We start from the raw sequence: 60,948 nt of genomic DNA, 5'->3' as shown, positions 1-60,948 counted from the left end.
GTTCCCGGTCACTCTATGAAGAAAACGACACCAAAAAAACATAAAAATACTCATGTCGACCTTTTTCCATGTCGACCTTGTTCCTGTCAACCTTTTGTCCATGTCGACCTAAGGTGTGTCGACCAATTGGTGCCGACCTAAGGTGTGTCGACCTTTTTGTTGACCCGAAAGATACTTCTATCAGGCAGTACGGATGGTGTAATGGTTAGCATTACTGTCTCACAGCACTGAGTTCTGGGTTCGATTTCCACCATGGCCCTAACTGTGGAGTTTGTATATTCTTCCTGTGCTTGCGTGGGTTTCCTCCGGGTACTCCAGTTTCCTTTCCATTTATTATACCAAATTTTATCACAATCTGAAATGGTCAGTCTAAAAACTGTGTTGAGTTGGAGTGGAATAACCCTCTCCTCACTCCACTTACATCTCCTCAATTCATCCTAAATACTGTTACAAGATTGCTCTCCCTCTCTTTTTCCACCATCTCTGCTGCTCAACTTTGCTAATACCTACATTGGCTCACTTTACCCTCTAGAATCAATTCCTCATGCTCATCTACATAGGCCTCAGTAAGATCCACTTGCACAGCTCAACCCTAATTTCAAAATACATTCCATCTCCCTCTATGATGTTCCTTAGGGCTTTCCTCCTTCCTGAAAATCACCTCTCACTTACTGTATGTGCGACCATGGAAAAAGAACAAACGGCTGCGCTGAATGTATGTGCGACCATGCCTGCAAGTGCTCTGTCTGACCTGGTCGCACAGGATGCGACCAGTCAGATAGAGAGTGTTAGCAGCGGCAGGGAAGAGAAACTTCCCTCCGCTGCTGCTGTCAGAGGGACCGGAAGGTCCCTCTGCCTCCCTGCACTCTCCCCCTGTGTCTGCCGTGCTGCCGATCACTGCTGATTGGTCAGCATGGCAGGATCCCCCCCCCACCCCCTCCAGCGGCTGCAGACAATGGCAGCCGCCGGCGAGAGTAAATTAACCCTCCCAAGCCACTCCACAGACCCCCCCCTGTATACCTGCAGGCTGTCCTGGATTTCAAAATGAAAGCCGCGATGGTCACGATGTTCCTGATCAATGTTTCGATGTTTGGGGGGGAAAAAACATTTTTTTTTTCAAAAAAATGTAAATATATATATTTTTTTTCCTTTTTTTTTTTTTTTTTTTTTTTAACTTAAATCATTTGGGATAGGGTTAAAGTCATGTTCTTCACTTAATTCACTCATAAGAAACCCAGACAATTTCGGAGCGGTTTTCGGCGAAATAAATCGTCAACTAGTTAAGTGGTTAATTCAGTCGCTGCCCGGCGTTCCCCGTCGCCGGGTAGCAACACGCTTGCGCATTGTGCCCGCTGCGCATGCGCATTCCAGCCCATTTCGCACGACTGCGAAAAAAAAGCAGCGTGCGAACGGGTCAGAATGACCCCCTTAGTTTCTCCATCTCCAGTGCTGTGCATCACCTTTGTACTTTACAAATAAATGAATAATATTTGCTAATATGTTCCAAGAGAATTGTATTTGTGCCGCACCAGGCGTAGAAAGAGGACTGCAAATCTCTGGATCCCATATATGATGAATCTGATCCACAGGGTGCTTATTAGATACATGCGTCTTACTCTGCAAATTAAGCTCCTACAAAAAAAAAAAACCCACAAAGGTGTCTTTACCTTGCCAATCCAATATATTTATTGCCGTTTTCAAAGACACTGAACCATTTATGATTACACGGCACTGAGAAAGATATTGGAGTGGCCGCAAGTCTGGGACTAGAGGAACATGAGCATAATTAAACACTATTTTGAAGACTGAGATAGGTAAAACATGAAACATAAAAATAAACTAAAAGATTGTACCAACAATATGTGGGTGTGGAGAACACTCCTGGGTGGAATGTAATAGGGTGTGCGAATCAGAAAGCGAGAGATTTTGTGAGAGTTCAGTTTTGTTTTTTTAAAGTGCCAATCATTTACATGGCAAAATCAACCTAGTTTTGCCATGTAAATAATTGCCACTTTAAAAAAAACCAGTAGAACATCTGATTCTCACCCCTTATTACATTTTCCCCCATGTAGTTGAACCTTTTACATGAAATCGGTTCAAGTCTAATAATTTGAAGATTATTAGTCTCGTTTCAGTCATCTTGGGCTATTATGTTATGGCAAACAGAGAGATTAGGAGTTTGGTTTTACATTTAATGCATAGAAATGGAAACCCATAAATGTAGAATTGCAATGGTCACAAAATGATCTAATAGAGCACATGAAACTAGAAACATTATAGAGAAATTACAGGTCATTCAAATAATAGGAGATTTATCTGTTGTACTGTACCTGGTAGCAGATCATTTGATTGTAGAAGGTCAAAAGTAAAGTAGTAAATGGCAAATTGTATCCAAGTAGCGGATATATTGCTAATGAAAGATTTTTTTTAATAAGAATAGTTGAGACCACTAAGGCTTTTGAGACTGTAGAGGACACATTTATTTTGATCGCAGATGAAACTGCACAGTGAGTGGATAAAAAGGAAAGGCCTGAGGTTGCAGTACTGTCAGCAGAGAAGAAAATTATGGGAAAATAAAAAAATATATAAAAGGTAAGAGAATATGATTTATTTTATAAATTGCATACAATTTTTCTTTCTCACTTTAGCACAGCTCGTACAGTCACTCCTGTCAGCAGCATTTTTCAGAGTCACATCTTGAGCATTTCTTGGTCTCCAGCAATGATAATCTCATCTATCTCAATGTCATTTTCAGTTACAGGGATGGAGTCACAAAGTTGCTCTTGAAAAGCCAATGCAATGGTATATGGTTTGGCAGCAAACTGATGGTTGTAGTGCTCTAAAAAAGTATCATAATATCCTTTACCCCTTCCCAAACGATGACCTTCCTTGTCAAATCCAAGCCCCGGTACAAGCACGAGATCCAGGCCACCTGTAATAATGTATTGTAGGTAAGTAGTTGACATAAATATATTATTAAGAGCCCAAATGTACAGTGAAAACAAGCGTCACAAAGCAAACACTACAGTATACTATGCTATTCTGAATAAACAGTATAACTGTAATCTACTCGTGCTAATAGCGTCAAGGGCATTGCCTATAAATTGATATGTCAAGACTCTGCAGTGGCTTGCTCACCTATGGCCAGTGCCTCCTCCCTGCAGTCCTCCTCTCCAGGCTGGCGGATATTCCACGTTGTTACTGGCAGCTGGAGGATTTCCTCCACTGAACTGAGTCTGACCATATCCATGTGTGTACTGCGGGGCTGGTAGCGTGGAATAAAACAGGATTTGCCTTGATGAAAAATATCACTGATGATGTCCCCAGTTTGCACCTCATCAGGCATGCTCAAAAACACAGCGATGCGCTGAGCTGTCTGGTACCGATTGTGGGAGAGCAACTGCAAGGAATAATTTATCATGAGAAATAAGGAAAGTACAGGTAAATCCACGTCCTATATGGTTCATATACAGCTGGTAAGTAAATGGGAACTATTCTTTTTCAAACCATTACTATTCAAATACTGTCATTTCTTCAATATTTATCCTATATAAGAAATGGCTAACTCAAATCCCCCCATGGAGGTGAGGAGCAAAGTATTTTGCAGGCTGGCGGCCACTAGATGTCACACAATAAAAGGGTTAAGGAAAATTGCACAATAAACCTAAAAATGCAGCTTTAAGCTGTGTATAAAAGTACACATCCCAATGTAGCAAAGATAGAAACATAAAAACAGGTGAAATACACAGAAGTAAAGCGCTCTTAAAGTAACCATATTCACCAGAACACCACATTTTAGTGAGCAGGTGTATTTAAAACAATAATCACCATTTTATGTTTCAAAAAGCAGCAACTCCCAATCTTAATCAAATTTCATATCCAAAATGGAATCCCTAAGAAACTGTGCCCCCTTTTACTCATAAATGAGCCATATAGTTCATAAGTAAGCCTTATGAACTATATGGCTCACTTTTTGAAGCTTAAAACGGTGATTATTGTTTGAATTACGCTTACCCGCTAAAATTTGATGTTTAGGTGAATGTGGTTACTTTAAGAGCGCTTTACTTCGGCCGCTAGATGGCGCCTGATGGAGCAATTCAAGTGTTGCTCAGTACAGATACCTTAATCTGAAAATCACCTCCAGTGACTAACGGTTACCTCAGCACATGTGATTAATGAAATCCCGGTTACTGCCACCAGCAGAGGAACCCCAAAACATCAATGTATGGACACCACACAGTCCTCTGTAGCTATCTGCATCCAGAATTGTTAATTGCAAACTCACTTAAAAACAGCTTGGGCCACACAGGCTCCCAGATTCACCAGGAAATACTGAGAATACGCTAAAATTAATTATCTTTTAAGTCAAACAAAATCATCCAAGGTATGAGTATACACAATTATTACAATTGTGGAAAGAAATACAGTACATACAGTATAAATCTCAAATAGAAACCTAGCACTTACATTAAAATACTTAGATGATGCTCATCTGAGGGACTTCACAATGGAGTATGCAACTGAAATAAGAGACAAGGGGGGCCATTCCGAGTTGTTCGCTCGTTGCCGATTTTCGCTATGCTTCGATTTGTTGATAACTGCGCATGGTACGCAGAGCGCATGCGCTTAGTTATTTTACTAAAAACTTAGCAGTTTTGCTGTGGCTTCTGCGGCGCTTTTCAGTCGCACTGCTGATCGGTGAATGATTGACAGGAAAGGGGCGTTTCTGGGCGGCCACTCAGCGTTTTCCCAGCGCTTGCAAAAAAACACAGGCGTGTCAGGGAAAAACACGGGAGTGTCTGGCCGAACGCAGGGCATGTTTGTGACGTCAAACCAGGAACTAAACGGACTGAGCTGATCGCAATCTGTGAGTAGGTCTGGAGCTACTTAGAAACTGCTAAGAATTATTTAGTAGCAATTCTGCTAATCTTTCGTTCGCAATTCTGCTATGCTAAAATACACTCCCAGAGAGCGGCGGGCCTAGCGTGTGCAATGCTGCTAAAAGCAGCTAGCGAGCGAACAACTCGGAATGAGGGACAATGTGCCCTGAGCATTGGGGGAGAAGTGTCTTTAAACCTTCACAGCTGTACTCCTCCCTTTTTGCAACCAGCTCAATGCAGGACACTGGACATGTCAGGGATCATGTGCTTTCTACACACAGCTGTCTTGCAATAGACTAGGGAGGGTGTGTTAGCCCAGATAGGACACAGACATTGTACTTTATTCATTATTCCTGGCCCAGAGTGACCAGGTTTGAGGATGAAGGATGCAATTCCCCACCTCCAAACATTTATGACTGGTACAAGATAAGAAATCGCTTAGCTGTTCCCTGAACATAAATTTCTCCTCCCATTTCAGTGCTGATTTTGAAGGCATCAATTCTTCTCCCAGATATATTCATACAAAAGGTCATATATAGGACACATGCTATTGATCCATCTAGGTCCACATAACCTCACATATTTTGTCTTCCAACATTGCTGGGTGATCATATCATACAACCCATTAAGAACCTAGCAATCTAGTAGGCCATTATGTAACAGGTAGCATCTATCCTTGTGTATCAATGCCTATCTCCCTATAGATTGTAAGCGTGCGAGCAGGGCTTTCCTACCTCTATGTCTGTCTGTTTTTGCCCAGTTTTGTTCTATTGCTGTTGTTCTAATTGTAAAGCGCAACAGAATATGCTGCGCTATATAAAAACTGTTAATAATAATCAGTGAAAAAAAACAGGATTTTAATACCTACAGGTAAATCCTTTTCTCCTAGTCCGTTAAGGATGCTGGGGTCCACTTCAGTACCATGGGGTATAGACGGTTCCGCAGGAGCCATGGGCACTCTAAGACTTTTCAAAGGGTGTGAACTGGCTCCTCCTTCTATGCTCCTCCTCCAGACCTCAGTTATAGGAACTGTGCCCAGGGAGATGGACATTTCGAGGAAAGGATTTACTTTTATACGAATGGTGAGATTCATACCAGCTCACACCTCAACCATGCCGCACAACATGGCATTCAACATAACACACGCCAACAGGCATGAACCATTTGCAGCAACATGCTGAAAACAAATGTAACACAACTTGTGTAACTATAATGAACAAACTGCAGGTAAAGTACACACTGGGTCGGGTGCCCAGCATCCTCTACGGACTAGGAGAAAAGGATTTACCGGTAGGTATTAAAATCCTGTTTTCTCATACATCCTAGAGGATGCTGGAATCCACTTCAGTACCATGGGGTTATACCAAAGCTCCAGTACGGGCAGAAGAATGCGGATGACCCTGCAGCACCGATTGACCAAACTTGAGGTCCTCATCGGCCAAAGTGTCAAACCTATAAAATTTAGCAAATGTGTTTGACCCTGACCAAGTAGCTGCTCGGCAAAGTTGTAAAGCAGAGACACCCCGGGCAGCCGCCCAGGATGAGCCCACTCTCCTAGTAGAATGGGCCTTCGCGGTCTTCGGTTCCGGCAAGCCTGCCATAGAATGAGTGTGCTGACTCGTCCCTCTGATCCATCGTGCAACAGTCGGTTTAGAAGCAGGACACCCAATCTTGCTGGGAGCATACAGGACAAACAGAGCCTCTGTTTTCCGTATCAGAGCTGTTCTTGCGACATAAATCTTCAAAGCTCTAACAACATCTAGAGACTTTGACTCGGTGAAAGTGTCAGTAGCCACTGGCACCACAATAGGTTGGTTTATGTGGAAGGACGAAACCACCTTTGGAAGAAATTGTTGACGAGTTCTTAACTCTGCCCTATCTTCATGGAAGATCAGGAAAGGGCTCTTGTGAGACAAGGCCCACCAACTCAGACACCCGCCTTGCGGATGCCAAGGCCAAAAGCATCACCACTTTCCAAGTGAGAAACTTCAATTCTACCTCCTGCAGAGGTTCAAACCAATCTGATTGAAGGAACTGCAACACCACATTAAGGTCCCATGGTGCCACTGGAGGCACAAATGGAGGCTGGATGTGCAGAACCCCTTTCACGAACGTCTGAAATTCTGGAAAGGAGGCCAATTGTTTTTGAAAGAAAACTGATAAGGCCGAAATCTGGACCTTGATTGACCCCAATCTAAGGCCCGCATCCACACCAGCCTGCAGAAAATAGAGAAAACGTCCCAACTCACATTCTTCCGTAGAAGCCTTCTTGGATTCACACCAAGACACACATTTTCTCCAAATACGGTGGTAATGTTTAGACGTTACTCCCTTCCTGGCCTGAATAAGAGTGGGAATGACTTCTTTGGGAATACCCTTTTGGGCTAGGATCCGGCGCTCAACAGCCATGCCGTCAAACGTAGCCGCAGTAAGTCTTGATACACACAAGGCCCCTGCTGTAGTAGGTCCTCTCGAGGAGGAAGAGGCCGATGATCTTCTATGAGTAACTCCTGAAGATCTGGATACCAAGCCCTCCTTGGCCAGTCTGGGGCAATGAAGATTGCTCGAACTCTTGTTCTTCTTATTATCTTGAGAACTTTTGGAATCAGTGGAAGTGGAGGGAAAACATATACCGACCGAAACACCCACTGGGTCACCAGTGCATCCACTGCTATTGCTTGAGGGTCTCTCGACCTGGAACAATATCTCTGAAGCTTCTTGTTTAGATGAGATGCCATCATGTCTACTTGAGAAACTCCCCAAATACTTGCCACCTCTGCGAAGACTTCTTGGTGGAGGCCCCACTCTCCTGGATGGAGATTGTGTCTGCTGAGGAAGTCTGCTTCCCAGTTGTCCACTCCCGGAATGAAAGTTGCTGACAGAGCTCTTACATGTCTTTCTGCCCAGAGGAGAATCCTTGTCACCTGTGCCATTGCCGCTCTGCTTTTCGTTCCGCCTTGCCTGTTTATGTACGCGACTGCTGTTACATTGTCCGACTGGATCTGCACGGGATGATCTTGAAGTAGATGTACCGCTTGTAGAAGGCCGTTGTAAATGGCTCTCAATTCCAGAACATTTATGTGAAGGCAGGCTTCCTGACTTGACCATATTCCTTGGAAGCTTTCCCCCTGTGTGACAGCTTCCCAGCCTCGGAGACTTGCATCCGTGGTTACCAGGACCCAGTTCTGAATCCCAAACCTGCATCCCTCTAATAGGTGAGAACTGTGTAGCCACCACAGGAGCGAAATTCTGGCTTTGGGGAACAAGAAAAGAAAATGTGTAGGTGGGATCCGGACCATTTGTCCAACAGGTCCCACTGGAATACTCTGGCATGAAATCGGCCAAACTGTATGGCCTCGTAGGCCGCTACCATTTTCCCCAACAACCGAATTCATTGATGGATCGACACACTTGTTGGTTTCAATATTTGTTTGACCATTTTCTGGTTTTCCAGAGCCTTTTCCACTGGAAGAAATGCTCTCTGTACTTCTGTGTCCAGAATCATCCCTAAAAAGGACAATATTGTCATTGGTTCCAACTGCGACTTTGGAAAATTCATGATCCAACCGTGTTGTTGGAGTATTGACAGGGAGAGTGCGATGTTCTGCACCAACTGTTCCCTGGATCTCGCTTTTATCAGGAGATCGTCCAGATAAGGAATTATATTAACTCCTTTTTGACGAAGGAGGACCATCATCTCTGCCATCACCTTGGTGAATACCCTCGGTGCCGTGGAGAGTCCGAACGGCAACGTCTGGAACTGGTAATGGCAACCCTGTACTGCAAATCTCAGATAAGCTTGGTGAGGAGGATAAATGGGAACATGCAAGTAAGCATCCTTTATGTCTACTGACACCCTGAAGTCCCCCTCCTCCAGACTGGAAATCACTGCCCTCAGGGATTCCATCTTGTTCTTGAGCCTTTTCAGGTAGAGATTCAGTTTACTCAGGTTTAAAATCGGTCTGACCGAGGCGTCTGGCTTCGGAACTACGAAGGGGCTTGAATAAAAACCTTCTCCTTGCTGTGACTAGGGTACCAGGACAATGACCTGATCCTGACAATTTTTGAATTGCCGTTGTTACTGCCTCTCTTTCTGGAAGAGAAGCTGGCAAGGTCGATTTGAAAAATCGGCATGGGGGTCGTCTTGAAACTCCAGTTTGTACCCATGGGACACTATTTGTAAGACCCATGGGTCCAGGCCAGATTGAATCCAGATTTGACTGAAAAGTTTCAGACATGCTCCCACCCGAGCGGACTCCCGCAAGGGAGCCCCAGCGTCATGCTGCAGATTTGGCAGAAGCAGGGGTTGACTTCTGCTCCTGGGATCCGGGAGACGCTGCGGATTTCTTTCCTTTTCCCCTTCCCCTACCTGTAAAGAAGGGGGAACCTTTGGCCTTTATTTATTTATTGGGCCGAAAGGACTGCATGTGAGAGTGATGTGTCTTTTTTGCCGGTGCAGGAGCATAAGGCAAAAATGTCGACTTGCCTGCGGTAGCCGCCGAGAATAACGCATCCAGTCCATCACCAAATAAGAGCTCACCTTTATACGGGAGAGCCTCCATATTTCTTTTGGAATCTGCATCAGCATTCCACTGGCGAATCCACAATGCCCTCTGAGCCGATACTGCCATGGTAGCGGCTGTTGAACCCAAGAGTCCAATAGCCTTCATAGCTTCCAGCATGTATGTGGAAGCGTCTTTGATATTACCTAACGTTAGGAGTATCTCGTCTCTATCAATCATGTCAATTTCCGATGACAAGTTATCTGACCATTTTTTGATAGCACAACTCACCCACGTGCAAGCAATGGTGGGTCTGAGCAGCGTACCATTGGCCACATAAATAGATTTTAACGTAGTATCCATTTTGCGGTCTGCCGCCTCCTTTAGTGAAGCCGTCCCAGGTGCAGGGAGAATCACCTTTTTTGTTAACCTTGACAGTGCACTGTCTAACACCGGGGGTGACTCCCATCTTTTCCTGTCCTCTAATGGAAAAGGATAAGCAATCTGAATCCTTTTGGGAATATGAAATTTCTTTTCAGGATTCACCAAAACTCCCTCAAAAAGAGTATTTAGCTCGTGGGAAGGAGGGAAAGTTACCTTACATTTATTTTCCTTATAGAAATAAGCCTTCTCCTGAGGTACAGTAGGGGCTTCCGTAACTTCTAAGACCTCCTTTATAGCAACAATCATATATTGTATGCTTTTTGACAATTTAGGATCTATCCCCCTGGAATCACTATCTTCGACACAGGAATCAGAGGCCGTGTCGGTATCAGTATGTACAATGTTTGCAAATGGTCTCTTATGTGACCCAGAGGGGTCGCCTGCGGATGAGAAAGCAGAACCCTGAAAAATCACATCTTCCACTGATTTTCTCCAGCTTTCTGCATGAGACTCAGACTTATCTAATCTCCTACTGATATGATTCACACTATCACGTATTTCTTTCACCCATTCAGGCTTGTGGTGTGCCGGCAGCGCTACCACATTACAACTCTGTGTCCCTAAAATGGCTACCTCAGGGGAAGAACTCCCTGCCTCAGACATGTCACACACGTGCACAAACACACCACAGACACTCCGGGACTTATAAGGGACAGACCCACAGTAAAATCTGTCAGAAGGACACAGATAGGAGCAGCCAGTTCACAAACCCAGCGCCAGTAACACAATGCCTGTGAAACATAAAATGCCCACTGACATGCAGAGCTTTTTTATAATGTAAACACACAATATAAAGCACCAATTCCACTGTGCCCCGCCCCCTTTTTTTTTGCACCCCGATACTTGTATTCAGTAGTGGAGGACCAGCATTGTCTCTGCAGCCTGAGGAGAGAGAGAAAATGGCGCTGAGCAGTGTGCTGGCTGACTGAGGAGGAAGCTCCACCCCCGCAATGATGGCGCGTTTCTCCTCAGAGATTCTGATAACTATATTTATACTGGTGGGGGTAGGGCTGTACCTCGCATCTTATGCCCCTTTTCTACCAGTTTTATAAGGTTTCATGCTGCCCAGGGCGCCTCCCCCGCGCCCTGCAGTGCCTGTGTTGTGTGGGCAGTATGGCGCGGTGCGCTCTCGCCAGCCACACGGTACCTTTAGCCGTCACCTTGATTGAAGATCTCTCTTCTAACACTCACCTATCTTCTGACTTCTTGCTCTGCAAGGGAGGTGACGGCGTGCTGTGGGAGTGAGCATCTAGGCACAGCTAGCATTCAGTACCCTTCAGGAGCTAATGGTGTCCTGTCAGCCAGAAGCAGAGCCATGAAACTATTTAGGAACTTGGTTCCTACTTCTGCTCTCTCAGTCCCACGAAGCAGGGAGACTGTTGCCAGCAGTCCTCCCTGAAAATAAAAAACCTAACATAAGTCTTTTCAGAGAAACTCAGTAGAGCTCCCCTGGAGTGCATCCAGTCTGCCTGGGCACATTTCTAAAACTGAGGTCTGGAGGAGGGGCATAGAGGGAGGAGCCAGTTCACACCCTTTGAAAAGTCTTAGAGTGCCCATGGCTCCTGTGGAACCGTCTATACCCCATGGTACTGAAGTGGACCCCAGCATCCTCTACGGACTAGGAGAAAAGGATTTACCGGTAGGTATCAAAATCCTGTTATTTCTCAGTGTGCACTTCATGCTTTATATGGCTGTGTCTCCTTTTAGTGAATATTTCTCAATGTGCACTGCGTGCTTTATATGGATGTCTTCTTTTAGTGAATATTTCTCTTCATTTGTTGTATTCTGTTTTATTTTTTAAGATGCACTTTTCAGCGCATCCACTGCTATTGCTTGAGGGTCTCTCGACCTAGAACAATATTTCTGAAGCTTCTTGTTGAGACGAGATGCCATCATGTCTACTTGAGGAACTCCCCAAAGACTTGTCACTTCTGTGAAGACTTCTTGATGTAGGCCCCACTCTCCTGGATGGTGACGTTAATATTCTAATGTGTATGAACAGGTACTGAATGCCAATTTTTGAGGATCTGATCAGGAAACATTATGGTCGACCTAAGAAAGATTATTCGAGTTGATCTCAGGGAGTAGTAACTGGGCAAAATAAATTTTTTGCGACCCTGAAGGGTCTGAGAGAAATCTATTCTATGAATATGACTCCCTCCATAAATATTATCACGTCTGTGATCGTGCCACAGACCTATATAATCTTACTATAACTACATATTACATATAGGCATAGCTCTATCTGATATGCATCACATTATCATGTCCATATCCACCCAGTCAGATATTGTTGGTGCCGACAGGGACACCCCCCACATCTGTGTCTCCCATATAGTTTTCTCTTGGGAAAAATATACCTCTACTGACATGTTGACATATTTACATGTACCAAGTACCATTAGGAGTCGACAGCACCGACATAGTCATTCCCTTTGTGGCAGAGCCCTCAGCCTCAAATATGCCGACACACGTGTGCCAAACACCCACCGACATTACACTGGCTATAAGGGATAGACCCCAGTACATTCTGTCATGGAAACACAGAAGGGGTTTACCAGCTCATTTCCCCAGGCGCCCATGATATAGTGTTTTTATTTCAACTTATATTACACCAAACAACTGTGACCCCCCTCGTTTTTCACTCTGATCTATACAGCAGTGTTTAGGAAGGACCAGCGTGTCTGTGAGGAGAAAATGGCGCTGGATAGAGCTGTGAGGGCTAAGCCACGCCCCCTAACCGTCACGCTTCATTCCCACTCAAATCGACATAATTATACTGGCGGGGGTCTATATTTAGTGCCTAGGCACTTATAATATACTTATTTGCCAGTTTAAAACTTCAGTGTTCATGCTGCCCAGGGCGCCCCCCCTGCGCCCTGCACCCTGCCAGTGCCGCTGTGTGTGTGGGAGCATGGCGCGCAGTGCGACCGCTGCGCGGTACCTCAACACTGAAGTCTTCTGCCGTCACTGAAGTCTTCTTCTCTTCTTTTACTCACTCGGCTTCTTTCTTCTGGCTCTGCAAGGGGGGTGACGGCGCGGCTCCGGGAACGAGCAGCTAGGCGTACCAAGTGATCGGACCCTCTGGAGCTAATGGTGTCCAGTAGCCTAAGAAGCAGAGCCTTTGAACTCACAGAAGTAGGTCTGCTTCTCTCCCCTCAGTCCCACGAAGCAGGGAGCCTGTTGCCAGCAGGTCTCCCTGAAAATAATAAAACCTAACAAAGTCTTTTCAGAGAAACTCAGTAGAGCTCCCCTGTGTGTGGCCAGTCTCACTGTGCACAGAATCTAAACTGGAGTCTGGAGGAGGGGCATAGAGGGAGGAGCCAGTTCACACCCAATCAAAGTCTTAAAGTGTGCCTATGTCTCCTGCGGATCCCATCTATACCCCATGGTTCTTGAAGCATCCCCAGCGTCCTCTAGGACATATGAGAAAAAGGGTTTCCATCTTCTGATAACTTTCTAATGGCTTGTCAATACCCTCCTGGTACATTTACTTTGATTTATCATTCACGTTTCTTCTATGCCAGAAAAGGGCGGATTGGGAACTTGAAGTGGGCCTGGAAAAATATGAAAAGTGGCCTCATGTAGTGGCCTCAGCAGAAAGATGGTGTCACAGTACGTGATCACACCAGTAGGTGAGGCATTGTACTGGTATGCAGAGTTAGCACACAAGGGTGACAAGTAGACACATTAAATAATTATTACTACTTAATCCAACAGCAGGGAATTCCAAAGATTAGCATAGATTTGGTAAAAGATCACTATAAAATAGATAATTCTGACTGGGGTCTCAACCATTGCTAAACACCCACTGGTCTCACATTTTTCCTTGCGGTGTAAAAGAAAAAATAAATCACAATGCCTCTGTCTACCAATCCAGTGAGAGATATTCAATACAAGGAGCATCCCAGTGACCACCATTCAATGCACATAGCAACAAACATGTTCTAACTATCATTTTATAGAATAGATTTGATAAATGATAGCTAGAAGCTCATTGGTTGCTATGGACAACAAACTCTTTAGAAGGTTTGCTACATCTCTCCCTTGCCCAGCTGAGCACATATCGGGCACTTATGGTAGTGCCCAAATCTCAGGTTCTCTCGCACCTCCATGTCGTAATGCCGATAGGACACGATGTGCCATTGGAGCTCCTGAGCTGGCATGGCTCAGATTAGGCAAAAGATAAAAAAAAGTAATGTTACAGAACAGTGTTATTAGCTAATAGGGGGAGATATTTGGTTACACATATAGAGCCTGATTCTGAGACTTACATAAATCTCTGATGTTTAATGATCTGCACATGAGCAGGCACCGCACTGCACACGCACAGATCTGGTCCCGCGTAACCGCAGGTTTACTAGATGTCCTATGTGCATCCAGATGATCCCGTGCTGCCTCTTCAGATGCATCACAGAATCCTGGGTTACTTTTTTTTACTTAATACACCTTAAGTAGCTTTTGCATAATTCTGCTGAGATGCCATTAGTGTCCACCTCTGAATCAGCCCCATATTTATATAGAGGCAGGGGCGTGATTAGAACTTTTTGGGTCCCATAGCAACATTTTTAAGGGGCCCCCAACTCAGATCTCCAGAGAGAGAATGGCAGCAGGGGCATAGAAACAGAGAGGGGCAGAAGGGACGTAGGGACAGGAAGAGGCAGCAGGGGCATAGAAACAGAGAGGGGCAGAAGGGACGTAGGGACAGGAAAAGGCAGCAGGGACATAGAAACAGAGAAGCAGCAAGAATGTAGGGACAGATAAAGGGTCAGCAGGGATTTGGTGAGATACAGTTGGGACAAAGTGAGAGGCAGCAGGAACACAGAGAGAGAGAGTGCCGGCAAAGACATAGGAACAGAGATAGGCAGCAGGGACTTAGGGACAGAAAGAGGCAGCAGGGATATAGGGCCAGATAGAGAGGTAATTGCAACCAGGGCCGACAACAGCAATCTTGGGGCCCGGTACAATGATATCTCTGGAGCCCACTTAGATTTTATATACTGTAAACACAGTATAAATAAACAAGTTGCAACAGCAGCACTCAGGAATAAAACATACGACAGCCACTTTCAGCCAACATATACACACACACACACACACACACACACACACACACACTGAATTCTAAATTTGCTGCACTAAATAAGAAACTTAATAGATATTTATATATGTGTATAAATAAATATATTTATGTATATCTCTGCTTCCTCCCCCACAGATACCACAGTCTGTCTCCCTCTCTCCTTCCTCCCACCCCCCCCAAAGTCTGTCTCTCTCAATTACTCCATGCTGCATTCACAACTTCCCCACCCCATCCCAAAGCCATACCTGCGCTGCACTCCCCAGTATCCAGATCCTTACACCACATAGCAGGTGCCATATGGCGCTCACACTCCACAAGAGGCCAGCGCAGGGCACATGAGTGCTGGCAGCGGAGCTTCTGCCATGTCCCGTAAATGCCTGCAACAGAGCCGGACTCGGAAGAGTGGATGCACACTTGTACCACACAGTCACTGTGTTTGAGAGGCTCCTGTCACTCTGAGATCGCACCCACACAGCTCGCTGCCTTACTTAGACAAAATGGCTTACACCCCTTTCGGGCTCTAAGCTGCGTATCCTTGGGGGCCGGTACAGGTGTACCCTTTGATCCCCCCTATCGCCGGCCCTGGATACATATGAAATTATTATCAGAATTTCGTTAACATTTTTTTTTTTTTTTATTGGAGCAGCCCGATAAACAAACAAAAAGAACAGCATAGACAGTGGACATGAGACAATACAGAGTTGAAAAACAAAAAGAATGAGCATAACCAAAAAGCCTTAATATGAAGACTTCAAGGGGTGTGGTCAGCACCCTGGTAGTCGGGATGCTGGTGGTCAAGTGACCGACACCGGAGTCCCGGCAACACTCGGAATCCTGACGTCGGAACACTATCCGCCCACATTCCGAATGTAAGTATGAGGGTGACGGTTAGGGCCCCGCCGGGGGTTTACAGTTAGGCACTAGAGGGGGGTTTAGCTGTAGCCACCACCAGAGGCGGATTGGGCATAGGGTCTACAGGGAAGATTCCCGGTGGGCCGGCGCACCCGCAGGGCCTGTTTTGTTTGAGGACATGTGGTCCTATTTATAGACATAATGAATAAGATGCCAAAATATTTGCATATATGAAAATTACTTTGCCACTTAGCCTGTGATTGCAGATGATCTAGTGTATGCTCTGTCTGCCTGCTTGGCTGACATATAAGATTGAGTGAATAGTGATTGGGATACGGTTGGTGTAGTAAGCGAGAAAAATAAGATTTTACTTACCGATAAATCTATTTCTCATAGTCCGTAGTGGATGCTGGGGACTCCGTCAGGACCATGGGGAATAGCGGCTCCGCAGGAGACAGGGCACAAAAGCAAGCTTTTAGGATCACATGGTGTGTACTGGCTCCTCCCCCTATGACCCTCCTCCAAGCCTCAGTTAGGTACTGTGCCCGGACGAGCGTACACAATAAGGAAGGATCTTGAATCCCGGGTAAGACTCATACCAGCCACACCAATCACACCGTACAACTTGTGATTTGAACCCAGTTAACAGTATGATAACAATGAAGTAGCCTCTAAAAAAGATGGCTCACAACAATAATAACCCGGTTTTTTTTGTAACAATAACTATGTACAAGTAATGCAGACAATCCGCACTTGGGATGGGCGCCCAGCATCCACTACGGACTATGAGAAATAGATTTATCGGTAAGTAAAATCTTATTTTCTCTAACGTCCTAGTGGATGCTGGGGACTCTGTCAGGACCATGGGGATTATACCAAAGCTCCCAAACGGGCGGGAGAGTGCGGATGACTCTGCAGCACCGAATGAGAGAACTCCAGGTCCTCCTCAGCCAGGGTATCAAATTTGTAGAATTTAGCAAACGTGTTTGCCCCTGACCAAGTAGCTGCTCGGCAAAGTTGTAAAGCCGAGACCCCTCGGGCAGCCGCCCAAGATGAGCCCACCTTCCTTGTGGAATGGGCATTTACATATTTTGGCTGTGGCAGGCCTGCCACAGAATGTGCAAGCTGAATTGTACTACAAATCCAACGAGCAATAGTCTGCTTAGAAGCAGGAGCACCCAGCTTTTTGGGTGCCTACAATATAAACAGCAAGTCAGACTTTCTGACTCCAGCCGTCCTGGAATTATATATATATATATATTTTCAGGGCCCTGACAACGTCTAGCAACTTGGAGTCCTCCAAGTCCCTAGTAGCCGCAGGCACCCCAATAGGTTGTTTCAGGTGAAACGCTGACACCACCTTAGGAAGAAACTGGGGACGAGTCCGCAGTTCTGCCCTGTCCGAATGGAAAATCAAATATGGGCTTTTGTAAGACAAAGCCGCCAATTTTGACAATCGCCTGGCCGAGGCCAGGGCCAACAGCATGGTCACTTTCCATGTGAGATATTTCAAATCCACAGATTTGAGTGGTTCAAACCAATATGATTTGAGGAATCCCAACACTACGTTGAGATCCCACGGTGCCACTGGAGGCACACAAGGGCTGTATATGCAATACTCCCTTGACAAACGTCTGGACTTCAGGAACTGAAGCCAATTCTTTTTTTGGAAGAAAATCTATAGGGCCGAAACTTGAACCTTAATGGACCCCAATTTGAGGCTCATAGACACTCCTGTTTGCAGGAAGTGCAGAAATCGACCTAGTTGAAATTTTTTCGTGGGGCCTTCCTGGCCTCACCCACGCAACATATTTTTACCACATGTGGTGATAACGTTGTGCGGTCACCTCCTTCCTGGCTTTGACCAGGGTAGGTATGACCTCTTCCGGAATGCCTTTTCCCTTAGGATCCGGCGTTCAAACCGCCATGCCGTCAAACGCAGTCGCGGTAAGTCTTGGAACAGACAAGGTCCCTGCTGGAGCAGGTCCTTTCTTAAAGGCCGATGCCACGGTTCCTTTTGGAACAGACATGGTACTTGCTGAAAGCAAATCCCTTCTTAGCTCCCGAGGCCATTAGTCCTCTGTGAGCATCTCTTGAAGTTCCGGTTACCAAGTCCCTCTTGGCCAATCCGGAGCCACGAGTATAGTTCTTACTCCTCTATGTCTTTTAATTCTCAATACCTTGGTTATGAGAAGCAGAGGAGGGAACACATACACCGACTGTTACACCCACGGTGTTACCAGGACGTCCACAGCTATCGCCTGAAGGTCTCGTGACCTGGCGCAATACCTGTCCCATTTTTTGTTCGGGCGGGACGCCATCATGTCCACCTTTGGCTTTCCCAACGGTTCCCAATCATGCGGAAAACTTCCCGATGAAGTTCCCACTCTCCCGGGTGGAGGTCGTGCCTGCTGAGGAAGTCTGCTTCCCAGTCGTCCACTCCCGGAATGAACACTGCTGACAGTGCTATCACATGATTTTCCGCCTAGCGAAAAATCCTTGCAGTTTTGCCACTGCCCTCCTGCTTCTTGTGCCGCCCTTTCTGTTTACGTGGGCGACTGCCGTGATGTTATTCCACTGGATCAATACCGGCTGACCTTGAAGCAGAGGTCTTGCTAAGCTTAGAGCATTATAAATTTGCTCTTAGCTCCAGTATATTTATGTGGAGAGAATTCTCCAGACTTGATCACACTCCTTGTGTGACTGCACCCCAGCCTCTCAGGCTGGCCTCCGTGGTCACGAGCATCCAATCCTGAATGCCGAATCTGCGGCCCTCTAGAAGATGAGCACTCTGTAATCACCACAGGAGAGACACCCTTGTCCTTGGATATAGGGTTATCCGCTGATGCATCTGAAGATGCGATCCGGACCATTTGTCCAGCAGATCCCACTGAAGAGTTCTTGCGTGAAATCTGCCGAATGGAAGCGCTTCGTAATAAGCCACCATTTTTTACCAGGACTCTTGTGCAATGATGCACTGACACTTTTCCTGGTTTTAGGAGGATCCCGATTAGCTCGGATAACTCCCTGGCTTTCTCCTCTGGGAGAAACACCTTTTCCTGGACTGTGTCCAAAATCATCCCTAGGACCAGCAGACGTGTCGTCGGAACAACTGCGGTTTTGGAATATTTAGAATCCACCCGTGCTGTCCTAGAACTACTTGAGATAGTGCTACTCCGACCTCCAACTGTTCTCTGGACCTTGTTCTTATCAGGAGGTCGTCCATTTTCTTTGAAGACGAATCCTCCTTTCGGTCATTACCTTGGTAAGGACCCCGGGGTGCCTTGGACAATCCAACGGCATCGTATTGAAACTGATAGTGACAGTTCTGTACCACGAACTTGAGGTACCCTTGGTGAGAAAAGGCAAATTTTGGGACATGGAGGTAAGCATCCCTGATGTCCCGGGACACCATATAGTCCCCTTGTTCTTTGCTATCACTGCTCTGAGTGACTCTATCTGGATTTGAACCCTTGTAAGTGTTCAAATTTTTCAGATTTAGAATAGGTCTCACCTAGCCTTCAGTACCACCATATAGTGTGGAGTAATACCCCTTTCCTTGTTGTCGGAGGGGTAATTTTATTATCACCTGCTGGGAATACAGCTTGTGAATTGTTTTCAATACTGCCTCCCTGTCGGAGGGAGACATTGGTACAGCAGACTACAGGAACCTGCGAGGGAGGAAACCTCTCGACATTCCAATCTGTACCCCTTGGATACTACTTGTAGGATCCAGGGGTCCTGTACGGTCCCAGCGTCATGCTGAGAACTTGGTAGAAGCGGTGGAGGGCTTCTGTTCCTGGGAATGGGCTGCCTGCTGCAGTCTTCTTCCCTTTCCTCTATCCCTGGGCAGATATGACTCTTATAGGGACGAAAGGACTGAGGCTGAAAAGACGGTGTCTTTTTCTGCAGAGATGTGACTTAGGGTAAAAAACGGTGGATTTTCCAGCAGTTGCCCTGGCCACCAGGTCCCATGGACCGACCCCAAATAACTCCTCCCCTTTATACGGCAATACATCTTTGTGCCGTTTGGAATCTGCATCACCTGACCACTGTCGTGTCCATAAACATCTTCTTGCAGATATGGACATCGCATTTACTCTTGATGCCAGAGTGCAAATATCCCTCTGCGCATCTCGCATATATAGAAATGCATCCTTTAAATGCTCTATAGTCAATAAAATACTGTCCCTGTCAAAGGTATCAATATTTTTAGTCAGGGAATCCGACCAAGCCACCTCAGCTCTGCACATCCAGGCTGAGGCGATCGCTGGTCGCAGTATAACACCAGCATGTGTGTGTATACTTTTTAGGATATTTTTCAGCCTCCTATCAGCTGGCTCCTTAAGTACGGCCCTATCCGTAGATGGTACCGCCACTTGTTCTGATAAGCGTGTGAGCGCCTTATCCACCCTGAGGGGTGTTTCCCACCGCGCCTTAACTTCTGGCGGGAAAGGGTATACCGCCAATAATTTTCTATCGGGGGAAACCCACGCATCATCACACACTTCATTTAATTTATCTGATTCAGGAAAAACTACAGGTAGTTTTTTCACCTCACACATAATACCCTTTTTTGTGGTACTTGGAGTATCAGAAATATGTAACACCTCCTTCATTGCCCTTAACGTGTGGCCCTAAAAGAAAATACGTTTGTTTCTTCACCGTCGACACTGAAATCAGTGTCCGTGTCTGGGTCTGTGTCGACCGACTGAGGTAAATGGGCATTTTACAGCCCCTGACGGTGTTTGAGACGCCTGGACAGATACTAATTTGTTCGCCGGCCCTCTCATGTCGTCAACCGGCTTGCAGCGTGTTGACATTGTCACGTAATTTCCATAAATAAGCCATCCATTCCGGTGTCGACTCCCTAGAGAGTGACATCACCATTACAGGCAATTTGCTCCGCCTCCTCACCAATATTTTCCTCATACATGTCGACACACACGTACCGACATACAGCACACACATAGGGAATGCTCTGATAGAGGACAGGACCCACTAGCCCTTTGGGGAGACAGAGGGAGAGTTTGCCAGCACACACCAAAAGCGCTATAAATGTATATAAACAACCCTAGAAGGTGTTGTTTACTATATATGCGCTCTTAATATATAAATATCGCCAATTTATGCCCCCCTTCTCTTTGTTACCCTGTTTCTGTAGTGCAGTGCAGGGGAGAGTCCTGGGAGCCTTCCTCACCAGCGGAGCTGAGCAGGAAAATAGCGCTGAGTGCTGAGGAGAATAAGCTCCGCCCCTTTTCCGGCGGGCTTCTTCTCCCGGTTTTTAATAAACTGGCCTGGGTTAAAATACATACATATAGCCTTAATGGCTATATGTGATGTATTTATTTTGCCACTAAAGGTAATTATATTGCTGCCCAGGGCGCCCCCAGCAGCGCCCTGCACCCTCCGTGACTGAGTCAGTGAGCCGTGTGACAACAATGGCGCACAGCTGCAGTGCTGTGCGCTACCTTCATGAAGACTGTGGAGTCTTCTGCCGCCTGTTTTCCGGACCTCCGTTCTGCCGTCTCTTCAGCGTCTGTAAGGGGGATCGGCGGCGCGGCTCCGGGACGAACCCCAGGCTGACCTGTGTTCCGACTCCCTCTGGAGCTAAGTGTCCAGTAGCCTAAGACTCCAATCCATCCTGCACGCAGGTGAGTTGGAAATCTCTCCCCTAAGTCCCTCGATGCAGTGATCCTGTTGCCAGCAGGAATCACTGAGATTGAAACCTAAAAAAAAACTTTTCTAAACAGCTCTTTAGGAGAGCCACCTAGATTGCACCCTCTCGGACGGGCACAAAAACCTAACTGAGGCTTGGAGGAGGGTCATAGGGGGAGGAGCCAGTACACACCATGTGATCCTAAAAGCTTGCTTTTGTGCCCTGTCTCCTGCGGAGCCGCTATTCCCCATGGTCCTGACGGAGTCCCCAGCATCCACTAGGACGTTAGAGAAATATATATTTCTAAAGAATTATATAGTTTTCTAAATTCTAAAGGTGTATCATATAATGTGCTCATAACATTTAATTTTATTTCCTTTTAACTTCCCCTTGATGCTGGACATCCCCACTATCTGGAAAGTCTTGGGGGTAGGGTGCTGCTGCCATGGCCCATGGCTAGACCCTACACCTCTGGTGCTGCCCATGTGGGACCACTAGTACAAATTTTTCCAGGGCCGCTTTTTGTTCCCAATCCGCCCCTGGCCACCACCCCCCAATGAATGACACACTAAAGAAAAACTTTGACCTACAAGGTATGTTACTGCCAATGTTTTGCATGTTGACCTTAATGGTCCTTTCAGCGTCTATTTCCTGCTCACTGGAGACTCATCTGCAAAGTAAGAGCCACTAGGTTATTGGAAAGGTGTAAAAATCTTAAGCAGCGCACTGCAAATGTAAACATCACTTCAGATATCCACTTGCCTTCTACTTGACAACCAATTTAAATAATTAAATGAATCACAATTGTGAGGGGACTTGGTGACTTTCCTTATTACACTAAGTACTTTGTCACAAGACTTGCTTTATGTTGGTCAAAATGTACTTAGAAATGTGCTTCTCCATTATATTGCAATAACAAGTCACAAAAACGAATAGGGAGAGAACTAATGTCTGCCAGATGCAGAGTGGATACACCAGTGCACCTCTCCGAACAGCAAATACCCTAACAAAATCATCCTCTACACTTCTTTTTCTCATTCCCGGTGCAAAACAAACCCCCAAAAAACCACACATGACAAACCTGTGCAGCTACTTAATGCTATGCAAGAAAAACCTCCAATTGGCGAGCCAGCCCCTCAGTAAATGCCATCCCGATGCACAAACATGTTCGTTTAAAAGGGAATCACGTCAGTGTAGGTAGAGAGAATGACAGAGCACATCTCTCCTGCTTTGTGCGTTATAAAAAATACCTAAAGTCTTTAATGCTGACTGCAGGCAATTTAAGTCTTTCAGGTAAGTTCTGGTAACAAACAATGATTTTATGCTAATATTTTAAGAAATTTTAAGAACAGTTACCCTTGGTGGGTATCCTATTATTATTATTATCCGTTATTTATATGGCGCCACAAGGGTTCCGCAGCGCCCAATTACAGAGTACATATGCACATAATCAAAACTGGAAGACAGTGACTTACAGTTAAAGACAATATAGGACAAGTACAGGGTAACTAAGCATAACTACACTAGTAAACGACAGAGATAAGTTCCAAGGTGGCCACAAAACTGCAGGATTTGGGCAGTTGAGGATTATTAAAGTAAGAAAAAGGATAAGCACATGAGGGAAGAGGGCCCTACTAGTGAGAGCTTACATTCTAAGGGGAGGGGAGGACAGACAGGGGTGACACAGATGGGGTACATAGAGAGCGTGGAACAGAGGGTTAGGATGAGATTTGGCTGGGTTTGGTAAAGAAGTGGGTCTTAAGAGCCCGTTTGAAGTTTTGTAGAGAGGTGGAGAGTCTGAGGGGGAGAGGTAAAGAATTCCAGAGAAAGGGAGCAGCACGTGAAAAATCTTGGAGATAGGAGTGGGAGGAAGTAATCAGAAGACAGGAGAGTCGGCGTGCATTAGCAGAGCGAAGAGGACGGGTGGGAGAGTAAAGGGAGATAAAAAATGTGAGAGGAGTGGGTGAGGGCTTTGTGAGTGAGTGTGAGAAGTTTGAATTGGATTCTGGAAGGGAAGCCAGTGAAGGGCTTGTAGGAAACGTAGTGCGTTTGGTGAGGAAGATGAGCTGGGCTGCAGCATTAAGGATAATTTGGAGTGGAGCGGGGTAATTGTCAGGGAGGCCAGTTAGGAGGAGATTACAGTAGTCCAGTCTGGAAATAATCAGTGAGTGAATAATGATCTTAGTGGCATCCTGGGTGAGAAAAGGTCTGATTCTGGAAATGTTTTTGAGATGAAAATGACAGGTTTGTGAGAGGTGCTGAATGTGTGGTTTGAATGAGAGGGAAGAGTCAAGGATTACGCCAAGACAGCGTACCTGGGGGCTAGAGGAGATAGTCATGCCATCAATGGATAATGAGATTGTGGGAAGTGAGGTTGTGCGGGAGGGTGGGAAGATGATCAGCTCAGTCTTAGACATGTTGAGTTTAAGAAAGCGCTGGGACATCCAGGAAGAGATAGCAGAAAGACAGTTGGAGGTACGAGTGAGGAGAGCAGGGGAGAGGTCAGGGGAGGTAGATTTGAGTGTCATCAGCATAGAGGTGGTATTGGAAGTTAAAAGAACTAATGAGTTCACCAAAAGAGGACGTATAGAGAGAGAAAAGGAGAGGACCAAGAACAGAGCCTTGGGGGACACCAACAGTTAGTGGAAGTGTGGGGGGGGGGGAGGTAGCATCATGAGAGGAGACAGAGAAGGAACGATCAGAGAGGTAGGAGGACAGCCAGGAGAGAGCAGTATCATGCAGACCAAGAGAGTGAAGTATTTGCAGAAGGAGAGGGTGATCCACAGTGTCAAAAGCAGCAGAGAGGTCAAGAAGAATAAGCAGAGAGTAGTGGCCCTTAGCTTTGGCTGCATGAAGGTCATTGCATACTTTTTGCATACTATTAGCCGCGATAACGCAATCCACGATCCCGGCTAATGTTATCGCACCTATCTCCCGAAAAATCGGGCTATCACACCCTGCACACTCCCGTTTATCGCACCTATCCTATTACAAAATGGCGATAACAGGATTCGTGCGATAATTCTAGCTGGTAAAAGCGGTGATAAGTATAGGAGTGGAAAAATCTGCCTCTACCCCCGAAAAAGCAAACCTAATATAAGAAAACATTATAGAAGTCCATTATTGGTTATAATAAAATGATTTAGTGTAATTAAATTAGGTCAAATGGCTGTTATATGCATTTTTTTTTTTAAATGTTCAAAAATGATAGAAAGCTATTTTTTTCAGCAAAATAAGTGTTCTTACTAAATTTGGGGTACATAAAATGAGTACAAGTATATATTTGGGTAATTTTAGGGGACTTTAAAAAAAACAAAAACGTGGAAACATACCGATTACCCCCACTTTGAAGTCTAAAAACATTTGTCCCACTCATAACGCACCCCACTACATCTTCCCATACCTTGTACCCAGATTTCCATCACTTTGCATTTTTTGATCCCAAAACGGACATGCCATTATTAGTTAATTACAAACAATGAAAAACTTCTAAGTGCCTGATTAGTCACTCAGGGGGGTGTCCAATAGGTTCTGATCCGATCCCTGAAATTTTTACCTTAAAATAGGGATTTTGCACTACTTTTCACCAGCTCTGAGCTGGTAAAGAGAAATCTGCGATAGGTCCTATGGAGACTTATCACCGGTAATAGGATACTGAATTATCGCATTTGCAATAATTTATCACGAAACCACGATATTGCAGCTAATAGGATACCCCTCTTTGAGTCTTCTATTTTTTTTTTTTTTTTTTTCATTTAACAGTTTGTTTTTTTACAAAGCATTTTGTTAAGGCTTTTTCACATATTTTAAAGAGAGGTCACCAGTCTTCATAATAAGGAGTCAAACATATAATTTCATTAGAAATACATATGTTAATGTTTAAGGTCTAAGTACAGTCCTTTGGTTGTTTGTTTTTTTGTAAGACATCCTTACCATAATGCTATCACTCCTCGTCCTCCTTACAGCACAGGGGCATGACCACACATCATACCCCTGTTGCTGGACACTCAGGTATGTCCAGCTCTCCCTGAGCTGTGGTATCTATTCACCTTCTGCTCTGCAATACAAAGTAGCAGTGAGAGTGCCTCCCAAAAGCAGGACCTTCCCGACAAAATCTGAAAGGTTCAGTGTGCGTCTGTGGGTGTACAGTGTACACCCATATTCTAACCAACTCAGGAACACAACAGCACTTTTGAATGTGATACTTGCTAGAAATTTGTTATTGTCTAACTTTACTGGTTTTTTTTTTTTTTTAATTCAACAATTTTTATTAGATTTTTATATAGAAATACAAAAAACAGGGAAGACCTTCATGGTACAGACAAACCAAAGACCGGAGAGAAACCGGTATAGTGACAGTGTTCCAACGTAAAGTGCTTTTAAATCACATCAGTGAAATCAACAAATACATATATGGTCGGTAGCTGTGGGCTTGGGTAAAAGGCAAAGGATGGACAATCTTAATCTACATGAGGTCTAAGAAATTATGAAAACAGTACCCGTTTGCGTCTCAGCATACGAAATCATCATATACCCAAGGTCAAGCACCTAGTTTTACCTGAGAGCTCACAGAACATCAATATACCGGAGAGGTCAATGAAGAAGACAGACAGGAGGAGGCGGGGGGGGGGAACAAATGGGGAAGACAATACAAGTATGATCAGTTCCTGAATGAGTAACGGCCAAAGACATCTTAATTAAGAATAATAAAAAGGCATTTCCGGCATGGTTAGCCATTCTAACCAAAGAGAAGGTTCAGTATCTAATTGGCCTCGGACTAAACATACAGCGTGGGGTATTAAGATTAGTATGATTACATTTCCTAGGAAAAGAACAGGAAGTCTCAAAGGAACAGTACATAGGCCTAAGTTATCAATAGGCCCTATCGATTTGTCTATATAGGTACCACTTTGTGGTCTCAAATAATTTATAGATGAAAGATTGTATGTCCGGATCTAGAGTATCAATGTACCTCTCCCACTTATTGGCAAACCGCCTGACCCCCATTTCTATGTCAGGGAGAGTAGCACGCCTCTCAAAATAAATAATTCGGAGGGTCATGTGTTTTACAGCTATCAGAGAAGGGGTAGACGGTTTGATCCAATTATTAAGAATTTGTTTCTTGGCAATTGTCAAGATGACAGAGATTACCGGAGCAATATCTCTATCTTCAGGCCCAAGAGACCATTCCCTAAAATCAAGTAACAAGCAAGCCTTAGGACATTTTATTAACTGTAAGTTAAATACTGTGTTGAGATAAGCGACCACCTTATACCAAAACTTAGATATTTTCCGGCAAGACCACATATTGTGGTACAAGGTGGCATTCTGCGCAGTACATTTGATGCAGCAGCCTGTGTCGTCTGGGACCATGTGTGCCCTCTGATTAGGTGCTATATATGCCCTTTGGAGCGTTTTCAAGTGTACCTCTTGCAAAGAGGTAGAATATAAGGACCTAAAAATGGGTAAAATGTTATCTAATAATTCAGTGCTCGATCCCATATTGGGGATATCTCTGGACCATGAGGACAGCGCGGGTTCCCAGAGCCGGTCTCTATATGAGACCCTAAAGGTGTTTCTGAAATAATTGAGATGGTAAGGACAATCTTTAGTGAGCACCATTAGGGTGCGCAGCGGGTCTGTGGTAGCCTCAGAAATCATAGGATGAGACTGGGATTGAGCAAAATGCCTAGCCTGTAGGTACATAAAAAATTCCCGGTGGGATATACCAAACTTTATCTGGATGTCAGAGAAAGAAAGCACTGCGTTGCCTCCTGGGTCATATATGTCTCTAATAGCTGCGATCCCCTTTTCTCTCCAACTCAAAAAATAAGAATTTACTTACCGATAATTCTATTTCTCGGAGTCCGTAGTGGATGCTGGGGTTCCTGAAAGGACCATGGGGAATAGCGGCTCCGCAGGAGACAGGGCATAAAAGTAAAGCTTTCCGATCAGGTGGTGTGCACTGGCTCCTCCCCCTATGACCCTCCTCCAAGCCAGTTAGGTACTGTGCCCGGACGAGCGTACACAATAAGGGAGGAATTTTGAATCCCGGGTAAGACTCATACCAGCCACACCAATCACACCGTACAACTTGTGATCTAAACCCAGTTAACAGTATGATAACAGCGGAGCCTCTGAAAAGATGGCTCACAACAATAATAACCCGATTTTTGTAACTATGTACAAGTATTGCAGATAATCCGCACTTGGGATGGGCGCCCAGCATCCACTACGGACTCCGAGAAATAGAATTATCGGTAAGTAAATTCTTATTTTCTCTATCGTCCTAGTGGATGCTGGGGTTCCTGAAAGGACCATGGGGATTATACCAAAGCTCCCAAACGGGCGGGAGAGTGCGGATGACTCTGCAGCACCGAATGAGAGAACTCCAGGTCCTCCCTAGCCAGGGTATCAAATTTGTAGAATTTAGCAAACGTGTTTGCCCCTGACCAAGTAGCTGCTCGGCAAAGTTGTAAAGCCGAGACCCCTCGGGCAGCCGCCCAAGATGAGCCCACCTTCCTTGTGGAATGGGCATTTACATATTTTGGCTGTGGCAGGCCTGCCACAGAATGTGCAAGCTGAATTGTATTACACATCCAACTAGCAATAGTCTGCTTAGAAGCAAGAGCACCCAGTTTGTTGGGTGCATACAGGATAACAGCAAGTCAGTTTTCCTGACTCCAGCCGTCCTGGAACATATTTTCAGGGCCCTGACAACATCTAGCAACTTGGAGTCCTCCAAGTCCCTAGTAGGTGCAAGGCACCACAATAAGCTGGTTCAGGTGAAACACTGACACCACCTTAGGGAGAGAACTGGGGACGAGTCCGCAGCTCTGCCCTGTCCGAATGGACAAACAGATATGGGCTTTTTTGAGAAAAAACCACCAATTTGACACTCGCCTGGTCCAGGCCAGGGCCAAGAGCATGGTCACTTTTCATGTGAGATGCTTCAAATCCACAGATTTGACTGGTTTTAAACCAATGTGATTTGAGGAATCCCAGAACTACGTTGAGATCCCACAGTGCCACTGGAGGCACAAAAGGGGGTTGTATATGCAATACTCCCTTGACAAACTTCTGGACTTCAGGAACTGAAGCCAATTCTTTCTGGAAGAAAATCGACAGGGCCGAAATTTGAACCCTAATGGACCCCAATTTGAGGCCCATAGACACTCCTGTTTTCAGGAAATGCAGGAATCGACCGAGTTGAAATTTCTTCGTGGGGCCTTCCTGGCCTCACACCACGCAACATATTTTCGCCACATGTGGTGATAATGTTGTGCGGTCACCTCCTTTCTGGCTTTGACCAGGGTAGGAATGACCTCTTCCGGAATGCCTTTTTCCTTTAGGATCCGGCTTTCCACCGCCATGCCGACAAACGCAGCTGCGGTAAGTCTTGGAACAGACATGGTACTTGCTGAAGCAAGTCCCTTCTTAGCGGCAGAGGCCATAAGACCTCTGTAAGCATCTCTTGAAGTTCCGGGTACCAAGTCCTTCTTGGCCAATCCGGAGCCATGAGTATAGTTCTTACTCCTCTACGTCTTATAATTCTCAGCACCTTAGGTATGAGAAGCAGAGGAGGGAACACATACACCGACTGGTACACCCACGGTGTTACCAGAACGTCCACAGCTATTGCCTGAGGGTCTCTTGACCTGGCGCAATACCTGTCCCGTTTTTTGTTCAGACGGGACGCCATCATGTCCACCTTTGGTATTTCCCAACGGTTTACAATCATGTGGAAAAAACTTCCCGATGAAGTTTCCACTCTCCCGGGTGGAGGTCGTGCCTGCTGAGGAAGTCTGCTTCCCAGTTTCCATTCCCGGGATGAAACACTGCTGACAGTGCTATCACATGATTTTCCGCCCAGCGAAAAGTCCTTGCAGTTTTTGCCATTGCCCTCCTGCTTCTTGTGTCGCCCTGTCTGTTTACGTGGGCGACTGCCGTGATGTTTTTCCCACTGGATCAATACCGGCTGACCTTGAAGCAGAGGTCTTGCTAAGCTTAGAGCATAATAAATTTACCCTTAGCTCCAGTATATTTATGTGGAGAAAAGTCTCCAGACTTGATCACACTCCCTGGAAATTTTTTCCTTGTGTGACTGCTCCCCAGCCTCTCGGGCTGGGCTCCGTGGTCACCAGCATCCAATCCTGAATGCCGAATCTGCGGCCCTCTAGAAGATGAGCACTCTATAACCACCACAGGAGAGACACCCTTGTCCTTGGATATAGGGTTATCCGCTGATGCATCTGAAGATGCGATCCGGACCATTTGTCCAGCAGATCCCACTGAAAAGTTCTTGCGTGAAATCTGCCGAATGGAATTGCTTCGTAGGAAGCCACCATTTTTACCAGGACCCTTGTGCAATGATGCACTGTTTTTAGGAGGTTCCTGACTAGCTCGGATAACTCCCTGGCTTTCTCTTCCGGGAGAAACACCTTTTTCTGGACTGTGTCCAGAATCATCCCTAGGCACAGCAGACGTGTCGTCGGGATCAGCTGCGATTTTGGAATATTTAGAATCCACCCGTGCTGTTGTAGCAGTATCCGAGATAGTGCTACTCCGACCTCCAACTGTTCCCTGGACTATGCCCTTATCAGGAGATCGTCCAAGTAAGGGATAATTAAGACGCCTTTTCTTCGAAGAAGAATCATCATTTCGGCCATTACCTTGGTAAAGACCCGGGGTGTCGTGGACAATCCCAACGGCAGCGTCTGAAACTGATAGTGACAGTTCTGCACCACGAACCTGAGGTACCTTTAGTGAGAAGGGCAAATTTGGGACATAGAGGTAAGCATCCCTGATGTCCCGGGACACTATATAGTCCCCTTCTTCCTGGTTCGTTATCACTGTTCTGAGTGACTCCATCTTGATTTGAACCTTTGTAAGTGTTCAAAAATTTTTTTTAGAATAAGTCTCACCTAGCCTTCTGGCTTCAGTACCACAATATAGTGTGGAATAATACCCCTTTTCTTGTAGTAGGAGGGGTAATTTAATTATCACCTGCTGGGAATACAGCTTGTGAATTTTTTCCCATACTGCCTTCTTGTCGGAGGGAGACCTTGGTAAAGCAGACTTCAGGAGCCTGCGAAGGGGAAACGTCTCGACATTCCAATCTGTACCCCTGGGATACTACTTGTAGGATCCAGGGGTCCTGTACGGTCTCAGCGCCATGCTGAGAACTTGTCAGAAGCGGTGGAACGCTTCTGTTCCTGGGAATGGGCTGCCTGCTGCAGTCTTCTTCCCTTTCCTCTATCCCTGGGCAGATATTATCTTATAGGGACGAGAGGACCGAGGCTGAAAAGACGGCGTCTTTTTCTGCAGAGATGTGACTTAGGGTAAAAAACGGTGGATTTTCCAGCAGTTGCCGTGGCCACCAGGTCCGATGGACCGACCCCAAATAACTCCTCTTCCTTTATACGGCAATACACCTTTGTGCCGTTTGGAATCTGCATCACCTGACCACTGTCGTGTCCATAACATCTTCTGGCAGTTATGGACATCGCCTTTACTCATGATGCCAGAGTGCAAATATCCCTCTGTGCATCTCGCATATATAGAAATGCATCCTTTAAATGCTCTATAGTCAATAAAATACTGTCCCTGTCAAGGGTATCAATATTTTTAGTCAGGGAATCCGACCAAGCCACCCCAGCTCTGCACATCCAGGCTGAGGCGATCGCTGGTCGCAGTATAACACCAGTATGTGTGTATATACTTTTTATGATATTTTCCAGCCTCCTGTCAGCTGGTCCTTGAGGACGGCCCTATCTATAGACGGTACCGCCACTTGTTTTGATAAGCGTGTGAGCGCCTTATCCACCTTAAGGGGTGTTTCCCAACGCGCCCTAACTTCTGGCGGGAAAGGGTATACCGCCCATAATTTTCTATCGGGGGGAACCCACGCATCATCACACACTTTATTTAATTTATCTGATTCAGGAAAAACTATGGTAGTTTTTTCACATCCCACATAATACCCTCTTTTGTGGTACTTGTAGTATCAGAAATATGTAACACCTCCTTCATTGCCTTTAACGTGTGGCCCTAATAAGGAATACGTTTGTTTATTCACCGTCGACACTGGATTCAGTGTCCCTGTCTGTGTCTGTGTCGACCGACTAAAGTAAACGGGCGTTTTAAAACCCCTGACGGTGTTTTTGAGACGTCTGGACCGGTACTAATTGTTTGTCGGCCGTCTCATGTCGTCAACCGACCTTGCAGCGTGTTGACATTATCACGTAATTTCCTAACTAAGCCATCCATTCCGGTGTCGACTCCCTAGAGAGTGACATCACCATTACAGGCAATTGCTCCGCCTCCTCACCAACATCGTCCTCCTATATGTCGACACACACGTACCGACACACAGCACACACACAGGGAATGCTCTGATAGAGGACAGGACCCACTAGCCCTTTGGAGAGACAGAGGGAGAGTTTGCCAGCACACACCAAAAACGCTATAATTATATAGGGACAACCTTATATAAGTGTTTTCCCTTATAGCATCTTAATATATAAGCATATCGCCAAATTAGTGCCCCCCCTCTCTGTTTTAACCCTGTTTCTGTAGTGCAGTGCAGGGGAGAGCCTGGGAGCCTTCCCTCCAGCCTTTCTGTGAGGGAAAATGGCGCTGTGTGCTGAGGAGATAGGCCCCGCCCCTTTTTCGGCGGCCTCGTCTCCCGCTCTTAACGGATTCTGGCAGGGGTTAAATATCTCCATATAGCCTCCGGAGGCTATATGTGAGGTATTTTTAGCCAAAATAGGTATTCATTTGCCTCCCAGGGCGCCCCCCTCCCAGCGCCCTGCACCCTCAGTGACTGCCGTGTGAAGTGTGCTGAGAGGAAAATGGCGCACAGCTGCAGTGCTGTGCGCTACCTTTAGAAGACTGAGGAGTCTTCTGCCGCCGATTCTGGACCTCTTCTTACTTCAGCATCTGCAAGGGGGCCGGCGGCAAGGCTCCGGTGACCATCCAGGCTGTACCTGTGATCGTCCCTCTGGAGCTGATGTCCAGTAGCCAAGAAGCCAATCCATCCTGCACGCAGGTGAGTTCACTTCTTCTCACCTAAGTCCCTCGTTGCAGTGATCCTGTTGCCAGCAGGACTCACTGTAAAATAAAAAACCTAAGCTAAACTTTTCTAAGCAGCTCTTTAGGAGAGCCACCTAGATTGCACCCTCTTCGGCCGGGCACAAAAATCTAACTGGCTTGGAGGAGGGTCATAGGGGGAGGAGCCAGTGCACACCACCTGATCGGAAAGCTTTACTTTTGTGCCCTGTCTCCTGCGGAGCCGCTATTCCCCATGGTCCTTTCAGGAACCCCAGCATCCACTAGGACGATAGAGAAAATGTGTGTTATCAAGGCCAGGAAGGAAACATGGGTTACCCCAGAACGTAGTGTGAAGAGAGGTGTCAGGTTTTCTCTGTGCTTTAGTGTGTGTGACCTGCCATGCTCGATATGTATGCCAAAACAAAATATTCTGTTTTATCCCAGATGGGAGGCGGGAGTTTGGGGTGTGTAAGAGTGCAGCAGGGGAGAAAGGGTGAAATACGGCCAGTTCAAGTGTCAGGTTCGTAAATACTGATCTGCCCCAAAGCCAGTCTGTGATATACCTGTACATTGCTGCTCTACTAAATAGGACTGGATCCGGGATTCCCATACCTCCCTCTTCACGTAATAGCTGCAATCTAGCGTAGGGGACTCTTGGTCGTTTTCCGGCCCATAGAAATCTAGTGAAACATTGCTTAAGGAAAAGGACATCTTTCTCAACTAGGGCAATAGGGAGCATAAGCAGGAAATAAGCAATCTTGGGAAATATCACAGATTTAATAACCTCTGCACGACCCATAAGAGATAAGGGCAGGGACGCCCAGTCAGTATTTTAGACACCTTGGACAAAATAGGACCAAAATTAATCGCATATAGATCCGGGAGAGAAGTAGGGATCTGAACTCCTAAATATTTAAGACTATCACGGGTGACTGGGAATCGGGACAGGACCGGGTGTGATGGAAAGAGGGAGGAGTCCCCTGAAAGGAGGAGGAGCTCGGATTTGGATATATTAATCTTGTATCCCGCAAAAGAACCAAATTGTTCAATCAGGGAGACAATCGCAGGTATGGACGTATCAGGATGGGAAATAAATAGCAGCATGTCGTCGGCATACAGTGATAATTTTACCGTGGTGTCCATGATTTTTATGCCTGCAAATTCGGGAGAGTTTCTCAGGGAAACAGCTAAGGGTTCTAAAGCTAAGGAAAATAATAAAGGTGACAAGGGGCATCCCTGTTGTGTGCCACTCTGGATAAGGAAAGGGGAAGAGAGAATACTATTCCCCAAAACTTGAGTGGAGGGAGATTCATATAGGCGGGAAATAAGAGAGACAAAGTCCTCAGGTGCACCAAAGCGATGGAGCGTTTCATACAGATGGTCCCAGGTGACCAGGTCGAACGCCTTTTCGGCATCAATGGATAATAATACATTAGTATCCGTGGGTTTGGAAAGCTGAAAGGCCTGCATAACAGTCAAGACCTTTCGGATATTGCTCACTGATTGCCGACCCCAGACAAATCCAGTCTGGTCCGTATGCACTATGTCAGGGACTATGAATTTGAGTCTATTTGAGAGGATTTTAGTGAATAATTTGTAATCCGTGTTTAAAAGGGAGATCGGACGATAAGAGCTGGGAGACTCAGGATCCCGGCCAGGCTTCGGGATAACCTTTATGACGGCTGAATTAAAATATTGGGGCAAGGAAGCACCCTGCATAAAAGAATTAAATAAGACAGAAAGAGGTTCGCTCAGTCTAGTAGATAGAATTTTATAGTAGTCATTGGCGAAACCGTCAGGACCCGGAGTCTTCCCAGTCTTCAGTCCACCTATTGCTAGAGAAACTTCCTCAGTGGTGATAGGTGCAAGAAGAGAGGTACAGTGCGACTCTGACATTTGAGGCAGATCAGTAGAAGACCAAAAGCTAGACTTGTGTGTCTGGTTGATAATAGGACGTGCATACAGAGTGGAATAAAAAGACTGTAGCACCTCAGCAATCTCGGCCGAGGTCCGCACTCTGTCTCCACCTTGGGTGAGCAGAGAGTGAATGACCACTTTAGGGTGTCTGCCCTTTAATAAACGTGATAACAGTTTGCCAGACTTGTTGCCATATCTGTAAATGCTACAGTCTCTTGAAAATGAATATTTCGCTTCCAATTGAGAAAGGAGGGTATCGAACAGTGTTTTTTGTGGTACCGTTCTCTAGTAGAAGGGGAGGGGGAGGACTTAAATTCCTGGAAAGCGAGAGTGAGAGCCGCCTGGGCTTCCAAATATTGTGAATTTAAATCTAAATCCCTTTTTTTACTATAGGAAATAATGTGTCCCCGGATAACTGATTTTGACGCCTGCCAGAAAAGAGCAGGATCGTCGCTCAGAGTTTCTCCATTGTGCATATGATAATCCAGCCACGCTGCATCTAATGATGAGCGGAATTTTAGAGAGACACTTAAATGAGAGGGGAAGTGCCAGGAGCGAAAAGGGGATTTTTCTGAGAGGAGCATCAATTTCATCCAGCATAGAGCATGATCTGAAATACAGATATTCTCAATTTTTGAGTCAGCCACTTTTGAGAAAAGGGATTCAGATAACAGCAGATAATCAATCCTCGAGAACGTGTGGTGCGCAGCTGAGAGACATGTAAACTCCCTTTCTAATGGATAGCATGCGCGCCACACATCCACTAAGGACAGCTGCGAGCAAATATAGGGGATACCAATACGCGGTAACGAGGGGGGAGTGCGGGGGGGAGGGGATTTATCCATGGTTGAAGAAGAATATATATTAAAATCTTCACCCAGTATTATGGGAATTTCAGAGTAACTTAGTAGCTTAGTGACCATGTTCGTATAGAATTGCTTAGAGTACTGATTAGGGGCATAAATATTACAAAGTAGGAACCTGGATGCATACAAAGTGACATCTGCCAGTACATACCGACCCTGAGTGTCATCTATAATAGCTTGGACAGAGATAGGGACCGTGTGTCGTGCTAATATAATCACTCCTCTAGCCTTAGAAGAGAAGGAGGAAGAGGCTACCACAGACCAACCCATAGTGTTCAGTTTTACCACCTCATTTGGCATAAGGTGAGATTCCTGAATGAAAACAACATCCATGCCCACCTTCCGAAGATAGAGCAAAATCTTTCTGCGTTTAGCTGGGGAGTTGATCCCTCCCACATTCCACGTGCCTACACTCAGACTAGCCATGCATCAAATGACCTGGGAGAACCTGAAAACATGCACAGTAACCATAATATCTACAGCCGTCGAGAAACAAATACCAAACATACCGGGGTGGACACATAAGGAAAAGAAGGGGAGGGGGAGAAGTAAAGAAGAACAAAAACATAGAAAACACACAGAATATAACATTAAAATTGTGAAAGAAAGTCCTGCTAAGGACGATCATAACTTCAGAAAACAAGAACAACCGGTTCGAGCAAGCACAGAGGCCGTCATAGACCACCACTGAGCCAGCCAGAATTTGATAACCTGAGAAAAAAAAGTGAGGGAGGGGGCGCCCTTACCCACCCTCAGCAACATATTATATGAAAATATATCTAAGAAAATTAACCAGAAAATATCAGAGCACACAGAGCATGTTACAGAAAAAGAAAAATGCAGCCTGTCACATAAATAAAAGGATGGAAATATCTCCTCTAAACATATGTAAACATTCTAGAAAGATTGCATTTCCAGGAGAAACCAGCAGATGTATAAGAAAAATCTAAAACATAAAACAATGTAAAATGGTTCGGCCCGTTGTATAAGACCAAATGCTCTTTTGTGGGGAAAAACACCTGCGGCAGCTTCTACCGCAATAATTAAATTATATTAGATTGGCGGGCATCGCCAGAAACAGAGAAGTCCAGGAGCAATACTCAGCCATCCCTCTCCAGGGTGTCGTCCACTTGAGAGGAGTCGTCATCTGCCTGGGAGGCCTCGGAAACATAAGCCTCTGCATCTGCAAGATTTGTAAAGTCTCGAAAAGAATTTCCATCAAACAGACGTAGTCTTGCAGGGAAGAGCAGAGCAAATTTTTTATTCGCCTTTACCAAACGAGAGCAAAGGGGGGTAAATTCTCGACGGGCCCGGGAAACCTCCGCGGAGTAGTCCTGGAAAATGGCCAAACGAGCTCCCTCCCGTTGTAAATTTCTATGCTTCCTGGATGCCGACCATATTGCCTCCTTATGGAGAAAGTTCAGACATTTAAATATGACCACACGTGGTCTGCTATTAGGTGCAGAACGTGGGGGACCCAGTCTGTGGGCTCTCTCAATAACTAAGCCGGTGCAGTCATCTTGGATATGCAGTAAATCAAGGAGGGACGTTTGCAAAAACAGAGTCAAATCAGGACCTTTCAGTGACTCAGGGAGCCCCAGTACCCGAAGATTCGATCTCGTCTAACTTTACTGTTACAGGACATATACAAGCAAGTTCAGTGTAAATCTTTACAATGTCTCACCTAAGCCATAGTTAAGTAAATGATTCCTATTGTTACCAAGATGATCACAAAAACAAATCCTCCTCCTTTTGTCTGGCAGCGAGGGAAATACTTTGTTATTTTACTGCTTTTTTGTTGCCTCTCTTGATACCTAGCCATTAATTTAGGTTTCATTTATTTTCACTACTCTACTGTTATCAGAGACATTACATTTAATCCAGATTGGGGGGATCTGTTATGCTGTTAGAAATTGTAGCAGGTTAATCTGAGGCTCGGTCTAATGGAAATCCCTGTATGCACCAGGAACCCCCCACAAGGCAGTAATGGAGTGCTGCTGAGAACCCACTTCATTTCTAGGTCTCACTAGACAGCTGATGAAGTCTGAGGATGGTAAGAAACAGACCCAAGTTATAGCTGGTCACAGGGTCAATAAATCACCACATCTGGGGTCAGGCAGCACGGATGCGTAAACACTCAACTGATCGAAGCCAGAATACACAAGTTGGCGCACAAGAAATCAGGCATGATGTACAGGACACAAAGAACTAATGATATGTGATGTCAGGGAGTGACATCAGAAGTATGCCCCGGTAAATGTGCTCTGGTAGAGCTAGAGAAGCCAATCTCTGGCCTTTTTTCAATCTCGGGTATTGGGATAGAAGAAAAAGTAAATCCTAGTATTGGGTTGAAGACCCACCCAGCCCACACAAATACTCACCATCGTGGGTGGGAACTGGGCTTGCGGGCAGCGATTTGCAGCCAGGAGGCTGGCTTCAGATTCACCACTGAGGGTGGGAGGGCTCGTGGGCAGCGTGGTAAGGGCGAGGCGCGATCCGGACAGCTTGCTTCACACTGTGCAGCGTGACCTCTGACATGTCACACTGTGCAGTATGCACTACGGGGGCAGAGGGAGCCGGGTGGAGGGAGCCAGGCAGCGTCTGAGCGTCCTAAGGACGCTCAACGCTGCCCGGCATTAAAAAAAACAATGGACAGGTAAATCCCGCAATCCTCAGGATTGGAGCTTCCAATCCCGCGATTGAATCCCGGCCATTTTTTGGCCTAAATGCCGGGATCCCGCCGAACCCGATCCCGGGATTGTCCTCCCTAAGTAGAGACACTTATAAATAAAGGAGCGGGCAAAATGGGTGTTCTGAACCTGAATTCAGAGAGACGTCATACTGTAAGAGGTTGTCCACCTCTGGACAGCCTTGCTATTTGCCGAAACATGGTGTATCAGTGTGTGTGCTACCCGTAGGGCATCCAGTTTGTACTCCACAGTGATTTGTATATTCATCTCTGAAACACCACAGTTGCTTTGTAGGCAGGTTTTTTAACATTGCTGTTATATATAAATTACTGTGCCAACACATTAACTACGCTTGGTACCTCTCACCTTACAGAGATGAATGAAGTCACTGGCTGCTCTCGCTGTAACACTTTTTTTTTTACATGCATGAGTTCACACAATGGGGGTAATTCCAAGTTGATCGCAGCAGGATTTTTGTTAGCAGTTGGGCAAAACCATGTGCACTGCAGGGGAGGCAGATTTAACATGTGCAGAGAGAGTTAGATTTGGGTGTGGTGAGTTCAATCTGCAATCTAAATTGGAGTGTAAAAATAAAGCAGCCAGTATTTACCCTGCACAGAAACAAAATAACCCATCCAAATCTAACTCTCTCTGCACATGTTATATCTGCCCTCCCTGCAGTGCACATGGTTTTGCCCAACTGCTAAAAAATTTCCTGCTGCGATCAACTTGGAATTACCCCCAATATTGTGTCTGGAGAAAGGCTGGTACAGTAGGAACAGATTAAACATCAATTACATTCCTTTCTCCTTCACAACAGTACCTATGGAGTTAATAGTTAATTTTCCATGTGTTAGAAATTCCAGATGATCTATTTAGGCTTAGGGGCCTACCCAGTGAATCATCTAGTAGCACTTGGGAATTGTCCTGAATTAAAGTGAAATAACTAAACCCCTTTCAGACAGAGAATTTAAACCTGAGAATTTGCTGGGGCAAGCCATGTCAACCCAGGTCATTTCTCTGTGTGAAAGGGTGTACCCAGGTCAAAACTGCCGGGGATTTAACCATGGTCGCCACCAAGGTTATTCCTGGATCTTATCCAAGTTGCCTGCTGTCTGAAAGGGTGCAACATGGGTTTTTCGACCCAGGTTACCTCTCAAAGCTGCCGACTGGCTGTGTATCTGAAGGCACCCTCAAGGGAGTGACTACAGTGACATTCAGGGCAGACACGGGTTCATTGTAAAAGGAGTCGACCTAGGGATGGCCATCGGTATGTTCGCCATCGATGGCAAACACGGCAAGAACCACTGATGGTGTGAAACACAATGGTTCAAAACAATAAATGTTTAGTACATGCACCGATGTTTAGTACATGCTCCAGTGGCTGCTGCGTTAGCCCTGCTGCGGCTGCTCTGCAGGCCTCAGGACTCATGTCATTTAGTGAAGCAGGGAGGGACTTGGGGGGGGGGGGGGGACCAGGGGCTGGCGGGAGCAGCAGCATGCCGCTGACTGTGTGTGTGTGTGTGTTGTGGGCAGGGATGCTGACAGCTGAGCCGGTCAAGTCACAGGGCAGGTGGGAGCTCACTATAGGGATGACCATTTATGTTACCTCCATCGATGGTTACCTTTAATGGTGATGGTGCCCAAACTATCGATGGCAGGCAACGATTCTGTGCAGTGACATCAATGGTTTTACCATCGCTGTTTATGCACAAACACTGTGGCTGGCGCTGCTTCTGTGCAAGAGCTGGGGTGGGGCTGAGCTATGAATGACAGTTCAGCCTGTGAAAGGGGCGCGACATCCCATCCCCAGCTCTTACATGCAGTACCGGAACAATGTTTAGAAGCACATGGCTCTATACAACTGCTACCTGATTGCAAGTGCAGAGAGCCAGGTGCCTCTAAACATGGTTCTGGCATAGATGGACCAGAAGCGGTTCCCCAGTCAGCCAGTCCGACGAAGGGGGCAGCGCAGGGCTGCTAGCTGACAGTCTAAAATGGCAGAATGAGTGGGGGGTGACATTGGACAAACATCTACCACTGATAGGTCATAAAAATTTGGGTGCAACAGAGATGTCTATATCTTATGGGCCCTACACACTGGCCGATATTTTGAAAGATATGAACGATCTCGTTCATAAATGAACGAGATCTCGTTCATATCTTTCAGTGTGGAGACTTAAGCGATGAACGATGCGCGTCCCCGCGCTCGTTCATCGCTGGTCTCCTGTCGGCTGTGCATGCAGGCCAATATGGACGATCTCGTCCATATTTGCCTGCACGTCTATGGAGCCGGGTGACGGGGGGAGTGAAGAAGCTTCACTCCCCCCGTCACTGCCCCCCCCGCCGCCGGGTCGCTCGTCGGCCGTATCGGCCGTCGGGCACCTCGGCCAGTGAGTAGGGCCCATTACTCTCAAATGGAACTCGACATTAGACAATACTTTAAAGACCAGCTCCCAACAGTGACATAGCAAGTCACCTGTATATAATATCCAAAAGGTAAGTAATGCAAATTACTCTAATAGAGAGCGCTTTTTTTATTAAATTTATTAAATACTTAAAATATATATATGTGTAATTTGTCCAATCAGGACACACAGAAGATTTTATAAAATGACACAATAACAATACAGTACAGTAAAGAATTAAGGTTCAAAAAGGGTTGATATTGCCTAAAGGATACAAAAAATAAAAAAATAAAAAGGGGCAGACTAGATGGGCCAAGTGGTTCTTATCTGCCGTCAAATTCTATGTTTCTATATGTTATGACTATGTATAGGAATATACACGACCAGTTGCCTTTACCCTGCTGTAGTTAGTTAGCAAGCTCCAGTTCTTTGTATAGTCATCAGGTTGTTTGATCACGGATCTTTAATTAGCCAGACAATTGCAGTGTAACAGTGAAATGTGTTTCTTCTGTCTGCGGTATGCTACTACCTCCCGTTCACAGTTCTTATGCTCCCCATTTCCTGTTAGTAGCCGTCTGGGATATGTATTTTCTTTTTTCTTTTTTTTCTTTCAAAGAACTGGAGCTTGCTAACTAACTACAGCAGGGTAAAGGCAACTGGTCGTGTATATTCCTATACATAGTCATAACACCTGTACTGTATTGTTATTATTGTTATTGTGTCATTTTATAAAATCTTCTGTGTGTTCAAATTACACATATATTTTAAGTGGTTAATACATTTTATAAAAAGTGCTCTCTATTAGAGTAATTTGCATTACTTACCCTTTGGATATTAGCTACCATTGATGATGTACAACATTCTGGTTATACGTAATTGATGGTAAAAGTATGGGAACAGCAATGATTTTGAAACATCAATGGTCAATGGCCATCCCTTGCTCACTGTGGGATAAATGTACTATAGCGGCACATATCGTGCCGCTATAACACTTTTTGCTTTATCCTCATCTTGTAAGAACATCTTGTCTGCCGCACTCCCCCCTTCGTCGATGTCCCCTCGAGCACACAGCGCTTCAGCTCAGTGCTACAGCACTGTTTCTCCCTGTCCCGGCCGGCTCCTCTGCACATGCGCAGGATCTCGCTACCCACATAGCTCTGTCCCTGCTGTGGTGAATAGGAATCGCCACCTGCAGCTGCAGGTGTCGGAACGGATGACCGTTCATACATTGCTAGCACATATCGGCCTCCTATCTTTTAGATAGCAGCACCGATATGGATTTATTGTCAAACAACTGTGTTTACTCTTTTTAAATCATAATGACAACAGAAACTACCCAAATGACCCTGATCAAAAAGGTTACATACCCCAGTTCTTAATACCGTGTATTGCCCCCTTTAACATCAATGACAGCTTGAAGTCTTTTGTGGTAGTTGTGGATGAGGCTCTTTATTTTCTCAGATGGTAAAGCTGCCCATTCCTCTTGGCAAAAAGCCTCCAGTTCCTGTAAATTTTGGGCTGTCTTGCATGAACTGCACGTTTGAGATCTCCCCACAGTGGCTCAATGATATTGAGGTCAGGAGACTGAGATGGCCAATCCAGAACCTTCACTTTATTCTGCTGTAGCCAATGACAGTTCGACTTGGCCTTGTGTTTTGGATCATTGTCATGTTGGAACGTCCAAGTACGGCCCATGCGCGGCTTCCGGGCTGATGAGTGCAAATCTTCCTCCAGTATTTTCTGATAACATGCTGCATTCATCTTGACATCAATTTTGACCAAGTTTCCAGTGCCTTTGTAGCTCACACATCCCCAAAACATCAGCGATCCACCTCCGTGTTTCATAGTAGGAATGGTGTACCTTTCATCATAGGCCTTGTTGACTCCTCTCCAAATGTAATGTTTATGGTTGTGGCCAAAAAGTTAAATTTTGGTCTCATCACTCCAAATGACTTTGTTCCAGAGGTTTTGAGGCTTGTCTCTGTGCTGTTTGGAGTATAGTAAGTGGGATGCTTTGTGGCATTTGCGTAGTAATGGCTTTCTTCTGGCCACTCGACCATGCAGCCCATTTTTCTTCAAATGCCTCCTTATTGTGCATCTTGAAACAACCACACCACTTTTTTTCAGAGAGTCCTGTATTTCAGCTGAAGTTATTTGTGGATTTTTCTTTGCATCCCGAACAATTTTCCTGGCAGTTGTGGGTGAAATTTTTGTTGGTCTACCTGACCGTGATTTGGTTTCCACAGAATCCCTCATTTTCCACTTCTTAATTAGAGTTTGAACACTGCTGATTGGCATTCTCAATTGCTTGGATATCTTTTTATATCCCTTTCCTGTTTTATACAGTTCAATTACCTTTTCCCGCAGATCCTTTGACAATTCTTTTGCTTTCCCCATGACTCAAAATCCAGACACGTCAGTGCAGCACTGGATGAAAGATGCAAGGGTCTTTCAGGAGTCCAGAAACTCACTGACCTTTTATACACACACACTGATTACAAGCAAACAGATCACAGGTGAGGATGGTTACCTTTAGTAGTCATTCAAACCCGTTTGTGTCAACTTGTGTGCATGTTATCAGGCCAAAATCTTCAGGGTATGTAAACTTTTGATCAGGGTCATTTGGGTAGTTTCTGTTGTCATTATGATTTAAAAAGAGTAAACACAGTTGTCTGACAATAAATGGCTTCACCCAAGCACTAACCATGAGAAAAGTTTGTGAGTTATCATTCATATTTTCTGACAAATGGACAGAAAAACACAAATTCTGCTAGGGTATGTAAACTTATGAGCACAACTGTATATATATATATATATATATATATATATATATATATATACACACACACACACACACATACAGGGCTTAAAGTGGTCCTGGAGAGGTGGGGGAACTCACCTCCCCCACGACCCCTCCCACCTAGCGCGCACCGTAGAAAGAGGTGTGGCCTTACAAGGAAGGGGCATGGCCACACAGAAGGTTGCAGTTGGAAAAAAGCGCAGGAGGTGAGTACCCGGGTGGCATGGGGGTTGCCTGGGGTGCACTGTGACTATATTGGAGGGAGAGGGGACAGAGCTAGGGGTCATTTTATTGGAGGGGGCCCCCACAATGTAAGTCTAAATACAGCCCTACCTAGGACCCACTAGTTTTTTTAAGTGAGCCTTCTTAACTAATTACATAGAAAAATACGCACTTTAGTATGTAAATGCAATCCTTATATAGATACATACAGTGTTTTATATGGAATGCATTCAGGATCCCGGCTGTCGTCAGAATCCCGACAGCCGTCAGAATACCGACGATGGCATCCCAAAGAGATCAGGATCCAGACAACGAAATCCCGACAGTCAGGATCCTGAAGGTCAGTATGAACTGCTGGGTTAGGTTTAGGATGCGGGAGGACGGGTTAGGTTTAGGCACACTCTAGGGGGGTTAGGCTGCAGAGAGTGGGGGGTTAAGGTTAGGCACTAAGGGGAGAGGGTTAGGTTTAGGCTGCGGGGGGGGGGGTAGGTTTAGGCACCACCTGGGGGGAGGTTAGGGTTACACTGCAGACGGGGACGGTTAGGGATGCGGGCGTCGTTATACTGACCATATATATATATATATATATATATATATATATATATATATATATATATATATATATATATATATATATATATATAGATAACCCGGCACTCCACTCGGTATCAAAAGCAACTTGCTGCGGTGCCTTCCCAATAAGAGATACTGGATCCCAAGTAGACAGCAAAAGTTTCACGGGCGGCACTCGAGCAGACTCTGCAACGGTATTAAATCAAGTCATTTATTGTAGCCAATACAATAAATTTATTGTAGCCGGCTACAATAAATGACTTGATTTAATACCGTTGCTGAGTCTGCTCGAGTGCCGCCCGTGAAACTTTTGAGAACCTATAACGAGCCACCAAGCCCGCTGTTTTGCACTCACACCCCCGCCCCCCAGGCAATCTGGCGCCCAGGATACTGATGTCGGTATGCTGACCGCCGGGGATCCCAACCATCGGTCACCGGATCCCAATCCATATTATTATATATAAAGCACAGATATACATATACTGTATCACACATGAGACATTATAAGCATTAAAGTCTTCAGACAGTGGCAGGTGCACTCATACCTTTTTCAGAGGCACTGCCCTAATAGACTGAAGCTGCAGGACACGGACCCCATCCCTGATTAGCAGCTGCTAGGTGGTCACCTCTGATAAGCAGCAGCATCACAGTCTTCACGAAAATCCTTCTGGCCGCCGCCTTCACACCTGACGGCAGAGGATGCGCCGCCGCACTGGAAAACTGTGCCACCATTTAGTACAGTATTAATCCCACACCTGGGCTGCCCATGGCAGGAGGGGGGTGGAGGTGGGACTCCGTGGGAGATGCGGCGTGAGTGGCGGCTGGGGGAGGAGATGCGGCGTGAGTGGCAGCTGGGGGGGAGATGTGATGTGAGTGGACCGGCCAGGGCTGCTATTGAAAAGAAGTGAGGCCGCACTTGCATTGTGTGCCATTCACGGCTCCCGTACCGCCAGCTAATGAGAAGCTGCCACTTGGCAGCTTCTCATTGGCTGGCGGTCCACGAGCCGTGATTGGCTCACGCCCGATTTTAAAAATTCCGCCCCTACTTTTGATTGGTGCTGCAGCCGGTCCGCTAGCCAGGATTGGCTGGCGGCCGCTGCCACCTTTACAATGCAGTGGGGACATGATGCTGTGGCCGGAGTTCCGTCTGCAATTAGAGGTGACGGAACGCAGTTCCGCACCACTTTAACCACTGCATATATATACTGTGTATATATAAAAAAAAAAAAAATCAGGCCCACGTCAACCATTACTTGTGGAAATCAATCTGCTTCTCTGCCAGCAATGGTAAAACTAGTTAACATCAGCTATATACCATTGATGAATTCTAATAAGCCGGTCCACACTGCAGTGTGAAAGGGGTATAGGAGCTGTAACCCAGGTCCAAGCCGTGTTGAAAAAACAGGGGCTAAGCCCCAGCTTCTGTCTGAAAGTAGTAAAACATCAGACCAAATCAGTATAGCTGAAATAGACTAACAAGGAAGCTGGGAGTATGGGTAGCTTTAACCATTCCCTAGACGCCTTTCATTCATTGATTTTTCTAAGTCTACGGACGATACTTAGAGAAAATATATCTATAGGGTGAAAATCTGCATCATGGACAAATAAATAAGAATTTACTCACCGGTAATTCTATTTCTCGTAGTCCGTAGTGGATGCTGGGAACTCCGTAAGGACCATGGGGAATAGACGGGCTCCGCAGGAGACTGGGCACTCTAAAGAAAAGATTAGGTACTTTCTGGTGTGCACTGGCTCCTCCCTCTATGCCCCTCCTCCAGACCTCAGTTAGGGAAACTGTGCCCGGAAGAGCTGACATTACAAGGAAAGGAAATTTGAATCCAGGGTAAGACTCATACCAGCCACACCAATCACACCGTACAACTTGTGATAACCTTACCCAGTTAACAGTATGAACAACAACTGAGCCTCACTCAACAGATGGCTCATAACAATAACCCTTATTTAAGCAATAACTATATACACGTATTGAAGAAAGTCCGCACTTGGGACGGGCGCCCAGCATCCACTACGGACTACGAGAAATAGAATTACCGGTGAGTAAATTCTTATTTTCTCTGACGTCCTAGTGGATGCTGGGAACTCCGTAAGGACCATGGGGATTATACCAAAGCTCCCAAACGGGCGGGAGAGTGCGGATGACTCTGCAGCACCGAATGAGCAAACACAAGGTCCTCCTCAGCCAGGGTATCAAACTTGTAGAACTTTGCAAATGTGTTTGAACCCGACCAAGTAGCCGCTCGGCAAAGCTGTAAAGCCGAGACCCCTCGGGCAGCCGCCCAAGAAGAGCCCACCTTCCTTGTGGAATGGGCTTTTACTGATTTTGGATGCGGCAATCCAGACGCAGAATGAGCTAGCTGAATCGTGCTACAGATCCAGCGCGCAATAGTTTGCTTTGAAGCAGGAGCACCCAGCTTGTTGGGTGCATGCAGGATAAACAGCGAGTCAGTCTTCCTGACTCCAGCCGTTCTGGAAACATATATTTTCAAAGCCCTGACTACGTCCAGTAACTTGGAGTCCTCCAAGACCCGAGTAGCCGCAGGCACCACAATAGGTTGGTTCAAATGAAACGATGATACCACCTTTGGGAGAAATTGGGGACGAGTCCTCAATTCTACCCTGTCCATTTGGAAGATCAGATATGGGCTTTTACATGACAAAGCCGCCAATTCCGACACACGCCTAGCCGATGCTAAGGCCAACAGCATGACCACTTTCCACGTGAGATACTTTAGTTCCACGGTCCTAAGTGGCTCAAAACAGTGGGATTTCAGGAAATCCAACACAACGTTAAGATCCCAGGGTGCCACTGGTGGCACAAAAGGGGGTTGAATATGCAGCACTCCCTTAACAAAAGTCTGAACCTCAGGCAGTATAGCCAGTTCTTTTTGAAAGAAAATGGATAGGGCCGAAATCTGGACCTTTATGGACCCCAATTTTAGGCCCATAGTCACCCCTGACTGTAGGAAGTGCAGGAATCGACCCAGCTGGAATTCCTCTGTAGGGGCCTTCCTGGCCTCACACCAAGCAACATATTTTCGCCATATACGGTGATAATGCTTTGCTGTCACGTCCTTCCTAGCCTTTATCAGTGTAGGAATAACTTCATCCGGAATGCCTTTTTCAGCTAGGATCCGGCGTTCAACCGCCATGCCGTCAAACGCAGCCGCGGTAAGTCTTGGAACAGACAGGGCCCTTGTTGCAGCAGGTCCTGTCTGAGAGGCAGAGGCCATGGGTCCTCTGTGCGCATTTCTTGCAGTTCCGGGTACCAAGTCCTTCTTGGCCAATCCGGAACAATGAGTATTGTTCTTATTCCTCTCTTTCTTACTATTCTCAGTACCTTGGGTATGAGAGGAAGAGGAGGAAACACATATACCGACTGGTACACCCACGGTGTCACTAGGGCGTCCACAGCTATCGCCTGAGGGTCCCTTGACCTGGCGCAATATCTTTTTAGCTTTTTGTTGAGGCGGGACGCCATCATGTCCACCTGTGGCAGTTCCCATCGCTTTGCGATCTGTGTGAAGACTTCTTGATGAAGTCCCCACTCTCCCGGGTGGAGGTCGTGTCTGCTGAGGAAGTCTGCTTCCCAGTTGTCCACTCCCGGAATGAACACTGCTGACAGTGCTTGCACGTGATTCTCCGCCCACCAAAGAATCTTTGTGGCTTCCGCCATTGCCATCCTGCTTCTTGTGCCGCCCTGGCGGTTTACATGGGCGACCGCCGTGATGTTGTCTGACTGAATCAGTACTGGCCGGTTTTGAAGCAGGGGCTCTGCTTGACTCAGGGCGTTGTAAATGGCCCTTAGTTCCAGTATATTTATGTGTAGAGAAGTCTCCAGACTCGACCACAGCCCTTGGAAGTTTCTTCCCTGAGTGACTGCGCCCCACCCTCGGAGGCTTGCATCCGTGGTCACCAGGACCCAGTCCTGTATGCCGAACCTGCGGCCCTCGAGAAGGTGAGCACTCTGCAGCCACCACAGAAGAGACACCCTGGCATTTGGGGACAGGGTGATCAGCCGATGCATCTGAAGATGCGATCCGGACCATTTGTCCAACAGATCCCACTGAAAGATCCTCGCATGGAACCTGCCGAAGGGAATGGCTTTGTATGAAGCCACCATCTTTCCCAGGACTCGCATGCAGTGATGCACCGATACCTGTTTTGGTTTCAGGAGGTCCCTGACCAGAGATGCGAATTCCTGGGCCTTCTCCACCGGGAGAAACACCTTCTTCTGTTCTGTGTCCAGAATCATGCCCAGGAAAAGCAGGAATCAGCTGCGACTTTGGAACATTCAGAATCCAGCCGTGCTGTTGCAACACTTCCTGAGAGAGTGCTACGCTGATCAACAACTGCTCCCTGGACCTCGCCTTTATGAGGAGATCGTCCAAGTACGGGATAATTATAACTCCCTTCTGCCGAATAAGTATTATCATTTCGGCCACTACCTTGGTAAATATTCTCGGTGCCGTGGACAGGCCAAACGGCAACGTCTGGAACTGGTAATGACAGTCCTGTACCACAAACCTGAGGTACTCCTGGTGAGGTGGGTAAATGGGGACATGCAAGTAAGCATCTTTGATGTCCAGCGACACCATAAAATCCCCCTCTTCCAGGCTTGCAATAACCGCTCTGAGCGATTCCATTTTGAACGTGAATTTCGTTATATAAGTGTTCAAGGATTTTAAATTCAGAATGGGTCTCACCGAACCGTCCGGTTTCGGTACCACAAACATTGTGGAATAGTAACCCCTTCCCTGTTGAAGGAGGGGGACCCTGACAATCACTTGCTGGAGGTACAGCTTGTGAATTGCCGCCAGTACTACCTCCCTTTCCATGGGGGAAGCTGGCAAGGCTGATTTGAGGTAACGGCGGGGGGGAGTCGCTTCGAATTCCAGCTTGTATCCCTGAGATACAATTTGTATAGCCCAGAGATCCACCTGTGAGCGAACCCACTGGTTGCTGAAGTTTCTGAGACCCCACCGCACCTGGCTCCGCCTGTGGAGCCCCAACGTCATGCGGTGGACTTAGTGGAAGCAGGGGAGGACTTTTGTTCCTGGGAACTGGCTGCATGGTGCAGCTTCTTACCTCTACCCCTGCCTCTGGCAAGAAAGGATGCGCCCCTGACCCTCTTGCCTTTTTGGGAACTAAAGGACTGCATTTGATAATACGGTGCTTTCTTAGGCTGTGAGGAAACCTGAGGCAAGAAAGTCTACTTTGATATGTCCCAGGGTTAGCAAAACAGTATCTCTGTCGAGGGAATCTATGTCGTCTAATAGAGTATCTGTCCACGCTGCTACAGCACTACACATCCAGGCTGAAGCAATAGCAGGTCTCAGTAGAGTACCAGAGTGTGTATACACTGACTTCAGGATAGCTTCCTGCTTTCTATCCTCAGGCTCCTTTAGGGCGGCCGTATCCTGAGACTGCAGGGCCACCTTTTTAGATAAGCGTGTCAGTGCCTTGTCCACCCTAGGGGATGTTTCCCAACGTAACCTGTCCGTTGGCGGGAAAGGGTACGCCATCAGTAACCTCTTAGAAATCACTAATTTCTTATCAGGGGAACTCCATGCTTCTTCACACAATTCATTTAATTCATCAGATGGGGGAAAAGTCACTGGCTGCTTTTTCTCCCCAAACATATAAACCCTCTTGGTATTAACAGGGTTAATCTCAGAAATGTGTAATACATCTTTCATTGCAATAATCATGTATCGGATGGCCTTGGTCATTTTAGACTGTAAATGTGCCTCATCATCGTCGACACTGGAGTCGGACTCCGTGTCGACATCTGTGTCAACCATCTGAGATAGAGGGCGTTTATGAGCCCCTGACGATTTCTGAGTCGCCTGGGCAGGCGCGGGCTGAGACCCCGGCTGTCCCAAGGCTGCAGCGTCATCAAACCTTTTATGTAAGGAGTTTACATTGTCATTTAAGACCTTCCACATATCCATCTAATCAGGTGTCGGCCCCGACGGGGGCGACACCACACTTATCTGCCCTTGCTCCGCCTCCACGTAACCTTCCTCATCAAACATGTCGACACAGCCGTACCGACACACCGCACACACACAGGGAATGCTCAGACTGAGGACAGGACCCCACAAAGTCCTTTGGGGAGACAGAGAGAGAGTATGCCAGCACACACCACAGCGCTATATAACACAGGGATTCTCACTGATAATAAGTGATTTACCCAATAGCTGCTTTATAGGTCTTATTTGCGCCTAAATTTATGTGCCCCCCCTCTCTTTTTAACCCGTCTTGTACCTGGATACTGCAGGGGAGAGCCTGGGGAGCTGCTTCCAGCGGAGCTGTGAAGAGAAAATGGCGCTGGTGTGCTGAGGAAGAAGGCCCCGCCCCCTCAGTGGCGGGCTTCTGTCCCGCTTTGTGTGTGAAAAAATGGCGGGGTTTTTTACATATATACAGTGCCAGACTGTATATATGTATTTTTATGCCAAAAGGTACTTCAATTGCAGCCCAGGGCGCCCCCCCCCCAGCGCCCTGCACCCTACAGTGACCGGAGTGTGTAAGTGTGCTGGGAGCAATGGCGCACAGCTGCGGTGCTGTGCGCTACCTTAATGAAGACAGGAGTCTTCAGCCGCCGATTTCGTCGTCTTCAAGCTTCTGTTCTTCTGGCTCTGCGAGGGGGGCGGCGGCGCGGCTCCGGGAACGGACGATCGAGGACAGGTGCCTGTGTTCGAACCCTCTGGAGCTAATGGTGTCCAGTAGCCTAAGAAGCACAAGCTAGCTGCAAGCAGGTAGGTTTGCTTCTCTCCCCTTAGTCCCACGTAGCAGTGAGTCTGTTGCCAGCAGAAGCTCACTGAAAATAAAAAACCTAATAAATACTTTCTTTACTAGTAAGCTCAGGAGAGCCCACTAGGAGCACCCAGCTCTGGCCGGGCACAGATTCTAACTGAGGTCTGGAGGAGTGGCATAGAGGGAGGAGCCAGTGCACACCAGATAGTACCTAATATTTTCTTTAGAGTGCCCAGTCTCCTGCGGAGCCCGTCTATTCCCCATGGTCCTTACGGAGTTCCCAGCATCCACTTGGACGTCAGAGAAATGGGGGTGCCAATGTTTATTTTATAGGGGAAAAACGGCCTGCTTTTTGGCATGCAGCACACAAATGCCAGGCAGCTTTATTATTTTCTTACTGCAACTTAGAAATAAGATATTGATACATAGAATATTTTCGGTTATTAAACAAGTATAGAGATACACACACGTCAGTAACACTAGTTCTGATCTAAGCAATGACAATCAGCACTAGATACTGTTGGCATAGCTGCACAGAAACATGCCCTGGTGAAAATTTGCACAGGATTAACACGTTAAAGAGTTTAACGGAGATACGTGGCGATTTGCCATTGCCATCCTACTTTTTCATTAAGGGTATAACATATTTTGTGATTCACCCTACTTCTGACTTTGTTTTTTCATTCAGCAAAAAGTTGCTGCAATCTGCTTTTAACTGTTTAGAAGCCGTTACAAGCTCCGTGTAACAAATCACTAAACATATAGCCCACAGTAAAGATGGAGGCGCTCGATCTTTGCCATTCATTTACGGCTACGCGGCCGCCACAGCCGCTCATCTTTACTCGCTATATTGGCACTGACGTGCGGCACACACCTTCCGAGTCACCGCCTGGGACTGTCGAAGCTTTTCTGTGTCGCTTAAGGCTGAAATCCTTTGTTTCAACTGAACTCTGAGCGCCCGCTTAGCTGCTTGAATCGACGCCATTTGTGTGAAGCCTGATAGGTGATGATGCATCACGCGGCACACTTGACTCCACCGGATTTTATCGCTATCGTTGACCCTGTTTAAGGTCACACGCCGTAGAGTATTTGTTCTAAATACAAGTTGGGTAAGGAACATCTGACGTCACCAGGGGAGGAGCACACGTCACCAGGGGGAGGAGCCATGGCCGGATAGGGTGCTCGCCACCGGCCGGGTTACTAAAGGTACTAACTACGTATCAGGCCTGGCCAACCTGTGGCTCTCCAGCTGTTGTGAAACTACAAGTCCCATCATGCCTTGCCACAGTTTTGCTATTAGGGAATGCTAAAACTGTGGCAGGGCATGCTGGGATGTGTAGTTTCACTACATCTGGAGAGCCACAGGTTGGCCAGGCCTGAGTCGTAGTTGGTGGCGTGGATAGAAGAACTATCTCCGCTGGCCTAGCTCCTCTCCTTGGTGACGTGGCTCCTCCCACAACGTCATAGGTCCTTTAGGCCACTTGATTCTAGCATCTACCGTTTGGGTATGCTCAGTTGTAGCTGCCCGGGTAACGTTGTAATTGAGCTCTATTTGCTTCTTTATTGCTTCCACAAAATATGTCTGGTTCTCTACAGTCTCCACAAATGATGCATAGTTTCAATATTTGACATTATTAAGTCCTGCATTTATTAGTAATTGCCTATGGAAGGAGGCAGCAAGAGAAATGGGGAACCAGGAAAGCTATTAAATATAATGGAAATTGAGTTTTCTTCTGCGGGGTACACTGGGCTCCACAAGTAAAGACATAGGGGTGTAGAGTAGGATCTTGATCCGAGGCACCAACAGGCTCAAAAGGTTTGACTGTTCCCAAGATGCATAGCGCCTGCCTCCTCTATAACCCCGCCTCCCTGCACAGTAGCTCAGTTTTGTAGTTGGTGCCGTAGATAGCAGGCACATGACAGAGGGGCTGATCTGGGCAGCCCTAAGAAGAGCTTTTTTGGAAGAAAAGTGAAGACTTCAAGGGCTGCAGCAGTGTGTACATGTCTGGAGACATTCACCGCTGCAGCTCCATCTCTCCCCAGCGGCGCTGTACACTCCCGCGCCCTGGTTGCCGGGTAACTACAGCAGGAGGCTCCGGTTTTCTTCTGGTCAGGCACACGACTGGGGCTCTCTGGGATCGCGTGGCCGCACTTCGGGAGGTGGTGAGTGGGTCCTGCTTGCGGGACCCGTGCTGTATCGCGATCCGGTGCGGCCGCTGGGAGGCGGGCCGCGCGCGCTGACGGTGGACACTGTGGCAGTACAGGCGATCCCACTAGATCACCAGGGCATCGGTGCAGGTCAGGTTTTCTCTTAAAACCTTTTTGTGTGTAGCCCGCAGTACCAGATGGTTTTGCCAGCAGAGGGGATAAGGCTTAGACCTGGAGCCCCTCCCCCAGCCCCAGGGCACTATTTCCAGCAAATGTCACCGCCCTAGAGCTGTATATCTGTCTCTCCCTCACTCCCTGTCAGTGTTTGGGCGCCATTTCTCTTATGCTGCATTCACACCGCAAATGCCGGGTCCTACCCGGTAAGACAAACGTGTACTTACCGGGTGGGATCCGGCATTTGCGCTCCGTTGCAGGCTTCCCGACCCGGCAATATACCGGGTCGGTTGCCATGACAACGGAGGCCGCAGCAGGGGCGGGGGTGGAGGCGGCGTCGGGAGATGAGCTCATCTCCAGCGCCGCCTCTCCCTATCTTGTGAATGGGAACCGTGTCGCATCGACACGGCTCCCATTCACACCGCACCTGACCCGGTAATCAACCCGGGTAAAACCCTTCTTTTTTACCGGGTTGATTTACCGGGTCAGGCGACCCGCTAAATCGCCCAGTGTGCTTTCACATCGCACACTGACCCGGTTCGACACGGCAATATGCCGTGTCGGTACCGGGTTATTTGTGCGATGTGAAAGGGGTATTAGCTACACTGTTCCTGGGACTGCTTGGGCAAATCCTCCTTTGTAAAGCCGCCTGGTTGTCAGCGCTGTGACTTTACATGACACTTAACTCTTAAGTATTCTACATGTCAATTAGACAGTGTTGGTTAAGAAAGAGTGCATTTAGTCAGGGTTCTCTGGTACAAGTACCCTGTGATATACATCCAGTTCTTACTGTGCAGTGTTATATCTATTGTTTACAGAGCTATATATATATATATATGCTGGTCCAGTGTAGTATTATTGTTGGTAATAATAACCTCTGCATTGTATAACTGTGACTATATGTGTGTGCATTAGCTTGTTAGGTGATTTACATTTCGTGTCTCTCACTCCACTTGCTATCCCTATATTCTATAACCTGAGGGGGCTTGGTGCGTCAGGTTTTATAATAATATAGGATATTTACAAGATATACTCTAATACGTATTTCTCTGACGTCCTAGTGGATGCTGGGAAGGACCATGGGGAATAGCGGCTCCGCAGGAGACTGGGCACAAAAAGTAAAAGCTTTAGACTAGCTGGTGTGCACTGGCTCCTCCCCCTATGACCCTCCTCCAAGCCTCAGTTAGATTTTTGTGCCCGAACGAGAAGGGTGTAAGCTAGGTGGCTCTCCTGAGCTGCTTAGAAGTAAAAGTTTAAATAGGTTTTTTATTTTCAGTGAGTCCTGCTGGCAACAGGCTCACTGCATCGTGGGACTAAGGGGAGAAGAAGCGAACTCACCTGACTGCAGAGTGGATTGGGCTTCTTGGCTACTGGACATTAGCTCCAGAGGGACGATCACAGGTTCAGCCTGGATGGGTCCCGGAGCCGCGCCGCCGGCCCCCTTACAGAGCCAGAAGAGCGAAGAGGTCCGGAGAAAGTGGCGGCAGAAGACGTTCCTGTCTTCAAATAAGGTAGCGCACAGCACTGCAGCTGTGCGCCATTGCTCTCAGCACACTTCACACTCCGGTCACTGAGGGTGCAGGGCGCTGGGGGGGAGCGCCCTGAGACGCAATAAAAACGATATAAAAACCTTATATGGCTAAAAAAAATGCATCACATATAGCTCCTGGGCTATATGGATGCATTTATCCCCTGCCAGTTTCCTGAAAAAAGCGGGAGAAAAGGCCGCCGTGAAGGGGGCGGAGCCTTTCTCCTCAGCACACAAGCGCCATTTTCTTTCACAGCTCCGCTGGAAGGACGGCTCCCTGACTCTCCCCTGCAGTCCTGCACTACAGAAACAGGGTAAAACAGAGAGGGGGGCACTATTGGCAGCTAATATATAAATACAGCAGCTATAACAGGGAGTAACACTTATATAAGGTTATCCCTGTATATATATAGCGCTCTGGTGTGTGCTGGCAAACTCTCCCTCTGTCTCCCCAAAGGGCTAGTGGGGTCCTGTCCTCTATCAGAGCATTCCCTGTGTGTGTGCTGGGTGTCGGTACGATTGTGTCGACATGTATGAGGAGGAAAATGATGTGGAAGCAGAGCAATTGCCTGTGTTAGTGATGTCACCCCCTAGGGAGTCGACACCTGACTGGATGGTAGTAATTAAAGAATTACGTGACAATGTCAGCACTTTGCAAAAAACCGTTGACGACATGAGACAGCCGACAAATCAATTAGTGCCTGTTCAGGCGTCTCAGACACCGTCAGGGGCGCTAAAACGCCCGTTACCTCAGATGGTCGACACAGACCCTGACACGGATACTGAATCCAGTGTCGACGGTGACGAGACAAACGTAATGTCCAGTAGGGCCACACGTTACATGATCACGGCAATGAAGGAGGCATTAAACATTTCTGACACTACAAGTACCACAAAAAAGGGTATTATGTGGGGTGTGAAAAAACTACCAGTGGTTTTTCCTGAGTCAGATGAATTAAATGAGGTGTGTGATAAAGCGTGGGTTTCCCCCGATAAAAAACTGCTGATTTCTAATAAATTATTGGCACTATACCCTTTCCCGCCAGAGGTTAGGGCACGTTGGGAAACACCCCCTAGGGTAGATAAGGCGCTCACACGCTTATCAAAACAAGTGGCGTTACCGTCTCCTGATACGGCCGCTCTCAAGGAACCAGCTGATAGAAGGCTGGAAAATATCTTAAAAGGTATATACACACATACCGGTGTTATACTGCGACCAGCGATCGCCTCAGCCTGGATGTGCAGCGCTGGAGTGGCTTGGTCGGATTCCCTGACTGAAAATATTGATACCCTGGATAGGGACAGTATATTATTAACTATAGAGCATTTAAAGGATGCATTACTATATATGCGAGATGCACAGAGGGATATTTGCACCCTGGCATCTAGAGTAAGTGCGATGTCCATTTCTGCCAGAAGAACGTTATGGACGCGACAGTGGTCAGGTGATGCGGATTCCAAACGACATATGGAAGTATTGCCGTATAAAGGGGAGGAGTTATTTGGGGTCGGTCTATCGGACCTGGTGGCCACAGCAACGGCTGGAAAATCCACCTTTTTACCCCAGGTCACCTCTCAGCAGAAAAAGACAACGTCTTTTCAAACCCAGTCCTTTCGTCCCTATAAGGGCAAGAGGGAAAAAGGCCGCTCGTTCCTGCCCCGGGGCAGAGGAAGGGGAAAAATACTGCACCATGCAGCCTCTTCCCAGGAGCAGAAGCCCTCCCCCGCTTCTGCCAAGTCCTCAGCATGACGCTGGGGCTCTGCAAGCAGACTCGGGCACGGTGGGGGGCCGTCTCAAGAATTTCAGCGCGCAGTGGGCTCACTCGCAAGTGGACCCCTGGATCCTGCAGGTAGTATCACAGGGGTACAAATTGGAATTCGAGACGTCTCCCCCTCGCCGGTTCCTGAAGTCTGCTCTACGAACGTCTCCCTCCGACAGGGAGGCAGTATTGGAAGCTATTCACAAGCTGTATTCCCAGCAGGTGATAATCAAGGTACCCCTCCTACAACAGGGAAAGGGGTATTATTCCACGCTGTTTGTGGTACCGAAGCCGGACGGCTCGGGGAGACCAATTTTAAATCTAAAATCTTTGAACACTTACATAAAAAGGTTCAAATTCAAGATGGAGTCACTCAGAGCAGTGATAGCGAACCTGGAAGAAGGGGACTATATGGTATCTCTAGACATCAAGGATGCTTATCTCCATGTCCCAATCTACCCTTCTCACCAAGGGTACCTCAGGTTTGTGATACAAAACTGTCATTATCAGTTTCAGACGCTGCCGTTTGGATTGTCCACGGCACCACGGGTCTTTACCAAGGTAATGGCCGAAATGATGATTCTTCTTCGAAGAAAAGGCGTATTAATTATCCCTTACTTGGACGATCTCCTGATAAGGGCAAGGTCCAGGGAACAGTTAGAGGTCGGAGTAGCACTATCTCAGGTAGTGCTACGTCAGCACGGGTGGATTCTAAATATCCCAAAATCACAGCTGATTCCAACAACACGTCTACTGTTCCTAGGAATGATTCTGGACACAGTCCAGAAAAAGGTGTTTCTCCCAGGGGAGAAGGCCAGGGAGTTATCCGAGCTAGTCAGGAACCTCCTAAAACCAGGACAAGTGTCAGTGCATCAGTGCACGAGAGTCCTGGGAAAAATGGTGGCTTCTTACGAAGCGATTCCATTCGGAAGATTCCATGCAAGAACTTTTCAGTGGGATCTGCTGGACAAATGGTCCGGATCGCATCTTCAGATGCATCAGCGGATAACCCTATCTCCAAGGACAAGGGTATCTCTCCTGTGGTGGTTACAGAAGGCTCATCTTCTAGAGGGCCGCAGATTCGGCATTCAGGATTGGATGCTGGTAACCACGGATGCCAGCCTGAGAGGCTGGGGAGCAGTCACACAGGGAAGAAATTTCCAGGGCTTGTGGTCAAGCATCGAAACGTCTCTTCACATAAATATCCTAGAGCTAAGGGCCATTTACAATGCCCTAAGTCAAGCAAGGCCTCTGCTTCAGGGTCAACCGGTATTGATCCAGTCGGACAACATCACGGCTGTCGCCCACGTAAACAGACAGGGCGGCACAAGAAGCAGGAGGGCAATGGCAGAAGCTGCAAGGATTCTCCGCTGGGCGGAAAATCATGTGATAGCACTGTCAGCAGTGTTCATTCCGGGAGTGGACAACTGGGAAGCAGACTTCCTCAGCAGACACGACCTCCACCCGGGGGAGTGGGGACTTCATCCAGAAGTCTTCCAAGTGATTGTAAACCGTTGGGAAAAACCAAAGGTGGACATGATGGCGTCCCGTCTCAACAAGAAACTGGACAGATATTGCGCCAGGTCAAGGGACCCTCAGGCAATAGCGGTGGACGCTCTGGTAACTCCGTGGGTGTTCCAGTCGGTATATGTGTTCCCTCCTCTTCCTCTCATACCAAAAGTACTGAGAATCATAAGAAGGAGAGGAGTAAGAACGATACTCGTGGCTCCGGATTGGCCAAGAAGAACTTGGTACCCGGAGCTGCAAGAGATGCTCACGGAGGACCCGTGGCCTCTACCTCTAAGGAAGGACCTGCTCCAGCAGGGACCTTGTCTGTTCCAAGACTTACCGCGGCTGCGTTTGACGGCATGGCGGTTGAACGCCGGATCCTGAAGGAAAAAGGCATTCCAGATGAAGTCATCCCTACCCTGATCAAGGCCAGGAAGGATGTAACTGCAAAACATTATCATCGCATTTGGCGAAAATATGTTGCGTGGTGTGAGGCCAAGAAGGCCCCTACGGAGGAATTTCAACTGGGTCGTTTCCTACATTTCCTGCAAGCAGGATTGTCTATGGGCCTAAAATTAGGATCCATTAAGGTTCAAATTTCGGCCCTGTCGATCTTCTTCCAGAAAGAACTGGCTTCAGTGCCTGAAGTTCAGACGTTTGTCAAAGGGGTACTGCATATACAGCCTCCTTTTGTGCCTCCAGTGGCACCTTGGGATCTCAATGTAGTTTTAGGGTTCCTAAAATCACATTGGTTTGAACCACTTGCCACAGTGGATTTGAAATATCTCACATGGAAAGTGGTAATGCTGTTGGCCCTGGCTTCAGCCAGGCGCGTATCAGAATTGGCGGCTTTATCCTATAAAAGCCCTTACCTGATATTTCATTCGGATAGGGCGGAATTGAGGACTCGTCCTCAATTTCTCCCTAAGGTGGTTTCAGCGTTTCACATGAATCAACCTATTGTGGTACCTGTGGCTACTAGGGACTTGGAGGACTCCAAGTTGCTGGACGTAGTCAGGGCCCTGAAAATATATGTTTCCAGGACGGCTGGAGTCAGAAAATCTGACTCGCTGTTTATACTGTATGCACCCAACAAGCTGGGTGCTCCTGCTTCTAAGCAGACGATTGCTCGTTGGATTTGTAGTACAATTCAACTTGCACATTCTGTGGCAGGCCTGCCACAGCCAAAATCTGTAAAAGCCCATTCCACAAGGAAGGTGGGCTCATCTTGGGCGGCTGCCCGAGGGGTCTCGGCTTTACAACTTTGCCGAGCAGCTACTTGGTCAGGGGCAAACACGTTTGCTAAATTCTACAAATTTGATACCCTGGCTGAGGAGGACGTGGAGTTCTCTCATTCGGTGCTGCAGAGTCATCCGCACTCTCCCGCCCGTTTGGGAGCTTTGGTATAATCCCCATGGTCCTTACGGAGTTCCCAGCATCCACTAGGACGTCAGAGAAAATAAGAATTTACTTACCGATAATTCTATTTCTCATAGTCCGTAGTGGATGCTGGGCGCCCATCCCAAGTGCGGATTGTCTGCAATACTTGTATATAGTTATTGTTACAAACAAATCGGGTTGTTTATTGTTGGAAGCCATCTTTTCAGAGGCTCCTACGGTTATCATACTGTTAACTGGGTTCAGATCACGAGTTGTACGGTGTGATTGGTGTGGCTGGTATGAGTCTTACCCGGGATTCAAGATCCTTCCTTATTATGTACGCTCGTCCGGGCACAGTATCTTAACTGAGGCTTGGAGGAGGGTCATAGGGGGAGGAGCCAGTGCACACCAGCTAGTCTAAAGCTTTCACTTTTTGTGCCCAGTCTCCTGCGGAGCCGCTATTCCCCATGGTCCTTACGGAGTTCCCAGCATCCACTACGGACTATGAGAAATAGAATTATCGGTAAGTAAATTCTTATTTTTTCTCTGCGATTTTAGTCACCATATCTCTCCTGCATCTCTGCTTGTGCTGACTACACTGCGCAGGGATTTGGGCAAGAGGTATTGTGCTGCTGACAATTGTACTGTGTTTCCTGATACTGCAAGTTATATCATGTCTGCTTCTGAGGGTAACGGTTCTGGGGCTGAACACACTGCCGGTGTTGCTGAAGCCACAGATCCCTATGAGGAGACTATAGCAGCAGCGGGCTCTGGTTCTGGGGGCTCCTTGCCCCCCAGTGCGACTGTGGCAAAGGGGGAACATAATGACCCACCGTGGGCTACTTTCTCCAAGCTTCTAAATACGCTAGTTACTAAACTAACACCCCCTATGGGACCTCCTATGCCGGTTCAACCGTATGTGGTCCCCGCAGCTAACCCGCCGTGGGCGGATAACTTGTCTGCTCAATTGAAGAAGTTGAACCAGTCCTTGACTACTAAAAAGTCTGACCCTCGCTCGCCTAAGACCAAGGGGTCCTCTAAGCGAGCTCTTCCCTCCTCACAATCCACTGCTGTCACTGACACCTCGTCTGATGAAGATGGCGCTTACACTGACCCCACAGATTCTGACACAGATACTGCTGATGGGGAGGGTAGTTCACATGTGGATGTTCCTGATCTTTTGGAGGCTATTAAGTTGATTCTACAGATTACGGATGATCCCGAGCCATCCGTCCCTCCTAAGAAACCAGATAGGTTCAAGCGTCAGAAGGTGGTTAAACAAGTTTTACCTCACTCTGACCACCTAGTGGATATACGTCAGGAATCCTGGGGAAACCCGGGCAAGAAGTTTGTGCCTCAAAAGAAGATGCTGGCTCACTATCCCCTTGCGCCAGAGCTGTCTAAAAATTGGGAAACGCCTCCTCCAGTAGACTCGCATGTGGCTAGGATGGTGGTTTCCTCAGCTCTACCTGTCACTACCGTCACGTCTCTAAAAGAGCATACGGATAAACGTGTGGAGGGTTGTCTGAAAGCGATTTACACCCTCACGGATGCTGCACAACGGCCCACTATTGCAGCAACATGGGCTGCAGAGGCTATAGATGCATGGGCCCTAGAGATGGAAACTGAAATCTCTTCTGACCATGCTAGACAATGCTTGTCATATATTGTCACAGCTTCTCACTATATTAAAGAGGCGGCTTCTGATGCCGGTATTCTAGCAG

General features: G+C 46.8%; 1 protein-coding gene across 1 annotated transcript; it reads right to left on the bottom strand.

The window, feature by feature from the left end:
* Nucleotides 1–2,593: 2,593 nt before the first annotated feature.
* MTHFS (methenyltetrahydrofolate synthetase) lies at nucleotides 2,594–51,909 on the bottom strand. Its single transcript, XM_063930388.1, has 3 exons — nucleotides 51,600–51,909; nucleotides 3,139–3,400; nucleotides 2,594–2,932 (listed from the first exon to the last, which is right to left on the bottom strand). The coding sequence occupies exons 1-3, from the start codon at nucleotides 51,843–51,845 to the stop codon at nucleotides 2,691–2,693; spliced, it is 750 nt and encodes a 249-aa protein (XP_063786458.1). The 5' UTR covers nucleotides 51,846–51,909; the 3' UTR covers nucleotides 2,594–2,690.
* Between the last annotated feature and the right edge of the window lie 9,039 nt (nucleotides 51,910–60,948).

The sequence above is a fragment of the Pseudophryne corroboree genome, chromosome 6, assembly GCF_028390025.1.
Source record: "Pseudophryne corroboree isolate aPseCor3 chromosome 6, aPseCor3.hap2, whole genome shotgun sequence".
NCBI lineage: Eukaryota > Metazoa > Chordata > Amphibia > Anura > Myobatrachidae > Pseudophryne > Pseudophryne corroboree.
Note: the sequence above shows the minus strand (reverse complement) of the source record. Positions and strands in the feature narration are given on the sequence as shown.

What these genes read in the sequence shown, in the direction of transcription:
- MTHFS (XM_063930388.1), bottom strand. Translation starts at nt 51,845, where the DNA reads ATGTTCCTTACCCAACTTGTATTTAGAACAAATACTCTACGGCGTGTG. An exon ending in CCCAGGCGGTGACTCGGAAG is followed by an intron (nt 3,401 to 51,599) that starts GTGTGTGCCGCA and finishes TATTCCTTGCAG; the next exon opens with TTGCTCTCCCACAATCGGTA. An exon ending in GGAGGAGGCACTGGCCATAG is followed by an intron (nt 2,933 to 3,138) that starts GTGAGCAAGCCA and finishes ACATTATTACAG; the next exon opens with GTGGCCTGGATCTCGTGCTT.